At 41.9% G+C, this 72,089-nt stretch overlaps 1 protein-coding gene across 2 annotated transcripts; it reads left to right on the forward strand.

The window, feature by feature from the left end:
- Positions 1-1,291: 1,291 nt before the first annotated feature.
- On the forward strand, positions 1,292-39,939 carry BLVRA (biliverdin reductase A). 2 transcript variants are annotated; one of them, XM_032874983.1, is made up of 8 exons: positions 1,292-1,357; positions 8,537-8,569; positions 23,380-23,501; positions 25,257-25,376; positions 27,074-27,171; positions 31,662-31,769; positions 33,823-33,994; positions 39,590-39,939. In XM_032874983.1, the coding sequence occupies exons 2-8, from the start codon at positions 8,558-8,560 to the stop codon at positions 39,846-39,848; spliced, it is 891 nt and encodes a 296-aa protein (XP_032730874.1). In that variant the 5' UTR covers positions 1,292-1,357; positions 8,537-8,557; the 3' UTR covers positions 39,849-39,939. The 2 variants fall into 2 exon arrangements, with proteins under 2 accessions (XP_032730874.1, XP_032730875.1); XM_032874984.1 differs by lacking the exons at positions 1,292-1,357; positions 8,537-8,569 and having other exon boundaries at positions 23,463-23,550.
- The last annotated feature ends 32,150 nt before the right edge of the window (positions 39,940-72,089 follow it).

Below are 72,089 nucleotides of genomic sequence, written 5' to 3' on the forward strand. Positions count from 1 at the left end.
ATATGACATTAAAGGTAAAGGTAACAAAATGAAAATTAGAGAAATCGACTCCATGAAAAATGTAAAAATATTTTGTATCAGAAGACACTATCATCAGGGTAAAAACGTAACTCACAGAATGGGACAAAATATTGCAAATCATATATCTAATAAAGGATTAATATCCAGAATATATAGAGAACTCCTAGAACTCACCACCAACCAATTTGATTCAAAATGACTTGAATAGATAATTCTCCAAAAGAGATACAAATGGCCAACATGCTCACAAAAAGGTGTCCAACATTATCAGGGAAATGCAAATTAAAGCTATAGTGAGATGCAACCTCATACCCATCGGGATGGTTACCATCAAGAAAAGGGAAAATGAGTGTGAGGAGCGTTTTCTCAGAGAAATGGGAACCCTTTGTGCGTTACTGGTGGAAATGTGAATTGGTAGAGTCATGGAAAACAGTAGGGTCTCAGGTGTTTGTACACCCCTTTTCATAGCAATATTATTCACAACAGCTAAACTGTGGAAGCAATTCAAGTGTCCATCAATGGATGAACGGATAAACCTTAAATGTTTAGCTTTTAAAAGGGAGGAAATTCTGCAATATGGTGATATGGATGAATTTTGAGGACATTATTCTAAATGAAATTAGCCAGTCATTAAAAGACATATACTGTGTGATTCCACTTATAGGAAGTCCTCAAGAGCAATGGGATCGTAAAAGCAAAAACTATACTTTGCCAGGGAATAAGGGGCACTTACTGTTTAATGAGTGGAGAGTTTCAGTTTCACAAAATGAACACGGTAGAGGGATCGTGGTGATCAGTGCACAACAATGTGAATGTACTTGATATCACTGAACTGTGCGCTTAAAATTATTAAGATGGTAAATTTTATGTTATGTGTATGCTACCACACCGACAGAAGAAGAAAATAAAAACAAAAACAAACAAACAAAAAATGCTTTGCTTGCTCTTTGATCTGGACCCGAAAGGGACGGCGCGGATTCACGTGTTGGGAGCGCGGCCCAGAAAAGGGGCAGAGCACAGAGTGCCCAACCACCTCCCCTCCCCCGACCCCAGCGCGGAGGCCTCACAGATCTGGGGCTACCGTCTTCTCCAGCTTCCCCTATCCCGGAGCAAGGAGAGTCCCTTGGCTGGCAAGTCGGTTCACAGCCAGCCCTGCGGCGCTGGAGTCTGGGGCGGGGCTCTCCTCTCTTCGCCCCCGACCCGCGCTCTCCCCGCCCCCCCCTGCGATTCTTCCGGCCTCGCGCGCCTCACCCAATCGGAGCGCGCGCCTGCCTCAGGGGCCGGGCCAGCGGCGGCTCGGAGACTGCGGGGAGCCAAGTGTTGTGCCCAGCGGCAGGTAAGGCGCACCGCGGACAAGTGAATGGGGGTCGCGGGCAGCTTTTAAGAAAACCTTTGAGCAGGAGCTTGGAAAACTTGGCCAGCGGGAGATCGGGCTCCGCCCTGCGGTCTCGGGCCCAAGGCCCAAGGCCCAAACCTCCAGGCGCCTCCTGGGCGCCTCCTCTCCAGCTCCACTGGGCCCGGAGGGGAGCAGGCTGTCCCGAGGCTTGGCTGACCCGGCATCGCGACGAGCCCTCCCGGGAAGGGGCTCCCTCAAATAGCCAAAAAGCAGACTGTTCAAAAAATTAAATCTATTTTATTTTAAAAGTGTTTATGGTTTCAGTTGCAATGTAGACGTAAGTCGGCCGGAGCTGTGTACGTGCACGTAGCTGAGCCCGTGGTTCTGTCGCGGTAGCGCGAACGTGGGCTGACAGCTCGGTCCACGCGACATGTGCGTGGCCGGGGTTCTGCTCCTCGAGTACGAATCCTGCGCAAGACCCTGAACCTCTCCTGGCCGCGCTTTCCTCTTGGGAAGCTGGAAAGTACGGGTATTTCATAGACTCTTGTGAGGGTTGCATGAATTAAGGACACTAAAAAACTAAGGCTGAGCTCCCAGCAACAGCAGGGTTAAATATATACAAAGATCTTTCCAGGTGCTGATAACCCTGAGTTGTTCGACGAAGGAATTAAGGAAGTTCACTACAAAACCGCGTAGAATAGTCAGAAATACATACATATACATATACATATACATATACATATACACGTCTAGTTACTGGGAACAGAGACAATGTAAGAACAGAAAATAAGTCTGGGCGCAAAAAAGAGTAAGTGTGTCAGTGCTGTCCGACAGAACTTTCTGTGATAGTGGAAACGTTCTATATTTAATTAACTAGCATCCATAACCATATGTGTCTCGTGGCTATCTGACAGCACAGCGCAGGTTTCTAGTTGGGTCTCATATTTGTTTCTAGGAAGGTAAACTTGGTTAGTGACATAGTTTGGTCATCTGAAAAGTAAGGCATGCTAGAGACATCTCCCCACCTCTGCTCTGGCAACCATCACTTTATTCTCTGTTTATAAGAGCTTTTAACATGTTAGAGACATAAGTTACTCCTATACGTTCTGCTTGTGTGGAAGGTTTGTGTTCAGGTCCCCTCCCCCACTTGTTAGTCATGCTGTGGAGTTCATGGGTTCCTGTAGCTCTCCAGCAGGAAGAACCGGTCTTTCAGTAACAGGGAACCAAGGTTCCCGTCTTTCTGAGAGATCAATGTCTAACAACACCTATGGGCCCCAGAATGTTCTCATCTCAACCCAGTTTTGAAACGGAGTTGCACACTGTTTGCAATTATTTGAATTAAGTTGCTTTTAAAAAACCCAGAACCATACCCTTATAAATTTGAGTACACTAGAGATTTGTTCCTTAATAAGAGTATTTTTGATTCCTGTTATCTCATTTTTTCCTGTCATATCTATCAACATCAAGATCACTTTCTTTTTTTTTTTCCCCAGTAATTAGTGATTTATCATCAATTCCAATAGAAAACAGAATTGCAGATCATAGAAAATCACAAATAAGGGCTCCTTGCTGGCCTGGTCAGTGGAACATGTGACTCTTAATCTTGGGATTTTGAGCCCAAGCTCCATGTTGGGTGTAAAGATAACTTAAAAATAAAATCTTTTTTTAATTTTTTTTTTAAATTTTTTTTTAAAGATTTTATTTATTCATTTGACAGACAGAGATGACAAGTAGGCAGAGAGGCAGGCAGAGAGAGAGGAGGAAGCAGGCTCCCCACTGAGCAGAGAGCCGGATGTGGGGCTCAATCCCAGGACACTGGGATCATGACCTGAGCCGAAGGCAGAGGCTTTAACCCACTGAGCCACCCAGGCGCCCCAAAAATAAAATCTTAAAACACCACAAATAATCTATATTAGTCATCATAACTACAATGTTGAAAAGTGGTACTTTTAAGAAAAGGGAGAAGGTTTCAAAATGCTCATAAGGAGGAACTGGAGGGAACAGAGCAAGTAGGAGTGGCAGGAAGGTTGGGAGGGGAAGAGAGTGGCTTAGGTTTGGAGAGAGTGTCCAGGAAAGCTTTCCCTCTTCAGCCCTTTTGTGTGTTTTAGCTTCAATGGCAGCTGCTTCCCTGGCTCTGACAACTCCAGCCTTGTCCCAGTTTCCTTGTGTCGGTGCCCCTGAGAGAACCAGAAAAGAAGTTAAAAACCTCCAGTGAACCAAGACAAACACTGAGAAAGCTAAACCAAAGGAGAACAAAAAAGGAGAAGTAAAGTGGGTTAGAATTACAGCGTGTCAGCACCAAAAAAGAGCCTGGGGGTCATCTAAGTTTGTCCAAGTTCATCTGTGCCCTTTCTTTTTTTCTTTTTGTGGTGCAGAAACCAACGCATGTACCTTGGCCTTGGTCAGTTTGGTGGTGGATGCCCATGCCAGGTATAGGGTTCTGGGTTCTTGAGTCACGGGCGGGCTTTTATCTCCCAGAATGATAGCTTAGTCTGAAGGGAACTTAGTGTGCTCGCTTCGGCAGCACATATACTAAAATTGGAATGAAGGGAACTTAGTGCATCACATTGTGGGGTCAAAGCTCAAACTCCAGCACTGTTTGGTAGATCTGCTGCAGTAGATGTGGGGAAAGGAGAAACCTACTTTAAATTGCTTTAAGCAGGGTTTTTATGCAAAAGTGCTGATTCTTTTTCTTTAGCTGTCTAGTGAACCACTGCATCCTGAACTATCATTTGTCATTATGTGGTAATTCAGGAACTCACTCAAGATTCTTCTGTTTGTTTTTTGTTTTTTTGTTTTTTTAAGTACCTGATCCTAGACAGACATACCATATATTTCTGGATGGGAAGACCAATGAATTCACATTAATTTAATATACAAGTTTGATACAGTTATAGGCACAGTCCCAGTAGAACTGGATTTTTTTGCTTTTTTTTTTTTTTTTTAACTTGACAAAGATGTTCTAAAATTAATCTGGAAGCCCGAGCAGGCAAGAATAGATAAGAATACTCCACAAGTTAACGAGAGAACTTGAGCTACTGGAAAACAAAAACAAATTGTTAAGCCATAGTCATATAAACAATGTATTATAGGCATGGGACTAAAGGTCAATGACACAGCAGAAAAAGTGGAAAAAAAAAAAAAAGAATAACCGTATTCATAAGATCTTATGAACGAGTCATGGGGGAAATGATGAAATAGTCCATTAATGATTTGGGAACAACTCAGCTATTTGAGGGAAAAGGGAAAAATACAGATGGAGTCTTATCTCATGCCATACACCAAAATACAACTTAGATGGATTAAAATACAAAAATAAAAAGGTTAAAACTCTAAAAAATAAAAGTGTGTCTATAAATGTTTCTAAACATAATATCAATAGTCAGAAACGTAAAGGCTTTTATTGTTTGACCATTTAAATATTAAACCCTTGAAACAAACAAACCTAAATTTCTTGCTATAGGATTAGGTCTTAGATATTTAAACTAATTTTTTTTTTAAAGATTTTATTTATTTTTTTTGACAGAGATCACAAGTAGGCAGAGAGGCAGGCAGAGAGAGAGAGAGGAGGAAGCAGGCTCCCTGCTAAGCAGAGAGCAGGATGTGGGGCTCGATCCCAGGACTCTGGGATCATGACTTGAGCCGAAGGCAGAGGCTTTAAACCACTGAGCCACCCAGGCGCCCCAGGTCTTAGATATTTAAGAATATATTAAAATATAGAATAAAATTCTCCCTGGGTTCTTTTCAAACTTTAATTAGTCTTGGCAGGACAGTGGGGAGGAGGAGAATGGTGTGATGAGCTGGGAGAGTGTAGAAAGGCAGAGCCAGATCTCTCCTGGCCGGGGGGTTGTACCTCTTGCCTTGCCATCTTATTATAAGGGGAATTGAAAGCTGGAGGGGAAGGAGCATGGGAAGGATACCCCAGTTGAAGGATCTGGCCAGGATACCTCAGTTGAATGTGCTTTATACATGAGAGTAATTCATCCTAGGTAGTAGACTACTGATACCTAATGAGATAGGATTTCTTTTTTTTTTTAATTTACTTTTTAAAATTATTTTTATTAACATATAATGTGTTATTTGCCCCAGGGAAACAGGTCTGTGAATCATCAGGCTTACACATTTCACAGCACTCACCATAGCACATACCCTCCCCAATGTCCATCACCCAGCCACCCCATCCCTACCCCCCACCCCCCAGCAACCCTCAGTTTGTTTTGTGAGATTAAGAGTCTCTTATGGTTCGTCTCCCTCCCGATCCCCTCTTGTTTCATTTTTCCCTTCCCTACCCCCCACAACCCCCCGTCCTACCTCTCAAATTCCTCATATCAGAGAGATCATATGATGATTGTGAGATAGGATTTCTCAGTGAGCTTCTGTCTCACACACGCACATTTCTCCAAGTCATTCTATGTTTTCTTTTGTTTCGCTTTCCCAGATTCTGTGGGGAAGCAGTTTATAAACAGTGTTTTGTAGACGTTTTTGATGGGAAAACTTTCCTGGAAGTTCTCATTTGAAAGGAAAGGCAAGTAGCAATGTTTCTACAAGGACAAAGGACTCAGGACAATTTAATGATTTCTCTTGAATGTGATGTGGGCACTGGAGATACACTGGAAGCGGCAGAATTGCTAGGTCGGGGTTGTGTGCATTTGGAATTGTCATAGATGTTGCAGACTGCCCTCTTACAGAGCCGATCCCCATCTGTAGGCCCCCAATAATGTCAGAGAGCGTGTTCTTCCCCACCCTTTCACCACCACCGCACCATGGCAAACATTTTGATCTCTGGCAGTGTGATGGGAGCATCTTTGCGAAATAATAATTTGCATTCTGCGATCATAAATGAGGTTGAGCGTTGTTCTTGTTATAAGAGCCTCCTGAATTCCCTTTTGTGGAAATCAGAGAACATTAGGGATGAGACCTGTCAGAGAACAGACCTTAGGGACGAAGTCCAGTCATTCAGCCTACAGATGAGGAAGCTGTTTGGACATGGTCCCTTAGCAGGACCAACACCAGTTCTCCTGTTTGTCATGGTCGCTGTCTGACAAACAGGAGGGAGTGTAAGGCAGGATCTGTAGAGGTCTCTGGAGTACTCGGGGGTTTGGCTCTAGAACCAGGAAGTCTGAAAATCACAGTGCAGTGCTGCAGTGCTGAGACTGGGAGACCAAATGCTTTTACCCACCCTGAACTTCAGGGACCCCATCTGGAAAATAGAATTGGTGTTAGCTTCTTTGCCGAGGGTCTGTGGGTTAGTGTTAATATCAAGTAGTTGATACAAGTAGGCTCACAGCTGTTATTATCCTCCTTGTATTTGTGTGTTTTGTTATCTGACTTATCCACCCACATGTAAGCTCTAAGAGAGGCTTAAAGTTCTTAAAAATATGAGTAAAGCGCTATAGAGTTTTGGGTAGGACATCTGCAGGAGAGAGCAACCGGGGGGGTGTTCTCTGGGGACACCCTGTGGTCCAGGCTGCTGCTTAACACACATCCTCGCCTAGTTCTAGCTTTTCCCCCCGACTTTGCTATTAATGTCTTCATTGTCCTTCCGAGATATGTTGTGCATAGGAAGACATCACAGGCATCCTGACTTCCTGAAATCTGAGAGGAAAGCTAACCTGCTTTGTTACTTCCTCCTTTTTAGGTTTGTCTTCTACAGGTTCCCTTTTTCATGTTTTTCAGGAATCATGAAAAGGCTCTGGGTTATTAAAGGAAAGACAGCATGCGTGCCGGGTAGGTTAGGTCATGAGACCCAATCTCAAAGCACAAAGGAGGAATGAGAAGAGGGAAGGGAAGGGAATTACTGAAAATGGGTTATTTTCAACACACAGCCTAGGTGACCATCCCAAATGTTCCTAGGGTTGTCAGGAGTCAATTTCTTTTTTTGTTTGTGTTTGTTATTTTTAATAACGGGTGTTCTTGATTTTGTTCTTCTCATTCATGGTTATCATCAGGATGTCCAACCCTTTCTATATTTTGAAGCAGAATAAGATCAAATGCAAGGGTGGGTCCAAGGACCGAGGCCACCACTGCCTTCCCTTCCCAGAGGACCTGGAGGGCCCTCCCGCCTCCCCTCCAGCTCTGGGCATCCTGTGCATCGGCTTCCTAGACATCCCACTCCAGTGAGGGGGCTGGAGAAGCTTTAATTCTCTCTCTGTCACCTCTAGTCATGCAGTTACCCTGCCATTGCCTGCCTGAGTCTTAGTTGAAATAAAGGGGCAGTTCTAACAGTGCTGACAAATGAATGAGAAGGCTCATTTTTATAGGCCTCTTGGTTCTACTCTCAGTTCTCATGTCTCTCCTGTGTGCCTGTTTGCTCCTTCTTTCCTCCTCCTTCATGCTATGGGTTCAGAGTAGCCTGTTAAACTGTTCTTTTAACATAATACATTTAAGTCCTCTGGAAAGTCATCTAGGAGGAAGAAAAAGATGTTTTTCCTACTGCCTTGCTTGTCTCCATACAAGAAAGGCAGATCTGGGGCTCCTGGGTGGCTCAGTCAGTTAAGGGAACCTCTCGATCTCAGCTCTTGATCTCAGGAGGTTATGAGTTTGAGCCTCATGTTAAAAAAAAAAAAAAAAGAAAAAAGAAAAAAAAGAAAGGCAGATCCAAAGCTATCCCTTCCAAGCACCAACTTTGGGACAAGCACCATTCTTTTAAGTACACATAGGCATTATAGTTACAGTCACTCTTCCAGTATAGGGGATGGACCTTCAGGGTTGGAAATGTCCTTCTTTAGAAACATCATTGGCATAGGACATCCCAGCCTCCACCAGCCTCAGAATCAGACACTGGCCTGGGTACCATTACTGGAGGGGTAAATGTGGTGGAGGCATTTGGGGACGATAGGGCCAGTGGGATAATAGGTAGTGTGGGAGATGGGCGCCTGAGTGGCTCAGTTGGTTAAGCGTCCAGCTCTTCGTTTTGGCTGGGGTCATGATCTCAGGGTCATGGGATCAAGCTCTATGGTCGGCTTTGTACTCAGTTGTGAGTCTGCTTGAGATTGTCTCTCTCTCTCTCTCTCTTCCCCCCTCCCCCCCCCACTTGTGCGCTCTTTTTCTCTCTAAAATAAATGAAATCTTAAAAAAAAAAATAAGAGTGTGGGAGAAAGTGGGATGGCAAAGGGAGTGTCTGCGTGGAGTCTGGGGCAGGTGTCATCAGAGTCCTAACCTCTGCTTTTGTCTTCACAGCCACGGAAGTAGGAGAACAAGATGAATGCGGAGGTGAGTGCTTTCAAAGGACCGGTTTAAGGACTGCTTTTCTTGCATTTTTCCTCATTCTTCCTTCACTGAGTTTCTTCTCTCCCTACAGAACTTTCAAAAACATTGGCATAAACTTGAAAACGTTTCCCTTCCTGCCTGCCGACGTGCACATGGCTCTGGGCGATATGGAAAAATTGGGCCCTTCTGCATTCTTATCTGTGTCTGACCAGCTTTAGTTAGATTGGAATTTACTGATTGTACCTCAAGCTGAAATAACACTGAAGGGCTGGGGCTGGAGTGGGCAGCAGGGTGTAGGGGTGCTGGGCCTAGAGCCTTACTTTGTGTTATTCTGGGGACATTTAATGTCTGCTTACTATGACATTTCTCTGCATTGTCTCCTAGGGGCTCTCAGTTGTACTATCCCTGTTCTTTGATCTGCTGAGATTTCCAGTCACTTTGCCCTTTTGTTTTTTCCTGACTGATCAGCTCCTTCCTGCCTTTACTCCTCTCCAAGAGGAGAGGATCACCCTTGGTCCGATGTCCCCAACTGCTTTTCCTCTTCTCCCATTGATCCACACACCAAACCCAGGACAGTGGCCTTGGGTGAGTGGCACAGCTTCGTGCTGTTGGCAGCTGGCAAATGTGTCCAGACCCTCATGGGGTGCTCAGCACAGCCCCCCACCCCCGGCCTCTGCGGAGCTGCAGGCGGCCCCCTTTCCCATTGCCCTGAACGGCCAGCTCCCGTCTTCTCATTCCTCCCGGCTCCCTCCTCACTCTTAGTACCTGGACCACTTCCTACTTTACAGAGAAAAATGAGAACCATCAGACATCATCTCTCTCAATTCCTGCCTTCCCATTTGTCTTACTCCTCTTGTCACAGTGAAAGGGATGTTTATCAGTGAGAGAGCTCCAGGCTGTGAGTGTAGGAAAACCCAACTTCATGTGTTTTTCACCTGGGAAGTCCCATTGGAGGGCAGTCTTCAGGGCTGGCTGATCCACTGGCCCGGCGATCGTCATGATCCAGGATCATGTCATCTCTCTGCTCTTTGTCCACATGTTAGCTTTCCCCTGGAGACGGTGCCCCAATGGCTATAGGATGGCTGCCAGCCGCAGTTGAGGCGACGTGCTTCCTCATTCACTTTGAGCAGGAGAAGGAGGCAGCTTCCTGCAGCTCTCCCAGATAAGCAGGGACCTCTGTTTTATAAAGTAACACCCAATGCCTTCTCAGGTCTTAGTGGCAAGAATTATGTCACATGCCCACTCCTGGACTAGTTACTGGGTTAGAGGAGCTAAAATTTTGCCAATTGGCTTATACTAACCAGGCCCCCCCGAAGCAGCTTACCCCCATGCCTGGGCTGGATAGAGGAAGAAGAAAGGAGAGTGGGCCTATCGTACCCAGTGTCCCTAGAAACCCCTGTCCACACTCTGAATAGCAAATTCTGTTGCCTCTGCAGACCTCACCCTGCCTCCCTAATTATCTCCTTTACCAGCTGCATTGTTACCCTCATTTTTGCTGACTCATTCTGACTCATATTTCCAAAGGCTTTATTTTCTTTTTTTAAAGATTTATTTATTTATAGAGAGAGAGCACAGGTGGGGGAAGAGGGAGAGGGAGAATTCTGGAGCAGACTCCCCACCGAGTGCAGAGCCCGACGCGGGGCTTGATCCCTGGACCCTGAGATCCTGACCTGAGCTAAAACCAAGAGTCGGCTGCTTAACCAACTGAGCCATGCGGGCTCCCCTCAAAATGCTTTAGTTCTTACTTTATTCAGAAAAAAACACATGTGACATTTTGTTAAGCTGCTATAATCCTGTTTTTCTCGTGTCTTTCGAAGGGAGGCTTCTTGAAAGAGATGTCCGTAGGTAATTTCTCCATTTCTTCCTCTGTCCAAGTCATTCTCAACCTACTGCAGTCAGGTGTCTTTCTTAGTGAAATTCATCTTAAATAATAATTTTTACAAAATTATTTTTGTAATAATCTCAATACACATACATAGTACAAAGCTCAAAAGCCACAAAATGGTAAAAGTCCAAAGTGAGTCTCCTACTGACTGATCCTACTAGCCTACTGGCCTTCCCCACTTTAGGGCTGACTTCCTTTAAGCACTTTCTGGTGCCTCTGACCCCTTATGTGAAGGGCCTTGTGACTCACTCAAATTCTCATGGAGTTCTGAAGAAAAATTAGAAACTTTGCATTGATAGTGAGCTTATACAGCCTGGCCTGGTAACAGTCCCCCCAGTCATCAGTTACCCCTTCTTTCCTGTCACTTTGACCCTTCCTTCTTGGATGGCTTTTTCCTCTCAACCTTTGAAAACATTCCTAGGCCTTGGGTTCCCCTTTAACCATCCCCACTTCTCTTCTGCCTTAAACGCCCATCGTTCAGTGTCTGTGACCACTTTCTCACTTCCCTTTTATGTCAGCTTCACTGCTTCTGACTTGGTTCTCACTGTTCCACCAAAACTTTGCAAGGAAGGGTCACCAGTAGCATCCCTATTGCCAGATTTGGTGGAAAGTTCCTTTTTGAAGCATTTGACCCTGTTGGCCATGTTCTTCATGTAGTTCCTATGTTGTCCCAGGGTTTCTGCCTAGCTCTCTGCTCACGTCTTCTCAGACTCTTAGGCTTGTGGTCTGCCTGCTTTTGAAAGCTTTGAAAGTTAATGAGATACTCCTCCTCCTGCCCATCGTCCTGGGTTGCTCATCTGATCCCACAGTTTTTGTTAGTCGTATGCTTAGGAATGTCCCCAGTGGATTTGTTCGACCACATACTACTCCCCACCTCCAGATCTGCCCACGAGAAGCCTGGATTGCTCCTCTCCACTGAGAGGTTCTCCAGGTGCTCCAACTCTTTCCAAAACAAGCTGGACCTGCTGTTTTTCTGCTGCCCCAAATAAGCTCCCCAGGGAATAGCACCATAGTCACCTGTGTGCGTGGCCTGGAAGCTTGACATCCTCCTCCCTCCTTTCCCACGCTCCATGCTGTAAATCCCGTTTTCTTGACTTAGTCACTAAAATGGAAGTGTAACAGTACACTGTACCAGACTTTAGACTCGGCTTGATGGCGTTAATGGTAAAAAAAATTATAGATATGGTACTTGTACTCATGGGATTTGCCGGTAAGTGAGACCATAATACCTTCCAAATCTTTTTCTTGCTTGACTTTCTGCCTCCTTGTCCCTTCCTCACTTCCAGTACTTACTCTCCTTTCCTTTCCTTACCCTCCTCTAGGTCATTCTCTCTCCCTCTTGGGGGGCAGAGGACACCTCAAGCATAGAAGGTACTCCTCAGCCCCGGTTCGTGACGTGTGGTCCTTGCTGGTGTGTGCAGGGCTCCTCTCTTGTATTTATTTTCTGATTCCTTGTGGTCTTTATCCTTGTTCTCCCCTTTCCAAGACAGCTATGCTATTGTCCTATTGGATTAAATGATTACCTTCTTGTTTCCGTGTATTCATGAAAGTATATGTTACAGTTTTTGTACAAATAGCCTTTACATTTACATTTCGTAAAATGTGTTTTTTGTTTTTGTTTTTGTTTTTTTGGTGCACAAGTTGTGTGCATTAAAGCACATGCATCAGTTTGCATAGCCATTACCACAATCAGGATTTAAACCCTCACTCCGAAATACTCCTTGCTTTCGTTGCTCCTCACCGCGAGCCCCTGGCAACCACTGTGTAGTACACTTTTAATTTCACTAATTGTATTACTGTGTAATGGTTTTAGCTTGTTCTCTTTCTTATTTTTTCCACTCAGGACTACATTTTCAAGATAAAACAAAGAGTTAATTTGCTGCACAGTACCCCATGCTGTGCATAATTTAATCCTCACAAGACACCTATGAGCAAGATGCTATTATCACCTCTGTTTTGTAGATGAAGGAAATGAGGGTTAAGTAGCTTGCTCAAGGCATGGGGTCTTGGGGGCAGAGTGGTCATGCAAGCTCTGATGTCTGACTCTGTGAATGCCTGTCTTCTTGTGCATGTTCAGCTAATCTTTTTTTTTTTTTTTTAAGATTTTATTTATTAGAGAGAGTGAGGGAGAGCATGAGAGGGGAGAAGGTCAGGGGGAGAAGCAGACTCCCCGCAGAGCTGGGAGCCCGATTCGGGACTCGATCCCGAGACTCTGGGATCATGACCTGAGCCAAAGGCAGTGGCTTAACCAACTGAGCCACCCAGGTGCCTAGGTCAGCTAATGTTGTCCATGCAGTTCATTTCTGCTACATGAAAATTTTCTCAGGTCTTTCTTTCTGGAAGTGATACCTCCTTCTCATTAACTCCCATTGCTCTTTAACTCTTTTTTTGTTACCTGCCATTCTCTGACATCTAATATAGCTCTCTGTCTGTCTTACTCATCTTAGCATACCCGCAGCACCTGGTGTGATGCCTCATATGTTGTTTGTACTCACCAGATGGCGGTCATCATTTAGTCAGATGATCGGATTGTTCAGAAACTGTTCAGTAGTCTTGTAATGCACTCCAGAACTTAGACGGACTAGTGAAAATGCAGAGGAAGGAAATCACATGCCAGAAAATTTCAGGGAAGACTTGCTGTGGCTCAGAGTCTAGCTGGAGTAGAAGGGTGGAGAGGGATTTTCAGCCTCAGCTAGTCTGATCTCAGAGGAAGTCTGTTGAATACATGAACAACTCCAAGGACTTCGAGCCTTTCAAGCTGGGCCCCTTAGGGAATTCGTGGAGCCACTGGCCTTTGCCCAGAAGATCAAAGCAGAGCCAGCCAGGTGGGGTGGATGGTTGGCACCTGGCACAGAAGATTGTGATCCAGGTCACAATGAGATGGCCAGGTGGAAATTGGAAATGACCAGCTGGCATTTCTTCTTAGCTGGAGCTTGGAGGAAAGGATGGCTCACAGCTCGGGATTTTGGAGTCCTCAGCATAAAGGTGGTCATGGAAACCTTAGGAATGAAGGGATCCCCTGTCCCTGAAATCCAGGGATAAGGGGAAGAGAAAAGAACAGAGGGACAAGGATTGATCCCTGGGAAGTACGCACATCCAGAGGGCAGGGTGAAGAAGGAAAGTGGTGAACTGTGAAAAGAAAACCTTGGGCGCCTGTGTGGCTCAGTGGGTTAAACCTCTGTCAGCTCAGGTCATGATCTCAGAGTCCTGGGATCGGGCTGTCCGCTCAGTGGGGAGCCTGCTTCCCCCTCTCTCTCTCTGCCTGCCTCTCTGCCTACTTGCGACCTCTCTCTGTCAAATAAATAAATAAAATCTTTTAATTTAAAAAAGAAAGAAAGAAAGAAAGAAAACCTCAGTACGAGGTGAGAGAAGCCAAGAAAGGAGGGAAAGTCCAATTAAGTTTTAAATATATCTGAGGTCCAGGGGAGTGCAGCTGGGAAAAAAGCCTTGAATTTATCAATGAAAAGATGGTTTGTGATGAAGCAGAGAGTCGTGGCAGTGGAAACCGGGTTACAGCTGGGCCAGAAAGTGTGAGTGGAAGCAGGAGTTGTAGCCTGGAGGTGTGAGGAGTCAAACGATTAGGGTCAGTGGACTGGACAATCAGGGGCAGGAGGTCCTCAGGGTGGGGCAGCAGAAGATTCTGGGCACTGTAGAGAGACCCCTAGGTAGGGAGATGGGAGTAAGCAGAGTCCACAAGCTGTAGAGTTCCAGTCTGCTTGGAGCATCCCTTGGATGTATGTATCTATTTTAAGTGTTTTTATTTTGGATAACTAATATATCCACATGATTCAAAATTTTAAAGAATTTAGGGGGGGAAAAAAAGATTTCTGAAAAGTCCTCTTCCCTCCCAGCTACTCTGGTTCTCATGCTCCCAGGCAAACAGAGTTAACTAGTTTATTGGCTGTCCTTTCAGAGAGATTCTTTTTTTTTTTTTTTTTTTAAAGATTTTATTTATTTATTTGACAGAGCGAGATCACAAGTAGACAGAGAGGCAGGCAGAGAGAGAGAGAGAGAGGGAAGCAGGCTCCCTGCTGAGCAGAGAGCCCGACGCGGGACTCGATCCCAGGAACCTGAGATCATGACCTGAGCCGAAGGCAGCGGCTTAACCCACTGAGCCACCCAGGCGCCCTTTCAGAGAGATTCTAAATGTATACCACAAATACTTCTTTTCTCTCCAGCTGTCCCCTCCTTCTTTTGCACAAACTGTGTTACACTGATCTGTGTCTTGCTTTTCTCACCTAACAATCTATCTTGGAGCTCAGTCCCTTTAAATACATAAAGAACTTCCTTGTTCTTTTCTATAGTGGTGTGATATTTCATTGTAAGGACATACCATAATGTACATAGCCAGGCATTAACAATATATATCTTATTTGCTATTTTCTGCTATTACAGGTAAGGCTGCAGTAAACCTAAGTCTTTTCATTGTGTATCTCTGTAGGATGCATTCTTAGTAACAGATTTACTAGACCACAGAGTATTCACATAAGTACTTTCCAAGTTGTTCTCCACAAAAGTTGCACATTTTTCTCTCCCTCTTGCATTGTATGAATACACCTGTTTTTCCACACTCACCAATGTGTTGTTAAACTTTTTGATCCTTGTAAACAGTGGATGAAAAACATTAGGTTATTCTTCCTGACTATTTGGAATCTCCTTTTCCCCTGCCAGAGTGGTGGTCCATCACTCGTCCTCATGTCCTTACCCCCTGAAGTTCCTCAAAAATTATTTTATTTTTTAGTTTATTTATTTTATGTTTAGTTTATTTTATATTTTATTTATTTTTATTTTTAAATTTAATTTTATTTTTTCAGTGTTCCAAGATTCATTGTTTATGCACCACACCCAGTGCTCCATGCAATACGTGCCCTCCTTAATACCTACCACCAGGCTCACCTAACTCCCCATGTCTCTGCCCTCCAAAACCCTCAGTTTGTTTCTCAGAGTCCACAGTCTCTCATGGTTTGTCTCCCTCTCCCATTTCCCCCACTTCACTTTTCCTTTCCTTCTTCCGTGTTATTCCTCATGTTCCATAAGTAAGTGAAACCATATGATAATTGGCTCTCTCTGCTTGACTTATTTCACTCAGCATAATCTCCTTCAGTCCTGGCCATGTTGATACAAAAGTTGGGTATTCATCCTTTCTGATGGAGGCATAGTACTCCATTGTATATATGGACCACATCTTCTTTATCAGTTCGTCTGTTGAAGGGCATCTTGTTTCTTTCCACAGTTTGGTGACTGTGGCCGTTGGTGCTATGAACATTGGGGTACAGATGGCCCTTCTTTTCACTACATCTGTTTCTTTGGGGTAAATACCCAGTAGTGCAATTGCAGGGTCATAGGGTAGCTCTATTTTTAATTTCTTAAGGAATCTCCACACTGTTTTCCAAAGTGGCTGCACCAACTTGCATTCCCACCAACAGTGTAGAAGGGTTCCCCTTTCTCCACATCCTCTCCAACACTTGCTGTTTACTGTCTTGTTGATTTTGGCGATTCTAACTGGTATAAGGTGGTATCTCAATGTGGTTTTGATTTGAATCCCCTGATTGCTAATGACGATGAACATTTTTTCATGTGTCTGTTAGCCATTTGTATGTCTTCTTTGGAGAAGTGTCTGTTCCTATCTTCTACCCATTTTTTGACATGATTTATCTGTTTTTTGAGTGTTGAGTGTGAGGAGTTCTTAACAGATCTTGGATATCAGCCCTTTGTCTTTAGTGTCATTTGCAAATATCTTCTCCCATTATGTGGGTTGCCTCTTTGTGTTGTTGACTGTTTCCTTTGCTGTGCAAAAGTTTTGATCTTGATGAAGTCCCAAAAGTTCGTTTTTGCTTTTGTTTCCTTTGCCTTTGGAGACACATCTTGAAAGAAGTTGCTGTGGCTGATGTCGAAGAGGTTACTGCCTATATTCTTCTCTAGGGTTTTGATAGATTCCTGCCTCATGTTGACGTCTTTTATCCAGTTCGAGTTTATCTTTGTGCATGGTGTAAGAAAATGGTCGAGTTTCATTCCTCTATACAAAGCTGTCCAATTTTCGCAGCATCATTTATTGAAGAGACTGTCTTTTTTCCATTGGATATTTTTTCCTGCTTTATCGAATATTATTTGACCATAGAGTTGTGGGTCCATATCTGGGCTCTCTACTCCGTTCCACTGGTCTATGTGTCTGCTTTTGTGCCCGTACCATGCTGTCTTGGTGATCACAGCTTTGTAGTAAAGCTTGAAATTAGGCAACATGATGCCCCAGTTTTGTTTTTCTTTTTCAACATTTCCTTAGCAATTTGGGGTCTTTTCTGGTTCCACACGAATTTTAGGATTGTTTGTTCTAGCACTTTGAAAAAATGCCGGTGGAATTTTGATCGGGATGGCATTGAAAGTATAGATTGCTCTGGCTTGTATACACATTTTAACAATATTTATTCTTCCAATCCATGAGCATGGAATGCTCAGTGTAGTGCCAGGGTGGTTCAGTCAGTTAAGGGTCTGCTTTCAGCTCGGTTCATGATCTCAGGGTCCTGGGATCAAGTCCTGCATCGGGCTCCCTGCTTAGTGAGGAGTGTCCTCCCTCTGCATCTCCCCACTGCTTGAGCCTGCGTGTGCGCTATCTCTCTCTCTCTCTAGCAATAAATAAAATCTTAAAAAAAGAAGACAATACTTTTATAAAATTAGTTATCCTAGGAATCATTTCACATTATAAGAAAATTTCAGACCAGTAACTTTCATGAGCATAAATGCAAACATTTTAAATAAGATTTTAGCAAATAGAATCATCAGTATATAAAAAAGATATTGCAAGGCCAAGTGAGGTTTATCCTAGGAATGAAAGGTATTACTGTATTAATAGATTTTAAGAAAAGTTTAAATGATCACATCAGTAGACTCAGAAAAGGCATTTGAGAAAACTAGACCATTTATAATTTTTTAAAAATCTCAGCAAAATATGAATAGAAAATATTCACATCCTGATAAAGGGTATCTACAAAAAAAATCTACATTTAACATCATTTCCCATGTTAAAGACCCAGTGTTTTCTCCCTGAGATTAAAAATGAGGCAAGAATGTCTGTTCCCACTAATCTAAGTCAGAATCATAGTGGAAGACCTACCAGTGCAATAAGGTAAGAAAATTGAATAAAGCACTTCAGATTGAGAAGGAAGAAGTGAAACCATCTCTATTTATGTTTGACTTATGGTCTGTGTAGAAAATCTGACTCAATATACAAAAATCAATTATATATTTGCAATAAACAGTTTAGAAGTGGAAGCTATAAAATAAAAACTATTTACAGTAGCACTAAAAATCACAAATACTTAGGTATAAATTTAACAAAACAAGATTCATACACTGAAAATGACAGAATAAAAGAAATCAAAGAAGAACATATGAGGATATATACCATGTTCATGAATTTGAAGATTCACTATCCCAAGTTGTTTGTTTTTTTCCCAGACTAATCTATAGAGTCAATGTAATCCCATTCAAAATCCTGGCAGAATTTTTCTTTTTGTTAGAAATTGACAAGTTGATGGTAAAACTTTTATGTAAAGGCAGAACAACAGTTTTGGAAAAGAAGGGAAAAAAGTTGGAAGGTTGACAGTAACTGATTTTAAAACTTACTATAAAACTGTGACAATTGAGACAATATCACAAAGGTGCAAAGGGATTAGAGTGGAAAAAAAAGTTGTTCTCAATAAATTTTTGTTGGAACAATTGGATATCATACGCAAAGAGGGGGAAAAGCTTGTTATGGCTTCCAGAGCAGATGGTACGTGAGCTGGGCGTGAAGTCTGGGTGTATTTACATACAAGCCTGGCATACCTCTGCCTCACTGTGGACAGTTGATTCAGCCTGTGGAAAACACATTCGAGAGGCTGCCTCTCTACCTAAAAATGTTTTTAAAAGAACCTTGATTCATACCTTACACCATATACAAAAACTAATACAAATGAGAACATAAAGTAACTAAAACTTTAAGCCTTCAACTGTAAAACCGCTGAGAGGACGCATAGGAGAAAGTCTTTGTGTCTTTGTGTTAGCCAGAAGAATGATACATTAAATTTTTTTGATAACTTGGACTTCATCAAAATTAAGACTTCAAGCTCCTCGAAAGACTAAGATCTTAAGAAAATGAAAAGACATGCTACGGACTGGAAGCTGTTTGCAAATTACAAATTTGACAAATGAATTCAGTATAAAAAATACATAAAGAACTCTAAAAACTCACATAATAAGAAAACAACCGAATAGAAGTTTGCAAATGATTTGGATAGACACATCACCAGTGTAGATATACAGATGGCAGATAAGCAAATGAAACAGCCCTTAACATCACTAGTTATTATGGAAATGTAAGTAGAAGCCACGGATACCACAACATACCAATTATAATGGCTAGAATGAAAAGGAGGAGAAAAACCTGATAGTACTAGATGTTGGTGAGAAGAAAACCTGATAGAACTAGATGTTGGTGGAACCCCGACATTGGGCATGAGAATGCAAAATAGTACATAGAGTCATTACAGGATTCACTTTGGTAAACAGTTTGGCAATTTCTCATAAAGTTAAATCTACGTGTGACATAAAACCCAGCAAACATAACATATGATTTACTCTAAGTCTCAAACACATCACTTAACATATGACCCAGCACTCTTATACCCAGGTATTTACCCAAGTTAAATAAGAACCATGTTTAATTTACACAAAAACTAGTCAATGACGACTATAGCAGCTTTATTCATGATAGAATAAATTATGAATTCATTCAAATGGGAGCATGAGAAATGCTCTTCATTTGTCAAATGGATAAACATATCTGTATATTCATACAGTAAACTACTGCTACTTAGTTAAAAAAAAAAGAGGGAGAAGAAGAAGAAGAAGAAGAAGAAGAAGAAAGAAATTACTGATACATGTAACAACATAGATAAAAAATGCATTGTGCTAATTTCAAGCCAGACTCAAAACACTACATATTGTATGACTTCATTTATATGACTTTCTGGAAAAGTCAAAACTATTGAGAGAGTAAGCAAACAGCGGTTGCCTGGGGTGGGAGTCAGGTTTGACTACAAAGGAGCATAAGTAATTTTGGAGGAGGATGATAGAACTATTTTATATCTTGATTTGTGGTGGTAATATGACTATATGTTGGTCAAAACTCATAGACATTTACTAAAATGGGTGAATTTTATTAGATGCAAAAAAAATAATCTAACCAATAGCATCAGAAAGGGCTTCATAAGATGCCCAGATCTTCAAAGCTTTGAAGGTTTACAGGTGGGCAGTAGGGAGGAGCTCGAGGGACACAGGATTTGCAAAGGCTTAAAGGTAGCAAAGGTACAAAGTTTTACATACTTTCCAATTGTTTGGAAAGTTAGAAGTCTAAAGGTACGCGGTGGGAGAGGTGCCAGAAGTAGTAGACAGAGCCAAGTTTGGAAGTCCTCAATGTTTGGTAAAGAAGTCTTTGGTAAAGATTTTCCTACCCTCTTATTTATTTATTAAATATTTGTTTTTAAATTTTATAGACAAAAGTGGTTTTAAAATATTTAAGTGGTAAGTATTATATAAAGAAGAAAAGTTTTAAGATAAGAGAGAGATGGGAGATACCAGACAGCTTTATGTTTTCTTCTTTTTTTTAATGCAGTCAACCAAAATGGTTGTTTTTATTTTAATACTCTGGCCTTTCTGCTTGTTTGTTTTTAAATTGCCTTTTAAAAAAAATTTAAATTCAATTAATTAACATATAGTGTATTATTAGTTTCAGAGGTGGAATTCAGTGATTCATCAGTCTAATAACACCCAGTGCTCATTACATCCCCTGCCCCCCTTAATTCCGTCACCCAGGTACCCTAAGACTCTCATATTTAAGTATAAGATGTATGTTGTTGCATGTTTTATGATTGTATTCACTATTTCCAAGACCTGCAGGTATCTGCCCCCCTTGAAGCCTTTGAAAGAATGCCTCCTTCTGCCTCATCTGCCCCCAGATAACTGAAGCCTCGCCTCAGTTTATTCAGGTCTTTGTTCAAAGCTGTCTCCTCAGAGAGGCTTTCCCTCACCACCCCTTCAAAACCAAAGCACCCCCTCCTATAATCTCCCTCTATGCCCTTTACCCCACTTCATTATCTTGGTAGTACACACTATCACCTGACATTTATTTTTTTTTTTTTTAAAGATTTTATTTCTTTTATTTGACAGAGATTACAAGTAGGCAGAGAGGCAGGCAGAGAGAGAGAGGAGGAAGCAGGCTCCCTCCTGAGCAGAGAGTCTGATGTGGGGCTCGATCCCAGGACCCTGGGATCATGACCTGAGCCGAAAGCAGAGGCTTTAACCCACTGAGCCACCCAGGTGCCCCTCACCTGACATTTATTCGTGTGTTGACTTGTTTGCTCTCTTCCTTCTTTAAGATCTCTGTTAAGAGCAGGGTCTGTCCACAATACATCCCTGGAGCCTGATACTTTTCAAAGTAAACCACACATGCAAAGGCCCTGAGGTGCAAAATGACTGTGACATGCTAAAAGAGGGCCTTTGCATGTATGGTTTACTTAAGAAGGCCAATGTGACAAGAGGGAGAGGGCTAGGAGATGAGCTTAGAGAAATAGGCAGGGACCAGATCACAAAGGCCTTTGTAGACCACAGCAAGTGGTTTGGGTTTAATTCTGAGTATAACAGGTGGCCTCCAGAGAGTTGAAACCTGGGAGGTGGGTGGGGAGGGGCAGATAATTAACTGATTATATTTAGTCTAAAGATCATTCTTGCTGCTGTATGAAGAGTAGACAGAATAGGGCAAAGAGTAAAGCAAGGGAACCAGTTAGAAAGTTTGCTGGAACTGTCGAATGGATGAGATTGTGACTTGGGTTAAGGGGTAGCAATGAAGATGGACAGAAGTAGACAGAAGGCTTATGGATGTATCTTGACAACTTGTTGATGAATTGGGTATGGAATGGGGGACGGAGGAAAAAGGCAAGGATAATTCCCAAGTTTAGGGACCTCAGCAACTGAGTGAATGGTGTGGCATTTACTGAGATGGGAGAATCTGAGGGAACTACACCTTGGGTGAGGGGCTGTGGTAGAGAATGAAATATTTTTAATGTTTTTGTTCCATGAACACCAAGGGCCAGAGAGGCTTTTTTTCCATCTTAAAGTATTTTTTAAATTGCGATTTAGTTGACATATAAGAATATATTAATTTCAGGTGTACAGCATAATGATTCAGCATTTTTTTTTTTTTAAAGAACTTGGACTTCAGTATTTTTCTATCTTTAGCCAGTGTCTTAGTTTGGGCTGCTATGAAAGCAGATAAAGTACCATAGACCAGATGGCTTATAAAAAACAGAAATTTATTTCTTCCAGTTCCAGAAGAAGTCTGAGATCAGGTTCCATGGTCAAGCTCTGGTTGAGGGCTCTCTTCCTGGTTGCAGACTGCTGACACCTGCGCAGAGCACAGAGAGAAGCAGCAAGATCTCTTGTGACTCGTCTAAGGGCACTAATCACATTCATGAGGGCTTCTGCCTCATGACCTCATCTAAACCCAGTTACCTCCCAAAGGCCCCATCTCCTAATACCATCATACTAGGGGTTAGGGTTTCAATATATGAATTTTGGGAGGACACCGTCAGCCAATAACAGTTGGGAAACGAAGGGCTTTAATCAGGGGAGGGACTGCAGTTTTATCTCAAGCAGCTGCTCTGGGAAGCCTGTGGGCGATGCATGGGAAGGATGGGATTGGAAGGAGTGAGACCAGGTGATTTAGGCAAAGAAATCCTGGGCCAACCCTAGAGCTGCGGACATGGGGAGGGGCAGAATCAGTGGGAAATGGTGACACACATATCACGGGTGGCAGGAAGGGGTGAATCCAAGATGAGATTCCCATTTCTACACTCGGAGACATCCAAGGAGGACTGGGTTCGAGGGTTGTGTAGAGGTCATTTCTATCAGTTTGGATGAATTGAGAGGCTCTGTAACTTTAAGAATCGAATTAATTTTTCACTCTGGCACTATTTGCATACAGCCCCTCCCACTTCATGTTGTCGGCTGGAAGTCGGAAGTTGTAGTGGGGAGTCTGAGTAAGGTGACCGCTCCTGGCTTGCCCCGAGTCCTGGGTGGCAGCATCTCTCTAAGAATGAGCCCTTCATGGAGGACAAGGGGAGATGGAGAGGAGAAGGGAGTGGAGGGTCATTGGAAGGGGAGGTGAACCACGAGAGACTATGGACTCTGAAAAACAATCTGAGGGTTTTGAAGGGGCGGGGGGTGGGGAGGGAGGTTGGGGGAGCCAGGTGGTGGGTATTAGAGAGGGCATGGATTGCATGGAGCACTGGGTGTGGTGCAAAAACAATGAATACTGTTACGCTGAAAAGAAATAAAAAATTAAAAATAAATAAAATCTTTAAAAAAAAAAAAAAAGAATGAGCCTTCCTGTACCAGATTGCATGCCCCCTGGAGGAAGGATTCAGGGAGTATAGAGGTACGACTTAAAGAGGGAAATCTCTCATCCTTGGAGAGGTGGTGGTGGAAATGGAACGCTAAGTGTGAGGAGCCTTCTCTGTGGATGACACTGTCAGAGCTTCTCTAGAAATATGTGCTGGGGGACGCCTGCTTCCTCCTCTCAGCAAGGAGCTGCTTCCTCCTCTCTCTCTGCCTGCCTCTCTGCCTACTTGTGATCTTTGTCTGTCAAATAAATAAATAAAATCTTAAAAAAAAAAAAAGAAATATATGCTGGGTGGAGCTCACTGCTCCCCGGGCTCTCAGCTCAGGGAGTGTCTTAGTCCCCCTCATATGCTACGGCTTCATGTGTGTTCTGGGTCAGCTCCTTTCCTCCCTTATCTGGACTCTACTGGTCCTGCTGATGTGTCTTTGTTTTGCTGTTCTCTGCTAGAGGCTTTGACTGTTTTTAAAAATCCTTCCTTGGTCCCTTGTATTTCAGCCCGAGAGGAAGTTCGGAGTGGTGGTGGTTGGCGTTGGCAGAGCCGGCTCTGTGCGGATCAGGGACTTGCGGAATCCGCATCCTTCCTCGGCATTCCTGAACTTGATTGGCTTCGTGTCCAGGTGGCTGGCATTTGTCCTGTGCCTTGTAATTCGTGGCAAAACCAATGAGATGAATTAGGGCTTGGGACATAGAGATTCTACAGGCCCAGGAAGAGAGAGAGCCAGCTCTGGGGTCATTCCAGGGAAACGTGCTCAGGGTCAACCCCACTAGATCGCAAGTTGGGATGAGTCTGGGAGCCGGAGTCCTGGACCTGCAGTGGGGATATACAGCGAAGACAAACACAGGGAAGATGAGAGTAGGGCCTGATGGTGACACAAGGGGCACAGTGAACACATGGTGGCTTGGCCTGAAAGAAGGCCATCAGTGTGTGCCATTTAATCATTGTATCAGTTATCGTCATAGCCATCCGTGCAGTGGCCCTGGGCTTTACAAGCCTTACCAGCTATTTGATACAGATAGCATTATGAACCCTGCTTTACAGATAAAGAAACTGAGCCACAGAAAGGTTATATAATTTGCCTATGGACACACAGCTAGAAAGTCTAAGGCCTAACTTTGAATACACGTCTGTTTGATTCCAAAGCCCATCATCTAAGCAACATGTATTCTTTTCCCTTTGGTAATTTTGAGCCTCACTTTTATCTCCTGTAACTCAATCAAAATCAAACTTCTCACTGTGTTTCTTCTTCTCTGACCCACACTCACCCAGTCCCTTCCTCCACCACTCACCACTTCCTTACATACACCAGTCACCAAACTCACATGGTATAAGGTCATTTATGCATGTTAATTGTGAATAAGATGTAGGCACTGTGTTGGCTGAGGAGAGAGGGTGGGGAGCAACCTAGGTACCTCTCTCTGCTTTTTAATGCTTTAGAGATATCGAACAAAGCATGGTTAACCACTGTGATGGTCCACACAGACCATCCGGGGCACTAGAGAGACCCGGAAGTGGTAGGAATCTACCCTTGGTCAGTCATCTCCCCTCAGTAAGAGTCGAAGGGACTTGCACATAAACGGGAGATCAAAATGACTATTCACCAGCGCTGTAACTCCCATTGCAGCCCTACCTGAAGCTGGATTGAACACAACAGTTGGGTTCAAGGCTGAAGTGGGGCCTTCTCCTTGTCCCTTAAACCCCAGTCCTTTGCTAGCTGGCTGCCGTGCCTGATATAGTGACGACTTCTAAACTACTCAAGTCATATGGGAAGATGGCCAGCTCACACCCCCTGCTTTACTGCACCCCTACCTTTATCACACTGTTCCCCTTTTCACATGCCCTGTTTCTCACATCCTACCTGCTAAGTCCTACCATTCCCCCAGGAAGCCTCCTCCAAAACCCTAGATTAGATGTTCCTCGCCTTAATTGAACTACCCACCTGAACCGCCAAGCATGACAGCTCTCATGTTCGTGTAGGGTTGAGCTTACATATTTACATGTGTGTCTTCCTTCTTCTCTTAAAGGACTGTGAGTGAAGTCTGGTAGTCCTAGTGCTTAGTGGTCCTCGAGACCACTTCTGTGATAAAAGGAGAGCAGTTGTTTTCATTTTAGAGACGGACTAATTCAAAGACTGCCAGGTCCTACAGGCTGTTAGCAGTAGTGTCGGCACTCAATGCCAGGTCTCTTGACTTAAACCTGTATTTCTCACTCTGCGGCAGGTAATGTCCTGGAAGTGGGAGGGAGGGAAGGAGTTAATTTCTTCATTTCCAAAAGCTGGTTACCAGGACATAGTTGGGAGGCGAGGAAAAGGATGGTGCTCATTTATCGGATATGCTGTGGACTTTTGTGTTGCATTTTTGTTATTCTCAAATAGACGAGAGCTTGGGAACATTGATGAAGTCCGGCAGATTTCCTTGGAAGATGCTCTTTCCAGTAAAGAGGTTGAGGTCGCTTATATCTGCAGTGAGAGCTCTAGCCACGAAGACTATATCAGGTGGGTTTTCAATGTTGGTGGTCCTTACCTTGCACAGCAGTGCAGGAGCATAAAAATGACGGGGCAAACTGAAATCTCTTAAAGAAATTTTAATAACTGAAGGGGAAACTCACAGTGGAGCCATCACCTTTAAAAATTGTCAAAATGCTAGGGGCACCTGGGTGGCTCAGTGGGTTAAAGCCTCGGCCTTCGGCTCAGGTCATGATCTCAGGGTCCTGGGATCGAGGCCCGCATCGGACTCTCTGCTCGGCAGGGAGCCTGCTTCTCTTCCTCTCTCTCTGCCTGCCTCTCTGCCTACTTGTGATCTCTGTCTGTCAAATAAATAAACTCTATTAAAAAATTGTCAAAAAGCTAAAAACTCTGAGTTACAAATGTGGAAGAAAATGAAAACTACATCAAACTAATATTTATTTGGTATACTATGATTTAAAACAATACAAAGAATTGAAGGGTGTTCTTTGTAAAAGAATTCATTGACAGCAGATTGAATAGTGCTTGCCTCTTGTCATACTGGGAGGCGGAGCCAGTATCTTCATGGCGCTTTGGCAAATTGTCGTAATCCTTTCTAAGTTTGGATCAGCTGTCACCAATGTATCCTTTGTGCTTTTAACTTTTTAAGTATCTCCAAGAGTTCCTTTAATAAGAACAGCTTTTGTCATGAGAGAAGTGCAGAAAGAAGGTAGTGGTGGCATCGGAGAGGGCAGATGACATTATAAAGCAAGAGAAATGACACCTCCCCCTGCCACACCTTCAGATGCGAAGCCTAGAGCCCGTCAAGCCTTTGGGGGGACTGCTCCTGGAAGGGGGAGCCCCACGCACAACCTGGCAGCTGACAAGGCGGTTCCAGCCACGCCCCTGAGTCTCACTTCCCTTCTCAGTCCCTACATTAAATCGCAGTTGCCCGTGTGCCGTTCCCCAGGATAGCCTGCTCCCTCCTGGCCGCTTCAGCTCCAGGGTGGAAAGAAACACCTTTCCTTGGTTCCCTTTACCCTACTTTGGCACCAGAGTGTCTTTCCTTAAAAAGGTGATTTTGTAGTTCTCAGTTTATAAATGTTTGCACCTTAGGAGTATCTGGAGGTTAAAATCCAAACTTTGGAGCAGAGCATTCTAGGTTCTGCACAGTCAGGCTCTCAGCTACTTTTATGACCTTGTTTCCCTCTCCTGCGGTCGTCTACTCCCCGGCTGTGCCGAAACTCATGCCATGACCCCAGTGGACAAATCTCCGTACCCTCATCTTGTAGGTCGCACCTGGAAAATGCCTCCTCGCATGTCAGATGATACTGAAACCTTTTCAGACTGGCTGAGGCGGCCCTGGCTGTTCATGGGTGTGGCAGGTTGTGTGTATGGCTCCCACGGGATAATAGGCAATTTACAGGTTAATGTCTTTTGTTTCTCCTCCAGAGTAGCTGGCAAATAGTACCTAGTTGACTATATGAGTGTAGTCATGAATGATGAGTATAGTCAGGAAATGGATGTTCAGAGGAACACATAACCAGAGCACCTCTTCTAGAACACACAACCAGAACTTCTAGTGACAGGAAGCACAGGTTAGCCTCTGGCCCCCACTCTCATCTGCATTCCTTCGTGACCCAGGGACTTACATGTATTTATCACAGTCCGTTCTCTGTCATGCAGGGCATTTTATTGACGCTTACTTGAAGTGTATTTTCTCTCAGTCTCTCTCTTTTTTTCCAAAGGCAGTTCCTCAATGCTGGCAAGCATGTCCTTGTGGAATATCCCATGACACTGTCTTGGACAGCAGCTCGCGACCTGTGGAAGCTGGCAGAGCAGAAAGGTAACGTATAGTCTGCCTGTGGAACACGGACCCTCTTTTAGAGTTTCTGCAGGTAAAATGTCTTCGGTACCATCTTTATGCCTTTAAAAGTCAACCCTATGCCATGTATGTCCCGTGGACTCCAAGTCCCCTAGGCATCCCCTGTCCTGTAGGCACACATAATGGGTGTGTGTGGAGGGCTAAGAAGGTGGAGGGATGAGTGGGCATTTGCAAACTTTTGTGAGAGACTTACGGCTTTTACTCTGAGAAGCATGAATTAGCTTCGACTTATGCTAGTGTCATGATATTATTCCACTGTTATTCATGAGATATTTACATTGCTAGTGGAAATATGTCCAAATCAGAGTAACTGATTGTCTTATCTGCATACTTTGTAGTTTGTGCTGTTTCTCAAGAGGAGTGTCATTTATCAAATACTTACTATATCCCAGCAACTTGGGAACTCTGCTAGGCACTTTATAAGTTATTTTATTTAATTGTCCTAGAAACCCTTGGAGGTAGGTATTTTCTCAAGCTTATGTGAAGGAATGTTACGTAATTCCTTACGTAAATTTGTATCTTTACAGTAAATACCCAGTAGTGCAATTGCAGGGTCATAGGGTAGCTCCTCCATACCATTTTCCAAAGTGGCTGCACCAACTTGCATTCCCACCAACAGTGTAAGAAGGTTCTCCTTTCTCCACATCTATCCAACATTTGTTATTTCCTGCCTTGTTAATTTTTGCCATTCTAACCAGTGTAAAGTGGTTCGAATCACTGCGTAAAGTGGTTCGAAACCTTGATGGCTGATGATGTTGAACATTTTTTCATGTGTCTGTTAGCCATTTGTATGTCTTCTTTGGAGAAGTGTCTTTTCATGTCTTCTGCCCATTTTTGATGTGATTATCTGTTTTTTGAGTGTTGAGTTTGAGAAGTTCTTTATAAATCTTAGATACCAGCACTTTATCTGTAATGTCCTTTGTGAAGATCTTCTCCCATTTTGTGGGTTGCCTCTTTGTGTTATTGACCTTTCCTTTGCTGTGCAGAAGCTTTTGATCTTCATGAAGTCCCAAAAGCTCATTTTCACTGTTGTTTCCTTTGGCTTTGGAGACATACATGCCTTGAAAGAAGTTGCTGTGGCCAGTGTTGAAAAGGTTACTGCCTATGTTCTCCTCTAGGATTTTGATGGATTCCCATCTCACATTTGGATCTTTCACCCACTTAGAGTTTATCTTTTTATATGGAATAATAGAATGGTCGATTTCATTCTTCTGTACATAGCTGTCCAGTTTGCCCAGCACCATTTATTGAAGAGACTTTTTTCCATTGGATATTTTTTCCTGCTTTGTCGAAGAGTAGTTGACCATAGAATTGAGGTTCCACATCTGGGCTCTCTATTCTGTTTCATTGATCTATGAGTTTGTTATTGTGCCAGTACCAAGCTGTCTTGATGATCACAACTTTGTATTACAGCTTGAAGTCAGGCATTCTGATGCCCCCAGGATCCAACACACAGTTTTCTTTTTCAACATTTCCCTGGCAATACAGTGTCTTTTCGGGTTCCATACAAATTTTAGGATTGTTTGTTCCAGCTCTTTGAAAAATCCCATTGGTATTTTGATCGGGATGGCATTGAAAGTATACATTGCTCTGGGTAGCATAGACATTTTAACAATGTTTATTCTTCCACTCCGTGAGCATGGAATGTTTTTCCAAATTTTTGTGTCTTCTTAAATTTCTTTCATAAATGTTCTGTAGTTTCTAGAGTATAGATCCTTTACCTCTTTGGTTAGGTTTATTCCTAGGTGTCTTATGGTTTACTATGTTGGACAATAATGGCCAGAGTGGGCATCCTTGTCAGGTTACTGATCTTAAGGAAAATGCTCTCAGCTTTTCCCTGTTGAGAATGACATTCGCTGTGAGCTTTTCTTAGGTGGTTTTTATGAAATTGAGTAATGTTCCCTCTATCCCTACACTCAGAAGAGTTTTAATCAGGAGAGGATGTTGTATTTTGTCAAACGCCTTTTCTGCATCAATTGAGAGGATCATATGGTTCTTGTCTCTTCTTTTAATAATGTTTTTTGTTACATTGATTTGTGAATGTTGAACCACCCTTGCATCCCAGGAATAAATCCCACCTGGTCGTGATGGGTAATCCTGTGTGTTGGATCCTGTTAGCTAGGATCTTTTTGAGAATTTTGGCATCCGTATTCATCAGGGATATTGGTCTGAAATTCTCCTTTTTGATGGGATCTTTGGCTGGTTTGGGATCAGGGTACTGCTGGCCTCATAGCACGAATTTGTAAATTTTCTTTCTCTTTCTGTTTTTTGAAACCACTTCAGGAGGATAGGTATTATTTATTTTTTAAATGTTTGGTAGAATTCCCCTGGGGAATCCATCAGGCCACGGACTCTTGTTTTTTAGGAGGTTTTTGATCGTTGCTTCAGTTTCCTTGCTGGTTATTGGTCAATTCAGATTGTCAATTTCTTCCTGTTTCAGTCTTGGTAGTTTATAGGTTTCCGCGAAGGCATCCATTTCTTCCAGGTTGCTTTATTTATTGGCATATAGTTGTTGATAATAATTTCTAATAATTGTTTCTATTTCCTTGGTGTTAGTCGTGGTTAGTCGTAGTCCCCTTTCATTCAAAATTATATTAATTTGGGTCCTTTCTCTTTTCTTTTGCATAACTCTGGCCAGTGGTTTTTCGATCTTCTTAATTCTTTCAGAAAACCAGCTTCTAGTTTCGTTGATCTGCTCTACTGTATTTCTGGTTTCTAATTCATTGATCTCTGCTCTAATCTTTATTATTTCTCTTATCCTGCATGGTTTAGGTTTTATTTGTTGTTCTTTCTCCAGTTCCTTTAAGTATAAGGTTAGCTTGTGTATTCAGGATTTTTCTGCTTTTTTGAGTGAGGCTTGGATGGCTATGTATTTCCCCCTTAGTACTGCCTTTGCTGTATCCCACAGGTTATGGACCGATGTGTTTTCATTCTCGTTGGTTTTCATGAATGTTTCAGTTCTTCTTTAATTTCCTGGTTGACCCAGACATTCTTTAGCGGATGGTCTTAGCTTCCAAGTATTTGAATTCCTTCCATATTTTTTCTTGTGACTGAGTTCCAGTTTCAAAGAATTGTGGTCTGAGAATAGGCAGGGAATAATCTCAGTCTTTTGGTATCAATTAAGACCTGATTTGTGACTCAGTATGTGGTCTATTCTGAAGAAAGTTCCATGTCCATTTGAGAAGAATGACTATTCTGTTGTTTTAGGGAGGAATATTCTCTCTATATATATCTATGAAGTCCATCTGGTCCAGTGTGTCATTCAAAGCTCTTGTTTCTTTGTTGATCTTCTGCTTAGATGATCTGCCCATTGCTGAGAGTGGAGTGTTGTGGTTTCCTACTGGTAAGGTAGGATTCTCAATATGTTTCTTTATTTTGGTTAACAGTTGGTTTATGTAGTTGGCTGCTCCATGTTGGGGGCATAGATATTTACAATTGTTATATCTTCTTGTTGGATAGACTCTTTAAGAATGATATAGTGTCCTTCTGTATCTCTTACTACAGTGTTTAGCTTAAAATCTAAGATGTCTGATATGAGAATTGCTACCCCAGGTTTCTTTTGAGTTCTGTTTCATGAAAAATGGTTCTCCATCCCCTCACTTTCAGTCTGGATATATACCATTAGGTTCAAAATGAGTCTGTTGTAGACAGCATATAGATGGGTCATGTCCTTTTATTCAGTCTGCTAACCCTTACCTTTTCATGGGAGCATTTAGGTCATTCGCTTTGAAAAATATGATTTTATTGCCATAATGTTGCCAGTGAAGTCATTGTTTCTATAGATCGTCTCTGCCCTCCCGTATTTATCCCATTATTCACAATAGCAACAGCTCAGATGCCCGGCAACAGATGAATATTTTACAAAGGTGTCGTCCGTACACAAAATGGAATATTCAGTTGCGGGAAAGAAGGATGTCCTGCCATTTACAATATGGGTAGATCTTGAGCAAAATATGCTACGTAAGATAAGTCAGAGGAAGATAAGTACTATATGATATCACTAATATGTGGAGCCCAGAGAGTCAAACCTGTAAAAAGACCCAGTGAAATGGTGATTAACAAAGGATAGGATGTGTGTGGGGGGTAATATTTATGTTTCAGGGTACAAAGTTGTAACAAGTAGTAAATAAGCCAGTTCCTAGCTGGCTCTGTGTTTCTTAGATTTTTATGCTACGCTGCCCCCTTCTGGCTAGAGGCAAAGTTAGTGCTTCCCGGATCTTAATCTTGCCTTTGGGACAGGTGGGTACCATCTTGGTTTCTTAGGTTGCCATTTCTGTGGCAAGCCTAGAACTTGCACCGCCTTCAGCTGGGGTATGTAAGGGTGCCGGGGTCCCCCGGCTGGTTCCGCAGTCTCTGTGTCCTGCGCTGGGGAAAGACAGACCTAGAATCTGGGATGCACGTATGACAGCTGATGATGATTGCCTTTTTTACGCCCGTTCTTGTCATGACAGGGAAGGTCTTGCATGAGGAGCACGTTGAACTCTTGATGGAGGAGTTTGCATTCCTGAAAAAAGAAGTGGTGGGGAAGGACCTGCTGAAAGGGTCTCTTCTCTTCACAGGTCAGTTCGATGTGGGGTCACAGGTCATGTGGAACCAGTGAGGCCGGCAGGCTAACTGGGTTCTTACCTAGTTCTCTCACGTGTTTGGATTCGTTTTCACTAAAGACTCTCTGACTGAAGGCCTCTTAATGTTATCTGCCCACGTGGCCACAAACAATAGAAATACCTGTATTTCTTCTTTCTTCAAATGAGACTGAAGTGCTTGGTGGGCCTTAGGTGAAAAAGTATGTTAGAAATCTTAAACTGACCAATGCTACCGTCCGAACCATTAGGTGTAGAATTTTCCTCGTTAAATCTTAACGAATTGGAGGTGATTTTTCCATAGGAGGTTCAAAATGGACTGAGACAGGTTCTTGGGGAGGAGAACATTTTTATTCTCTCTGCAGAGCAAATAGAATATGCATGGCCCCTTTCTGCCTCTAGTAAGTTACAAGGACATTGGCTGCAGCCAGACTATGTGATCTACTGTATATTTGATTACGTCAAGTTGGTCATTATTTGAGTAACTCCATTAGCAATAGGAAATGAGCATCCTTGAGGCTCCTGCTCCTGGGGTTATCTTTGTATGGACTCCTTATCTGGCTCTACCCTAAGGTAACTGGGCCACCTCTCCTGAGGGCTCTCCTTATGGAAGCAAAACCCTGATGTGGCCAGGCATTGTTAAGTGGTAAAACCATTCATCTCCTCATGAGCATCCACCTTCATTGTTTAACTAACGATAGAGTCATTGTAACAAATAATAACCGTTCTTCTATTCAAGGCGCTGTGCTAAGTATGGGACATGCATTAGTTCATGTTAATTCATATGAAAATCCTATAAAGTGGGTATTAATACCCTCATTATACAGGAAAAAAAGGAAGATCAGAGATGTGAGTAGCTTCACGGAGTTGACAAGAGCAGCCGAGTGGCGGAGCCAGACCGAAGCTCAGGCCTCTGACTTCATGGCTCAGACATCTGATGGCTGCTCTCGTCCTCTGTAAAGCGTAAGACCAGAGAGGGAGCCGCTGAGGAGAAGTCTTTATTTTGTGAGTTTGATGCCTACATCCTCATGCTTTCAAATTGTGTTGTCTATGAAACTGATAAATGTGTTGGCTTTTACTTATAACTTATCTTTTTTAAAGCATAGTCATAGTTAGGGATTTCAAGTCAGTTTCCAATTTATAAGAAATTTTTAATTTATAAATTTATAAATAATTTATAAATTTATAATTTATAATATAATAATATAATTATAAATTTAATTTATAAATTTATAAATTTTCCAATTTATAAGAAATTGGTTTGTAAACAGCATAGCAGGTCTGTAGCGTTTTAACTTTGGATTATGTTTAAAATTTGGGCCAGGGACAGTCAGGAGCACTATCTTGGCCACACATATTTCTCATACAAATATTCTTTTGAATGTACTTTTATATAGGAGATTATGAAGACTAAGGAAACACTTAACACTGTATCAGTTTTCTTGATTTTTGACATATTTATAAGTATTGCTGTTTTTTTTCATAGCTATCTCGGCGCCTTCACCCTATTGACATTTATACAGGTAGTTATATGGTATTTATAGGAATACAGACTTGGGCTAAAATACCTTGATTCTCCTTCTTTTACAAACCTTTAAGTCACAAACTGAAGAGGGTGTAGATGTTTGTAAATGTAAGTGTGTATATGTTCTGTCTGCAAACTATACATCCATATCCATATCTATATCTGGAGATATCGAGTATATATATATATATATAGATATATATATATATATATCTATATATATATATATATATTAGAAGCCTGAAATATTTTTATTATCCAGTGGGCTAGATGGACGACTGTTTCCAATAAAATGTCTTCTCCTCCTAACACAATGGAGTTGAGTAAAGAAGGCAGGAGAGAGACGCTTCTAGGAAAGAGTTTTCATTCAGGCACCAACTATCAGTGGTCGTGTTGGGCAGCACGCCAGGAGGCGAGGTTGCTTTGCCCCACTGTGGCCCCTGCCCACAAGCCCGCTCTGCTCGCCACCTTCCTTCCCAGTCCCACGGTATCTGTCATTCCCCACAGCTAGCCCGTTGGAAGAAGAGCGGTTTGGCTTCCCTGCGTTCAGTGGCATTTCTCGCCTGACCTGGCTGGTCTCCCTCTTCGGGGAGCTTTCTCTCGTCTCCGCCACTTTGGAAGAGCGAAAGGAAGATCAGCATATGAAAATGACTGTGTGCTTGGAGACAGAGAACAAACGGTAGGTTGTGAGAAAATGAGGGGCAGGGAACTTGAAGACATTGTTGTGTGTCCACGAAGGTGAATCTAGACCCCCCCACCCCCGACTCTAGAAGGGCCGTCTGCTTTTGTAGGTAGAACAGGTGCTGGAGTTTCACTTCGGTTGCCTCCTTTCGTCCTCATAGCAGCCTTGGAAGGTAAGTAAGACAGACATGAGCCCCTTTGCCAGGAAGGAGCTAGAGGCTTACAGAGTTCGGACAGGTTGTGTAAGCCACACAGGTAAGCAGTACACGGGCAGCGGCAGAAATCCAGTGACCTCTGTGACCTGAATTTTTTTCCAACATCTTATTATGAAAGTTTCAGACATATGGTAAAGTTGGACGGATTTTGCAGTGAATTCCCAAACCTACAACCTAGATCTTGCCCTTGACATTTTACCCTGCTTGCTTCTTATGGCATCCCTCAGTGTGACCAAAATTTAAAGTTTTGTTTCTCAGCTTTATATCATACCACCATACTGTTCCCAAAGTGTTCTAATTCTTGATTTTTTTTATACCAAGTGTTTAAAAAAAAAAAAAAAAGCACATTCATAGTTTTCCTTGAAAAGCACCGAGGCTCTGTAGAATATTTAAAACAGCACGTGTTTTGTACCGTTTCTGTTTGTGTTTCCAGGTAGCTGGGTCTGTTGGTAATAAAAGAAACAGGTGGGTTTTGACAAAACGAGAAAAGTATTTGAGTTCCTGAATGAAGCCCGATCTGTGTCCGTTTGAGGAGTTTCCTCTGGGCAAGGAAGGGAAAGGCAGAGGTCACAGATGCGGGTAAAGTAGGCAGAACTTCGAAGTGCCGCATTTGGGGTAATCACACTGGTGGGGCCTGGCCCTGACGCCGATGTTGTGAGTGTTAGAATGGTGGCTGTGGTCTGAGCGTCCCCGCAGCATGTGTGGCAAGAGCTAGAGGTCACGCGGGTGCTGCATAACTCAGGAAAGGGGAGCCTGAAGGGTCAGGGGACGTGTCTCAGAGGAAAAGATGCTTGGCTCAGCCTCGAAATCTGAGTAGGAGTCAGACAGGGAACAAGATGTTGTTATTGCGAAGGGAGGCAAGCATCCTGCGAGGGGCTGGGGCAGATGGCAAACGCCGTATTATAATTAATTCTTAGTTTTGTAAAATACTTTGTACTTCACAGATTGTACTTTTAATTTCATACCACCACAACTGCAGAGGTAGAGCGATACGCTCCGTATTCATGTTCACTGATTAGGAAATTGCGGTGGAGGAAACATCTGATGTTTTGCATTTCCTCAAGCTTCACGTTATATGGAAGGACGTGAGAAGTTTTCATAGGTGGATCAGAATAGTTTGAATATTTCTAGTTTGTATCCAGTGTTAAAGCAGTGAATAAACGGCATTAATGTTAATTTTTGTCATCACGCTATGAAATGTTTTAAAGCCTGTGTACTTTTTGTTTTTTAAAGATTTTATTTATTTATTTGACAGAGAGAGAAATCACAAGTAGGCAGAGAGGCAGGCAGAGAGAAAGAGGGAGAAGTAGGCTCCCTGCCAAACAGAGAGCCTGATGCTGGGCTCGATCCCAGGACCTGAGATCGTGACCCGTGCCGAAGGCAGAGGCTTAACCCACTAAGCCACTGAGGCGCCCCAAGCCTGTGTGCTTTTAAAACTAGCCGTGGGCTGGGCGTCAGTGGGTTAAGTGTCTGCCTTTGGCTCAGGTTATGATCCCAGGGTCCTGGGATGGAGCCCCACATCCGCTCCCTGCTCAGTAGGGAGCCTGCTTCTCCCTTTTCCCTTTGTCCCTCCCCCTGCTCATGCTCGCTGTCTCTCAAATAAATAAATAAAACTCTTAAAAAAAAATACTAGCTGTGAGCTGAAACTCGTATCATGTTAAATGTCATCTATACCTCAGTTAAACAAAACTGGCCATGGAAATTAATGTTTTAGAGGCGAGACCAACTTTTTGTAAGAGTTTGTAAAAATCATTTACTTTTTAAAGTCTGAGGCATAACCAAAATTTTTAGATGAGATGTTGAACACCTTAGTTTTAGTGGTTTGCTAATTTAACTACTGTCTCTTAGATTCTCTGACCTGAATATGAATTTTTGATTTATAAGCTATCATTGATTCATACATGAATCATTTTAATAACATTCAGAATAGAAAGCTTGGCTGACCTGCAACTCTTCAAAGCACATGGGTTTCTGCTCAGCTTACAAGGCCCTTGGTAGAGCGTGCCCCGTGACAAAGAAAAGCCGGCTTATCCCGTGAATGTGGTCTTGGCTGCTGACAGTACCTGGGAGGAATGCTTAGAATCTGTGGGCTGCTCTTCTGTCTCCCCCAAAGCTTGTCTCAGTCTGCAGGCCAGAGCTTCCTAAAGCTGCAAAAAATGTCCTTCCAGGGTTGTTACTACACATTAGATGATCTTGAAAGATTAAAGTAAAAGGATTAGCAAGACAGATCATTACTTGAATCCCCATTGTGCCAATCCTAGTGGATGTTTACTGAGCACTTACTGTATGTGTGAGGCACATAGCCCTTTAACAAAGACTTTCTCATATAATCTTTATACCAACTCTCTGAAGTGGCGTTATTACTCACACCTGGGAAACTGAGTCTCAGAGCGGTTAAGAAACTTGCTAAGGGCACAGAACTAAGTGATTGTGTGAGAGTCACACTTAGGCAGCCTGTCTCCTGTCCCCAAGTTGTCACACCTTCTCCCCAAAAATGCATGGGAAGGATACAAGAAAGTTACACCCTAGAAAACGTCATCAGGCCTTGTCTTTCCCTTATGGCAGTCCATACCCACCAGCAGGGCAGGTGTCACCGTCTTAGATCCCAAGGTCATCCAGGAAACCCCAGTGCAGCTGATTCTCAAGCCCGTGTTCTTTGCATCTTGCCGGTGGTTTTCACACTTTGTAAAAGACACCAAATACTTCTTTAACCCAAATCCCATGTGGATAGTCAGCGTACAGCAGTTACAGTTTTCAGCTGTCGTGTCGAGACCAGCTGGCAGGAGTGCTTTGGAAGCCATGCGTTCCCCAGCCTGCTTGTCCTTCCGGGCGTGGCGGGGAGAGCACTGTTAAAAATCACTGTCTCCGCTGGGCCAGCAGACCTGTGCTGATACTGGGGATGTGGATGTGGTTGAGGACCTTCCTGGAGAGGGTGAGAAGTAGGAAGCATTTTTGTAGCCGGTTCATGCCCAAGTTGACAAATGCAGATTTTGCAAATGAAGGTTTCACAGAGAGGAAGCGTGGAGAAGCCTTCTGTGAGTTTAAAGCTTGCGTTTTTTGTTTGGGATGTCTGGAGCTAACTGTTGTCTAGGCTCAGAGCTTGAGCGGACCAGGTCCCATCCTCAGCTGGCAATAAAGTGCCAACATTCAGTATTCTCACTTAAACGTGACTAGGAGATTAGGAAACCAGGACTTTTGAAGTTCTTCACGGACAGGACCACAAAATAAGGAAGTTTTTCTGTCAACATCTCTCCTGATGTCTCCCTACATACACGGGTATTGGCTTGGCTCCCCCTTTATGTACTTCCTCTTAAACACACACCTCCACACTCTAGGCCTTGGGCAGCTAGGTTAGCCGAAGGGGAGGACCCCTTTTCCCAGCTCAAAGGGAGCCCTGAGTTCTCTCCAACACCCAAACATTCTTGAGTGACCTGCTTGGGTCCTTTTCCTTTTCCTGTAACCTCACACCTAAATCTTAAACTGTACCAGGGACCATCAGTCTGGAGGCAGAAAAACCCAAAAGGTAGCTTCCTTTCTTCCTTAGTGACACTGGTCTAATCTGCCCACCCCAGGACTGACCTATTGCAGCGCAAAGGAAGAGGAGAGAGGACATTTGAGGAATGGTGGCAGGAAAGGAAAAGGCTAGAGAACTTGAAGTGTGCTCAAGATTTAACACCTTCCCTGTTCACACTGAAAACTATCAGCACAATCATCCAACAAAATTGCTTTGTCCTTCACCCTGACTCATTGCTTTAGGAAAAGAAAAGGGAGGGGAAAGCAAAAAGAAGTAGCCAGAGGCCAACCACAAGCCATCTCATTCCCAGAATTTTGTTCTAAGAAGAAGAGGGGAAAACTATATATGCGTGTATATATGTGCGACGATGTTGAATGCAGAGCATTCGTGTTAATTTAAAATTGAAGAGGCTTAAATATTTGGCAGTAATAAAATATTATCAATTGTGCATGATATGCCGAAAAAATAATCAAAACACCGCCATAGGATCATACAAATATTGTAAAACAAGTAGAAGCAGCATAATCAAAAAGTATTTTTACTTGATGATTTGTATGCCATCTGCATATAGGCAAAAATTTGGAAGGATTATCTCAAGTTGAAGATTGTTTTATTTAGGTGAAAGAACCGTGGATTTTTTTTTTCCATCCAGAATATCCCTAAATCAGTACCATATTGTTTTTAGAATATATATATATATATATATATATTTTAAACTTTATTTATTTATTTGACAGAGATCACAAATAGGCAGAGAGGCAGGCAGAGAGAGAGGGGGAAGCAGGTTCCCTGCTGAGCAGAGAGCCCAATTTGGGGGGCTCAGTCCCAGGACACTGAGACCATGACCTGAGCCGAAGGCAGAGGCTTAACCCACTGAGCCACCCAGGCGCCCCTAGAATATATTTTTAAAAAGCAGATTTTGTGTTTTTTACTGTCATTTTATTCAGTGGAACTTCTTTAGGTCAGAGCCTACCTAGGAGATTTATCTGTATTTCACTAAGCAGATAACACAGCTTTGACCTACTACAAAGACAGAAAGGATAATCCTAGAGAAAGGAGGGACTTTGGAGAAGTGGAGTCTGTCCTATTTGGATTTTAGGGTTTTGTGACTGCTGACCATAGCAGGAAGCTGGAGGGAGGCAGATTTGAAACAGAAACAGGTGCTTTGTTAATCAGCAGGGAGGTGCTTTCTGGTGTGTGCACTGGGCTCTAGACTTCTTTGAGAATGTGACGAAAGCATTTCTTTCCATTAAAATGCACAAACCCAGGGAAAAAACAGTTTTGCACACCATCTCAGGTGGTATATACATTCCCTGTAGCCATTATCTGGATCCCTTTGTCTATTAGAATCAGGATAAAGACAAATGAGAAAGAGAAAGGAAGGGAGGGAGAGCGAAGGGGAGGTGGGTGGGGGGATGGGTGAAACAGGTGATGGGGATGAAGGAGCGCACCTGGGACGGGCCTGGGGCGATGTGCGGAATTGTTGAATCACTATATTGTACGCGGAAGCTAATCTAACACTGTCTATTAACTAGCTGGAGTTAAAAACCGTTTTAAAGAGTTACGGATAAGCCAGTCACAAAAGGAAAAGCCAAAGTGATGTTCACACAGAAATCACTGAACGAATTCCCTTGCCTGGTGGCAAAATTCGGCGGAGGACATTGGGCAGCAAAGTTGGGAACAATCCCCCGAGGCCTTGGGGAGGCTGGTGGAGGTCCAGATGCCCCCCGGGGCCTCTCTGTGGAGCAGCAGCTTCCGGGTAGATGGGAGCAAAATGAAACCTGTCACCAGGGCCTCAGGTGCCCGAGAGCATCCGCTGGCTCTCCCTTGTGACCTGACGTCTGTGATTCTTTTGTCTTCGCAGTCCGCTCACCTGGATCGAGGAGAAAGGGCCTGGTCTAAAACGAAACCGACACTTGAGCTTCCATTTTAAATCTGGGTCTCTGGAGAATATGCCAAATGTCGGAGTCAATAAGAATATTTTTCTGAAAGATCAAAATATATTTGTCCAGAAACTCTTGGGCCAGTTCTCCGAAAAGGAGCTGGCGGCCGAGCAGAAACGCATCCTGCACTGCCTCTGGCTCGCGGAAGAAATCCAGAAGCACTGCTCCTCCAAGCAGTGAGCCGAGGACGCTCGCGGGACCGCAGTTTCCTCTTTACAAAGAGCTGGCCTTCATCTCGAGTCTCACAATTAAACGTGTCTTGGGTAAACAGGCTTTTTGTTTACTGTCCCGAGCTGTGTTGGGAGTGAGATTTGCGAGTTGGGGGCACGTGTTGTAGGGGCGAAGGAGGAACCGTGCTCGGTCGAACTGGGCTAAATGGTTCACCTAATTTCATTCACTCTTCCCGACGGCCCTGCCAGACGGTTGTGGCCAGGTTTGTTTTCAGTGGTACGTTGGAAAGCCTTGTCTGAAGTCACCCAGACAGGAAAAAGCAGAACTAACCTTTCAACCCCACTCATGCTGGGAATCACTGCAGAGGAGTGTGTTGGAGCCTCCCTGCTTGAAGGAATTTTATTTCCCCCAACAAACTTTCACTGGGTCAGTAAGGTAGGTGCTGGGGATCCTAAACATGAGTAAGAGCTGGACACTGCCCTCGATAACTCACAGTGTCAAAAGGAAACAAGTCATGCCAACCAGTCACTGTAATGTCATGGGTCCAGGAAAGGAGATATGCCCCCGGTCATCTGCAGGAAGGTTCAGGAAAAGCCTCCAAACCGATCTTGATGACTAGGTTACGCGTAGGAGGGCTTTTCCAGCAGAGGACTGACCCGAGCAAAGCAAAGGATATGAGAGGTGGCCTGGTGAGTCCCTGGAGCAGTGTTGCCAGAGCATCGTGTCTGGAGGAGGGAGTCCAGAGGGGTCAATCTGATCGTGGGATCCCGGGAAGCCAGCAGAAGGAGCTGGGGTCTTGTGCAGAGGCACTGAAGAGTGCTGTTTGAAAGGCGAGTGGTGGGTCAGATTTCCAGTGTAGCTAAAGCACTCGGAAGGCTGCCAGGAGGAAATGAAATTGGAGACCAAGGAGGAGGCAGCCAGTAGAGACCCAACAAACGTGTTCGTATTTGCAGTCCTTGGCTTGTCTACACTCATTGCTCCTGTTACGAGACTGCTAACCTTGAGGCAGAGCTGATTCCCATGAAGCTGCCTTTTCCTTTCATTGGTGGTCCTGTTGCATTTCCTTCAAAGCTTGTGTTAGATTTCTTGCCTTTGTAAGTGTCTCCCTCTTGCCTTTTGCCTCCTACCACCCCATTGTGAGGTTTGACCAGTTCCAGAACTAGGCAGTCATTGATTTTCTACCTTGATCTCCATTATTCTACACCATATACCATAAGATAAAGCAGACAGATAAAGAAATTTAAATATAAAAAAACAAAAATCCTTCAGGGTATTTCTTTCTTTGACATGTAAAACAATTTGATAAATATTGGCCAGTTGGTTCTCTTGTTTTATTATTCACATCAAATATTCCTTGAGGCCAGGAAATACTGTATCTATTTTTGTGTGCTGTATAGCATCTAGCATGAGGCAAACATCAAATATGATTAAAATGTAGTGCAATAGCAACTCCCATTTGGGCCTGATAATTCTGCTGTTTCAAAAATGTTGGCCATATTTGGTACTAGAGGTGGGGATGGGTGTCAAAACCAGAGCTGTAGTAAAGCGGTATAAGCCGGTTTTATTCCAGACTCCTGCAGTAGCAGAAAACAGACCCCAGTACAGAACCAGGCTCACTTCAGAATACAACATGGGCAAGTGGGGGATTTGTAGCCAAGGGGCAGGGTGGGGGTCAGGATGGAAAATTAGTAAGAGGAAACATCAAGAGTGGGGGGATTCTGTCTAAACCAGCTTGATAAGGCTCTTGCTAAAGGCAGGCCAGCATGACCAGATTCCAGGGGTGGAGGATGAGGGATTTGATCAGATGCTGAGGGTAGGGATTCTTACAGAACTGACTTAGTAGGATTTCTGCTAAATTAGGCACTACAAAGACAGACATGGAAGTCCAAAGGTCAAGGCCTAGTTGAGAAGAGGGTTCAGAGAAGCCTGACGGAAGTTTGCTCATAGTCTGTCACGGGATATGTGGTTACTAGTTGATGACGACTCATCTCAAGCTTGTTTCATGCGTGGTCAAGAGATTAAAAATGAAAACAACCATCAGTGTTACGAAGTGGCAAGGATGGCAGAAGGAGAAGGGAGGGGAGATAGGAGAAAACCAGAGATGGAGCAGCAGTCCTTTAAAAAAATGTTTTTTTATTTAAATTCAACTTAGTTAAAATATACTGTATTATAGTTTCAGGGGTAGAATTTAGAGATTCACTGGTTGCATATCACACCCAGTGTTCATCACATCAAGGGCCCTCCTTAATGCCCATCACCCATTTTGTCCACCTGCCCACCACCTCCCTTCCAGCAACCCTCAATTTGTTCCTTATATTTAAAAGTCTCTTAAGGTTTGCCTCCCTCTCTATTTTAAACTTATTTTATTTTTCCTTCCCTTCCCCTATGTTTATCTGTTTTGTTTCTCACATTCCACATATAAGTGAAATATGGTACTTGTCTTTCTCCGACATATTTTGCTCGGCATTATACCCTCTAGTTCCATCCATGTCGAGGAGCAGCAGCCCTTCGTACTCTGCTGTTTACAACTGCCTTCGTCTTCCTTTGGGGCTACTGGGCCATCCTGGCTCTACTCTGAATACTCCTTCCTCCAGTCACCAAAACCGTCCCCCCACCCACATCTCCAAGCCTAACTCTCTTCCAGGGTTTCACAGAAGAAGCCACAAGCATCTGTTCCATTTGTATAAAGTACCCAAAAGTTGGTGACCTTTGCTTTCTCCTTTGCTTTAAGGATATCTTGACTTCCTTGGAAGGTTTAGTGGGAAAAGGGGGATTTGGGGTCTGAGATTTCAGAACAAATTTGGCTTTCTGTCCAACTAGAAAAAGCCCTTTATTCCACTGTACTTGTACGTGTTAGGAGGTCTTGTACTGTACCTGTACTTTATCCCACTGGGTTTGTAAGTGTTAGGGGGTCTTCCAGGAGGAAAATAACTTAACAGTAGTGCCCTCAAGCCCTCTCTGCTCCTCACCAAGTTCTGTGGTAGGAGCAATCTGCCTTAGTGGTAAAGCTGAGAAAGAGACTAGGCAGCAAAACCCAGTCACCCTCTAGGTGCCCCTGAATCTTGTTTGTCCACGTGGTAGATGACAGGGGTAGGCTCTTCCTCTGCAGTGGGGTGGCCTGATGCTTTAAAAGAAACTGAAGTTACTCTAAGAGAGGGCAGAGTATCAAACCTTTCTGGCTATAGATCCCAGCCACATTGCCCAACCAGCTTTATCATAATAAAACTGGAAAAAAAAACAAAAAACAAAAAATAAACAACAACGTCTTTGTCCTGCATTTGTAACTGAATTGGTCCCCAGAACTGCAAGGGAGAAAAAGGAATGTTCCTTGCTGGTCCCTTAAATCCCATGGTCCATTGCCTGAAGGAATCAAGTGGAAAGAAAAAAAGAAAACATTTTAGTCAATGACACTAGAGTTCCTCAAGAGGAGGCTTCTTTTGGGAAAGTCTGTGCTAAGCCAGTCTATTAATAATGTTGATGTTGCAGATGGAGGGGGATAGGAGGAGAGACTGTAATAGAAGAGAAAGCCTTGGGGACCTAGGTTGATGGGTAAAAAGGAAAAGAAAAAATAGACACATCTCTCTGCAAAAGTAATTAACAGGAATTAATGGGAAGAGGGGAATAAGAGGCCCAAGGCAACTAACTCCTTGATACTCAAAATGTGGGATGCTGACCAGCACCCTTGGCTTTGGCTTGGCCTAGAAACTTGTTAGAAATGCAAATCTCGGGCCCACCCACCTCAGACCTACTGAACCAGAATCTTCATTTTTATAGGATTGAACAGTGATTCATGTGCCTATCAGTCTCTTGGAGCTTGTGGACTAGTGAGGAAAAAAAATGTGACTCAGATAATAAATGTTAAAGCACAGCAATGAAGAATGCTAAAAAGTGGATTTTAAAATCTTGTGCTAGGGAGGGTTTTTCTAGGCAAGAAGTTCGGAAAGCCTTCCCTAAAGAATGCACTGAAGGCCTGATCTACAGGTTTGTGAAGGGGTTTCTGAACTTTAAAAGACTAGTCAAATGCAAGACATTAATATGAACTTAACTTCCTAAATTCCTTTGAAGTCTTGTAACATTTCTCTTCTTTCTTCAGCTGCATATAGACCTGATAACACTGCAAATTATACTTGCAAACGTATAGAAATGTTTTGGCATAAACTGCCTTACACAGAAAAATTACTGTTATTTTCAAATAACAAATAACATACTGCCCTGCTTTTTAATGTGACAAAGATAAGTTTAATAATTAAAAAATACAGATCTGAGGAAGGCGCAATGGCAGTTAAGGGAACCTCATTCATCTGGTCCCTCGAATTTAGCTGGATATCTATCAAACCATTCTGAATACCCATGGATTCACCCTGAGTTGTAAGAAAATATATCTGAAACTCTACAAGCAGAAAAATGACTGCTTTTTGCAAGGTAAAAGGTGTAGAATCATAAATCAGCGGGGATATATTGGAACATAAATGGAGGTGGGAGGGGCCGTCCATAAGCTGGCTACCAGAAAGTGATATAACACCAAAGTGCAATTTTGGAACCCTTAGAAATCTGCTCCAGTGAGTGTCGTCCCTTTCTGAAAGAGGTTCAGGGGATGAAAAGGGCAGAATTCTAGGTGGGTTGTTTTAGTCTCAGGATTCTGGGAGACACAGAACAAATGGGGATGCCTGAACCGGTATAGTGCCCAAGCAGTGGTGCGGGGAAACGGGTTATGGTCATCAAGCCCAGGAGGGGACACTCCGCTTGGGTTGCCATAAACCATGAACCAGGCCAGTAGGGAGACTGCTCTTTGCCTCAGCACCCTGAAAAGGACTTGAACATGCAGGCCATTTACCATCCACTGAGAGGGATGAAATGGCTATACCCACTACTGGGCAGCAACTCTCAGGATGGCAGTAGCCCTGGAAATGACAGTAGGGTGGCACCTAGCTGGGACCTGGGAGCAGTGGAGAAGGGTGCAAATGTGAACCCACAACCACACACAATCTCAAAGACACAAAGCACAGTGACATTTGCAGGTCTCTGGGACTCCCCCAGGAGGATCGCTGTCGGCATGAACCACAGGAGTCTTCAGGGTTTGGTGCACACAGAAATAGAGACTGTTTGACCTGGAGGGTTTATTGCAGAGGGGGAATTGTGATCTTGAGCCTCTGCGATAGAGATACAGACACAGCTGTGTTTGCTCTGACCCTCTGAAGAGGCATGGAAAGCCTCCAGAGAACAAAAGCCACACAGAGGAACTGCTCACCTTGAGCCCATCCCCCTGACAAGGGGTGGAGCAACTCTGCCCAGAGACACTGAGAAGCAGCAGAGCAGACCCCTCCCCCAGAAGACAGACTGGAAGAACAGGTGAATGACAAGTTTAGGCATCCCACAAGACTGCAAGACTCCAGCACCAGGGGAAAATAGTATATTGAGCTCCAGATGTTTCCTCATGACTCATTTTCCTTCAGTCTTAAATTTTCTGTTTCTTTTTTTTTTTTTAAGCTTTTCCCCATTTCAACTAAATTCTTATTTTACCAACTTGTGATTTTGTTGCTTTTTAACTTTCATTTTTTCACATCTACATTTTATAGATTTATGCTTCATCCTAGTCTTTTTCTTTTTCACTCTATTTAATTTTATAGATAGATAAGTTTTGCTTTCTCTGCAATTTTCAGATATAGTGTCTTTTAACACAGAGACCAAAATTCAATCAGGAACAAGTGGATCACTCTGCTTTGACCCTGTGAGATTATAATCTCTCTTTCCCCACCCCTTTTATTTTATTTTTGTTGTTGTTTTTTGGTTTGGTTTGGTGTACTTTTCTGTTGTGGTTTCCAACTGCTTCAGATTGTATGGGGTGTATTTTGCTTGGGTTATGGTTGATATTTTGGACTCTGCTCACCCACTCACGCATCATTCTCTGGGCAGAATGACTAGAAGGAGGAATTCACAACAAAGGAAAGAACCAGAGGCAATGTTCTCTGCCACAGAGCTAATCTATATGGATAGAAGATGTCAGAGATGGAATTCAGGATAGCAATTATAAAGTTAATAGCTGGGCTTGAAAAAAACATAAGTGATAGTAGAGAATCTCTAAGGGTGGAAATAAGATCTACTCAGGCTGAACTTAAAAAGGCTATGAATGAGATGCAGTCTAAATTGGGTGCTCTAACAGCTAGGGTCAATAGGCAGAAGAAAGAATTAATGATCTAGAGTACATGCTGATGGAAAGTAAGGAAGCTGAGGAAAAGAGAGAAAAACAACTCAGAGCCCATGAACAAAGGCTTTGAGAATTTAATGATGAAATGAAACAAAACGATTGAAATGAAACAATGTCAGAATTATTGGGATCCTAGAGGGAGTGGAGAGAGAGGGGGCTAGAAGGTGTATTTGAGCAAATCATGGCTGAGAACTTCCCTAAATGGGAAAGAAACAAGCATTCCTGTCCAACACCCCTCCCCAAATCAACAACAGGCAAATATATAATAGCGAAGCTTGTAAATTTTAGAGAAAACAAGAGAATACTGAGAGCAGCTCAAGACAGGAGGCTCCTTACCTACAGAGGGAGGAACATCAGACTAACATCAGACCTATCCAAAGAAACCTGGCAGGCCAGAAAGTGCTGACATGATATTTTCAGGGTATTCTATGAGAAGAACATGCAGCCAATAATACTTTATCCAGCAAGGCTGACATTCAGAGATAAAGAGCTTCCAGGACAGACCGAAATTGAAAGAATATAGGACAACAAAGCCTTTCAAGAAATACTAAGGAGGATCCTGTAAGTGAAGAGAGAGTCCAAGAGTCACATAGACCAGAAAGAAACAGAGACGATCTATAGGAACAGGGACTTTATAGGCAATACAATGGCACTAAAGTCATTACTTTCAATGTTAGTCTGAATTTACATTCAGCTCATTTACACGGGCTTAATCTTCCCATCAAAAGACACAGGGTTTCGGATTGGATAAAAAGCAAGACCCATCCATATGCTGTCTAGAAGAGACTCATTTTAGACCTAAAGGCACCTCCAGATCGAAAGTGAGGGGATAAAGAACCAGTTTATCACACTGATGGACCTTAGAAGAAAGCTAGGGTAACAATCCTCATATCAGACAAATTAGATTTTAAACCAAAGATTATAGTAAGGGATGAAGAGCGACAGTATATCATACTTAACGGGTCTATCCAATTAGAAGATCTAAGAACTGTAAATACTTATGCTGAACTTAGGAGTAGCCAATTACATTCACTAATTAATAATAAAATTAGAGAAACACATTGATACTATAGTAATAGTAGAAGACTATAATATACATCCATAGCAATGGACAAATGATCTAAGCTGAAGATGAACAAGGAGACAAGGGCTTCGAATAACACACTAGACCAGATGGACTCCCAGATGTATTCAGAGCATTTCATCCTAAAGGAACAGAATATACATTCTTCTTGAGTGCACATGGAACATTCTCCAGGATAGGAGATCATATATTGGATCACAAATCAGGTCTCAGTTGGTACCAAAAGACTGGATTATCCCCTGCATATTTGCAGATCACAATGCTTTAAAACTTGAACTCAATCACAAGAGGAAATTCAGAAGGAACTCAAACACTTGGAGGTTAAAGAGCACCCTGCTAAAGGATGAATGGGTCAACTAGGAAATCAAGGAAGAATTAAACAAATTCATGGAAACAAATGAAAGCGGAAACATGACAATTCAACCACTGGGATGCAACAAAGTATATAGCAATACAAGCCTTTCTCAAGAACCAGGAAGAGTCTCAAATACATAACCTGACCTTAGAGGTCAGGGAGCTGCAGAAAGAACAGCAAATAAAGCCTAGTCTTGGAGGAGAAGAGAAATAAAGATTAAAGCAGAAATTAATGAAATAGAAACCAAAAGAACAATAGAACAGATCAATGAAACTAGGAGCTCATTCTTTGAAAGAATTAATAAGATCCCTAAGTCCTAGCTGGACTTATCAAAAAGAAAAGAGAAAGGACCCAAATAAATAAAATCATGAACAAAAGAGGAGAGATCACAACCAACACCAAAGAAATTACGCAATCTGGAACAAATAGATAAACTCCTAAATAAGATCCAACAGTACATTAAAAGGATTATTCATCATGACCAAGTGGGATTTATCCTTGGGATGCAAGAGTGGTTCAACATCCACAAATCAACCAATGTGATATACCAAATTGACAAAAGTGGTGTAACTGGTGATGAGCATTAAGGAGGCATATGACGGGAGTGCCTGGGTGTCTCAGGGGGTTAAAGCCTCTGCCTTCGGCTCAGGTCATGATCCCAGGGTCCCGGGATCGAGCCCCGCATCAGGCTCTCTGCTCAGCAGGGAGCCCGCTTCCTCCTCTCTCTCTCTGCCTACTTGTGATCTCTGTCTGTCAAATAAATAAATAAAATCTTAAAAAAAAAAAGGAGGCACATGATGTGATGAGCACTGGGTATTATACCCAACTAATGAATCATTGAACACTACATAAAAAATTACGATATAGTATATGTTGGCTAATTGAATTTAAAAGTGTAAAATAACCTAAAAAGGACTAGAACCATAAGATCCTCTCAATTGATGCAGAAAAAGCATTTGACAAAATACAGCATGCTTTCTTGACTAATTCTCCACAGTGTGGGGATACAGGGAACATACTTCAGTATCATAAAAGCCATATATGAAAAGCCCATAGCCAATATCACTCTCAATGGGGAAAACCTGAGAACTTTTCCCCTAAGATCAGGAACATGACAGGAATGTCCACTGTGACCACTGTTGTTCAACATCGTACTAGAAATCCTAGCCTCAGCAATCAGACCAAAAAAAGAAATCAGAAGCATCCAAATCAGTAAAGAAGAAATCAAACTCTCACTTATTTGCTATCAAAGTGAATGACAGATGATATGATACTATGCTGAAAACCCTAAATACTCCATCCCAAAATTGCTAGAATTCATACAGGAATTCAGCAAAGTGGCAGGATATAAAATCAATGCACAGAAATCAGTTACACTTCTATACACTAACAGTGTGACTGAAGAAAGAGAAATTAAGGAATCAATCCTGTTTACAATGGCAACAAAAACCATAAGATACCTAGGAATAAACCTAACCAAAGAGGTAAAGGATCCATACTCTAAAGACTATAGAACACTATAGAAAATGAGGAAGACACAAGGAAATGGAAAAAACATTCCATGTTCATGAATTGGAAGAATAAATAATGCTAAAATATCTATGCTCCCTAGACAATCTACACATTCAGTGCAATACCCATCAAAATACCAACAAAATTCCAACAGCTTTTTTCACAGAGCTGGAACAAATAATCCTAAAATTTGTAGGCAATCAGAAAAGACCCTGAATAGCCAAAGGAATGTTGAAAAAGAAAACCAAAGCTGGTGGCATCAGAATTTCAGACTTCAATGTATATTACAAGCTATAATCATCAAGAGAATATGGTAATGGCACAAAAATAGACACGTAGAGGAAAAGAACAGAATAGAGAACCCAGAAATGGACCCTCAATGCTATGGTCAACTAATCTTCAACAAAGCAGGAAAAATATCCAGTGGAAAAAAGAGAGTCTCTTCAATAAATGGTGCTGAGAAAATTGAAGAGCCACATGAAGAAGAATTAATCTCCTTTGACAGATGAAGGTGGTATGTATGTGTGTGTGTGTATATATATGTGTGTGTGTGTGTATATATTGTGTGTGTGTGTGTATAGATCTATGTATATAGATCTATACACACACACACACATATACAGTGGATTGTTACTCAGACAATAGAAAAGACAAATATTTATACTAACATGGATGGAACTAGAGGGTATTGTGCTGAACACAATAAGTCAATCAGAGAAAGACAATTACCATATGGTTTCACTCATATGTGGAATATAAGAAACAGCTCAGAGGACAATAGGGGAAGGGAGGGAGGACTGAATGGAAAGTTATCAGAGAGGGGAAAAAACCATGAGAGACTCAAATATAGGGAACAAAACAAGGGTTGCTGTAGGTGAGGTTGGTGGAGGGATGGGGTAACTGAGTAATGGGCATTAGAGAGGGTATGTTGTGTGATGAACACTGGATGTTATGCAGAACTGATACATTATTAACACTACATCTGAAACTATGTATGTCCTATGTGTTGGCTAATTGGATTTTAAAATTATAAAAAAATAAAGAATGAAACTGGTCTACTTTCTTACACCATACACAAAAACAAACTCAAAATGGATGGCAGAGCTAAATGTGTCACAGGAATCTATCAAATTCCTTGAGACGAACACAAGTAGCAGCCTCTCTGACCTGCAGAGACCTGCAGCAACTTCTTGCAAGACACGTTTCCAAAGGAAGAGAAACAAAAGCAAAAATGAACTATTTGGACTTCAGCAAGAGAAACAGCTTTTGCACAGCAAAGGAAAAAGTCAACAAAACTAAAAGGCAGCAATGGGATAAGATAGTTGCAAATATCTTATTAGATAAAGGGGTAGTACTCAGCATCTATAAAGAACTTATCAAACTCAACACCAAAAACAAAGCTCCAGTGAAGAAATGGGTAGAGGACATGAACAGACATTTCTGCAAAGACATCCAAATGGCCAACAGAGACATGAAAAAGTGCTCAACATCACTCAGCATCAGGGAAATACAAATCAAAACCAGTGAGATACCACCTCACACCAGTCAGAATGGATAAAATTAAGCAGGCAGGAAATGACAGGTGTTGGCGAGGATATGGAGAAAGGGAAACACTCCCACACTGTTGGTGGGAATGCAAGCTGGTGCAGCCACTCTGGAAAACAGTATGAAGATTCCTCAAAGAGTTGAAAATAGAGCTACCCTATGACCCAGCAATTGCACTACTTGGTATTTACCCTAAAGATACAAATGTAGTGATCCGAAGTGGCACATGCACCTGAATGTTTATAGCAGCTATGTCCACAATAGCCAAAATATGGAAAGAGCCTAGATGTTAATCAACAAATGAATGGATAAAGAAGATGTGGTATATACATATACAATGGAATAGTATACAACCATCAAAAACCTGAAACCTTGCCATTTGCAATGAAGTGGATGGAACTGGAATGAAATAAGTCAATTAGAGAAAGACAATTATCGTATGATCTCATTGATATGAGATATTTGAGCAACAAGACTGAGGATCATAGTGGAAGGGAGGGGAAAATGAACCAAGATGAAACCAGAGAGGGAGACAAACCATAAGAGACTCTTAATCTCAGGAAATTGAGGGTTACTGGAGGGGAGGGGGATGGGAGGGATGGGTTGGCTGGGTGATGGACTTTGGGGAGGGTATATGCTATGGTGAGTGCTGCAAATTGTGTAAGACTGATGAATCACAAACCTGTACCCCTGAAACAAATAATACATTTTATGTTAATAAAAATACATATATTTTAAAAATTTCTTTAAGAAGATCGAAGTGATTTCTAATATACATATGGAAACATTAAAATGCCATATAATTAACTCAATGAAACAAAACTTTGCACAAAAAAACTTTCTTCTCTTTTTTTTTTCCCAAGATTTTATTTATTTATTTGACAGACAGAAATCACAAGTAGGCAGAGAGGCAGGCAGACAGAGAGGGGGAAGCAGACTCCCCGCTGAGCTGAGAGCCTGATGCGGGGCTCGATCCCACCCTGGGATCAAGACCTGAGCTGAAGGCAGAGGCTTTAATCCACTGAGCCACCCAGGTGCCCCTTTTTTATTTATTTGAGAGAGAGAGAACACAAAACAAGCCCGGTGAAGGGCAGAGGGAGAAGCAGACTCCCAGCTGAATCCCCCGGATGCGGGGTTCAAAACTGGGACTCCCTGTAATTAACTCAATGAAAGAACATTGTTTGCAAAGCATCTCTCAGCTAACATCTTCTCTCATGATGATAGATGTGTTTTCAAAAGTTTGTGTGTATGTAAAAGGAAAATGCTCTATACTCAGCGAAACAACACTGTGTAGGAAGGATCTTTCAACTAACCTGTCCTCTCATGATTATAGGTATGTTTTCACATACGTTCTTATATGAAGATAGAGGTGTTTTCTAATGTATGCATGGAAACTAAAGGAAAATGCCCTATACTTAATGAAACAATACTGTGTAAAAGCATCTTTCAACTAACATCTTCTTTCACGATGACCAAGTGTTCAAAAGTATGTGTGGATTCATAAGGAAAATACCATATACTCAATGAAACAACACTGTGTTGAAAGCATCTTTCAACTAACCCCAATGTTTATAGCATCAGTATGCAACTAAATTCTACCTCTGAAAATAATAACACGGTGTAGGTAAAGTAAATTGAATTTAAATTTTAAAAACTGGAAAAAATAAATGGGTTATGGGTATTAAGGCGGGTACTGGTGATGAACACTGGTTTTTATATGTAAGTGATGAATCACAGAATTTTACTCCTGAAACCAATATTACAGTATATGTTAAGTAACTACGATTTAAATTAAAACTTAAAAAAAAATAAAAAGTACATTGTAAAGTGATAATTAATTTGAAATCTTTCATTTTTAAAAATTTTATTATGTTGTGTTAGCTACCATACAGTACACCGTTAGTTTTTGATGAGGTGTTCCATGATTCATTGCTTGCATATAATACCCAGTGCTCCATGCAGTATGTGTCCTCCTTAATACGCATCACTGGGTTAAACCATCACCCCACCACCCTCGCCTTTGAAGCCCTGAGTTTGTTTCCCGGAGTCCATAGTCTCTCATGGTTGGTCTCCCCTTCTGAGCCCCTCCCTTCATTTTCCCCTTCCTTCTCCTAACGTCTTCCATGCTATTCCTTTTGTTCCACATATGAGTGAAACGATATGATAATTGTCTTTCTCTGCTTGACTTACTTCACTCAGCATAATCTCCTCCAATTCCATCCATGTTGATGCAAATGGTCAGTATTCATCCTTTCTGATGGCTGAGTAATATTCCATTGTGCGTATGGACCACATCTTCTTTATCCTTTCGTCTGTTGAAGGTCATCTCAGCTCCTTCCACCGTTTGGCTATTGTGGACACTGCTGCTATGAACATTGGGGTGCATATGGCCCTTCTTGTCTCTATATCTGTATCTTAGGGGTAAAGATCCAGGAGTACAATTGCTGGGTTGTAGGGTAGCTCTATTTTCAACTTTTTGAGGGACTTCCTCACTGTTTTCCAAAGTGGCTGTACCAGCTTGCATTCCCACCAACAGTGTAAGAGGGTTCCCCTCTCTCCACAACCTCTCCAACACTTGTTGTTTCTTGAAGTCTTCCTTATTTACTTATTTTATATAGATTTATTTTTTTAATTTAAATTCAATTAGCCAACATATAATTCATTGTCAGTTCTTATTTATTAATATAAGCCTTATGGCTATAAAGTTCCCCTTGTCAGCAACACTGCTGCAACCATAAGTTCTGGTAATGTTCTGTTTTCCTTTTCATTTATCTCTAAATCTATTCTAATTTCCCTTGTGATTTCTTCTTTGATCCTTCAATTACTTAAAAGTTTCTTGTCTAATTTCCAAAATTTTGTGAACATTCCATGGTTGGTTTTTGTTGTTGTTCTTGTTGTTATTCATTTCTAACTCACCCCATCAATGTCAAAGATATCATGATAGCATCTTTCTGAATCTATTAAGATTTAATTTGTGACGTGACATATGGCCTATCCTTTAGAACCTTTCGAGAGCGTCCCATTTGCAATATGAGAATGGCCACCATTAGCAGAGGGCAGGAAGAGGTCAAAGAAAGAGACAGGCCACTCCAGGTTGGTAGGTGGCTGTTTCAATAAGCAAAGTGAACATATATATAAGGCTTGTCTCGAGTGGCAACACAAAGAACGAATCCCCACACCTGTCTACCAAATTTTAGAAGTTAAAAACAGGCCCTCCTGGACCTCAGTCCATATCCCGTGCAGGTATTTTCAACACTGCATCACCGTTTCATGGCTGTGTTCTTGGAGTGGCCTCTAGGAGTGGTAAAGGTAGATGGAAGCCACACTTAGGTACAGGAGATGGAATGAGAAGCCTGGATCTGGCTCACCGGTCAGTTTTGTTGATGTTCCCCAGAACGCCAGCCCTCACGACTGGCTCTTACAATCTCATCTGCTCTCTCTCTTGCAGTGCGTGCTGGCCAGGCTAGTGAAGATTGGCAAGCTTGAGAAGATAAGCGGGATGGGCTCTGCCAGTCTGAGATGCCCACATTCTCCCCTCTTTCTTTCAAGGTGTTTCTTCCATTTCAAGCATGGGTTATTTCAACAAGTCCAGCTTGCTGATGGGTGATGAGATCCAAGCGGAAGTTGAGTAGTTCTCCTCTACCCAAGGGTGCAAAGTACCTTATCCATCCCAGAGGGATGTCCCATTGTAAATTTCAACAGATAATTCCTTTTCCAGGTGTGATAGGACTGGGTATTCTCAACAGCATAGCATGTTGATCTTAAGTGAGAGTCAGGGTAAAGGCTGTTTCCCACAATTTTTACTCCTTTATTTGCTGGATATTTCACGGCAGGGGGGCAGTCTGGTCTATGGAGCAGTATGCCTTCCTGATTCATTCTCCAAATGTATTAAAGCCTAAGACGGTGCTTTAGCACACCAGCCAAGATCAGTGTTCTCATTAGTAATTTAATTTCTTACCTTAATATTCTTTTTTTTTTTTAAATTTTCTACCAACCCTGCCATTTTTGGGTTATAGGGGAGGTAAAAAGTCCATTCAATGCCATGTTCTTTTGCCCATTCTTGCATATTATATCTTTGAAATGTGACCCTCCCCCATCACTGTCTATTTTATGAAGGTATTGTAAGGTCCTCTTCAGCCAGAGCGGCCCCATCCCGGTTGAACGGCCATTTTGCTGTAAAGCTTAAATTGACCTTGCCCCCCCCCCCGGGGGGGGGGGGGGCGGGGGAACTTACTTAAAAGCAAGTCCGGGAAGCCAGTCCCAGGTAACAAAGTCCAAATACAAGGGTGGGTCAGGCCAGGTGGAGGTATTCAATCAGTGGGGGCGCAGACTGTCTCCTAGCTACCAAGGAGTATGGGCCCCTGCCCTTTGGGAGCCTTTTGGCGCCAATCCTAACCAAGGTGTGATAGGCTGGTTCAAATGTCTACTAGGGTAAATTGTAATTCAGTTGGTCACCTAGCATCACTGTGGAGTTTCCTGTGTGTGTTATAATCTCATTGGCCACCTGTGTGTGGCCGGGCCCAACCACATGGCCTTTGCTCTATAAAAGTTAGTCTGGAAAGCAGGGAGGGGTCGTCCTCTCTGTAGGGGCGGCCCCGACCAGTCTGTTTGACGGTCGGTCTGATTCCTGACGCTTGGCGCGAAATAAAGCTTTGCTTGACCTTCGCTTTGTATCAGTCTCGCTCCTTTAATCACGGACCTATTATTGGGGTACCCAATTTGGGGGGACCCAACAGTATCGATACATAGCATTCAGTTTCTCTAATTCCCTAATGGTGGCTGCCTGGATTGCACGGCAGCAAGGGAAAGCTTGGGTTTGGCCAGATGCAGTAACCCCAGAAACCAGGGCCCATTTAGAACACTCACTCTGAGAACGATCAGTCTGCACTGCAATCTCTTACCTGTTAGGAATTTCAGGGAATGGCTCCAGATGTTTTCAGCAGTTTCTTTGGGCATTGTTTAGAACTCAGGGGATAGGCCGGACGGGCTGTTACTGCATTAAGCAAGTCCATGTACTTCAAGGGTAATTCAGCATGCCTGGCAAAATGCCATTTCATCTGGGTATTGGAGTGCCCATTCTTTCTATGCGCCCAATCCGATGTACTACTGCATGGCCAGTAGTTAAACCCAAGGTAGGGCATCACCTTTCTGATTGCCAGGAGATGGCAGTGTCTTATAATGAAATGAAAACAGCAAAGACTGCCTTAGGCTCCTGCAGACAGACCCAGATATCTTTCCACATATCTTGATTCTATAAGTGTTTATTTGTAATCATCGAAACAGCTTTCCAATGTCTGAGCCATATCGTCCATCTCTTTAGGAAAGCCCAGCTATCAGGGCAAACGGTTAACAGCCAGAGGGCTGCTGTCCACCCACTGAGCGTTATGGTTTTTTCCTGTTTCCATCCAGATGGTGTCAGTATTGGGCAAATAGTGGTTGCAGGTCTTGTGAGAGGCTTCCCTTGACTAGATCCATCCATCTACCAAGTATCAGTGGGACTTTCCCCTACCCACTCTTTACAGGCTAGTAAAGGTCTAGGTGTGGGAACATCTGGAGGTTCTATATACTCCATAGGGCCTGGTAGTGCCTGTATGTCTAGAGAAAGTGGGCTGGTGGACAGGGTGCTCCTCTGCTGAGAATGGGCATGCCACTTAATCAAAGTATGGATTTGAGCCAGAGCAGAGATGGGTTGGTGGAACATATTTTTAGCCCTCTTCTTGAAAGGCATGGAAATTCTCATCACAATGCATTTTTTAGTGAGAGGCTCCATCTGGAGGAGTGCTGTGAACACTGCTACAAACTGTTGCTCTATGGTGGTATGTAGGATTTTGACCAAAGTCCTAAAGGTACTCCCTCCTTCTTTGTCCCCGCCACAATGCCCAACCCATGCCTTCTGGAGTAAAAGAAATATCTAACTCAAACAGAAGCATTGCTTGACAGAACCCAGAGCTTTCAACTGCTTTACTATTATTTTTACTTTCTGAAATGTGGCTTGCTGTTCTGATCCCCCATCCCATATATGTTTGTTTTTTTAAGTCGGGTGATATAAAATATGGAGGCACTGTGCCAGGTGATGAATAAAACTCGTCCAAAACCCCCAAATCCCTACAAAAGCTCATACCTCTTAGAGTTTGGGTAGGCTTGCATCTTATTAATTACATCTTCTGGAATAATATGAGTCTTGTCTAGCTAAAACCCTAATGTAGGGGCTGTGCCTTGAATTTTCCATGGATTTATTTTACATCCTTTCTCTTGCAGATGTTCCAGTCCACTGCAAGGTGTCCTGGAGGAGAGGTAAATCTTTGCATGTTAGAATTATATCATCAACATAATGGTCCCATCTCCCCGATGTGGGAAAGGAGAACAGAGATAGGACCCCAGATACCATCCACGACATATGCGGTTGGCTATTCAGGTTCCTTGGTGTGGGGAGAGAGGGGATTTGAAAGCTCATCATGGTCCCTTCCACATGAAGGCAGACTGATCTTAGCTATCAGACCTGTACTCACCAGAGTCTTTTCTATGGATGTCCTAAAAGACGAAGCAGTTTTGCAGAGAACTTTTTTTTTTTTTGGCCAAAGCATCAGAACAGCAACAGCAAACATTTCAGGGAAGACTTAACAATGGCCAGAGTTAAAAATCTTATGAGATGTCATTATAATGCAGTTGACAAGGCACAGTGTTAACGAGACTTCCTCTAACCCACTTTTATTTTCTTCAGTCTCTGTGCGCAATGTTGTGATTATCTGCTGGGGCATTTACATTTCAAAGACGTCATAAGATTTACAACTTCAAAATACATGTTCATATACCTTCTTATGAATATTATTAACTGTCTTTCTGAGTTTACTTGTAGCCTGTTGAGTTTCTTCAATCTAGCTCTTTTGAATTTTTTTATCAGCTGTATTGCAGATTTTTGTTTTTCCAGTTGCCGGAGAAATACTAATAGCTTTTGACTATGGCACATTTTCTTGAGTTTGAAATTCCTTGTATTACTATATTGCTGTTTTCACATTTGGAGTTTCTTTATTGGTTATCTTCAGGTAAGGAGCTATTTATTAATGTTATTTCTGTGGGGATCGTAAGTTTATTATAGATAGATTGCTCTATTGAATTGGAGAAAATATTTATAAATTATATATCTGAGGGGCACCTGGATGGCTCAGGCAGTTAAGTGTGTGCAACTCTTGATTTTGGCTCAGGTTTTGATCTCAGGGTCATGAGAACAAGCCCTGCATCAGGCTCTGTGCGCAGTGGGGAATCTACTTTGCTCCCTGTCCCTCTCTCTCCCTCTTTTTCCCTCCAACCCTTCCCCCACTCATGTGCTCTCTCTCTCTCTCCCTAATATAAATGAGTAGGGGTAACTGGGTGAGGGGCATTAAGAGGGCATGTGATATAATGAGCACTGGGTGTTATACACAACTGATGAATCACAATAATACACTTTATGTTAATTAATTGAATTTAAATAAAATAAAATATTTTTAAATTACACATAAAAATAAATTTTAAAAATCATATATCTGATAAAGGATTGATATCCAGAATATATAGAAAACTCCTAAAATTCCAAACAACCTAATTAAAAAATGGACAAAGCACTTGAATAAATACTTCTAGGTAGATATACAAATGCCTAAGCATGTTAGAAGATGCTCAACATTACTAATTGTTAAGGAAGTGCAAATCAAAACAACAGTGAGGTATCACCTCACATCTAGTACAATAAATATTATTGAGAAAAAATAGAGACATGTCAGGGTATCTCAGTCTGTTAACCCTCTGACTCTTGGTTTTGGCTCAGATTATGATTTCAGGGTCATGAGCTTGAGTCCTGGGTTGGGTTCCACACTCAGTGGGGAGTCTACTTGAGACTCTCTCTCCCTCCCCACTGTCCCTCCCCCGCTTTCTCATACGCTTTCGCTCTCTCTTTCAAATAAATCTTAAAAAAAAAAAAAAAGAAGAAGAGAAAAAATAGAAAATAACAAGTGTGGCTATTGGCAAGAAAGTGGAGAAATTGGAATCTTTGTACAGTTGTTGGTAATGTAAAATGGTACAGCTTCTGTGAAATCAATCTAGCATTTTCTCAAAAAATTGAATATAAAATTACCCTTTGATCTAGCAGTTGCACTTCTAGGTATATATCTAAAAGAATTGAAAGCAGGTTCTCAAAAAGATATCTGTACAATTATGTTTATAACAGCATTATTTATAATATCTGTAATGTGGAAGTGACCCAAAGTCCACTGACAAACAGATAAACAAAATATGCTATATATGTACAGTGGAATATGATTTAGTTTTGAAAAAGTAGGATTTTTGACATATAATATGGATAAACCTTGAGGACATTATGCCAAGTGAAATAAGGCAGTCACAAAAAGGTAATTACTTTGTGATTCCATTTATACAAAATACCTAGGATAGTTAGACTTATAGAGATAAAAAGTAGAATGGTAGTTGCCAGGTGTTGGGAGGAGAAGGGAATGGGGAATCATTGTTTAATGAATACAGTTTCAGTTTTGAAAGATGAAAAGTGTTCTGGAGATGGACAGTGATGAAGGTTTCACCATATGAACATAGATAATACCACGAGACTGTACACTTATAATGATTAAGATAGTAAAGTTATGTATATCTTACCAGGGTAAAAATATGTTATTTAAAAAAAATAAAAAGCAGGGGCACCTGGGTGGCTCAGTGGGTTAAAGCCTCTGCCTTCATAATCATGATCAGGTCATGATCTCAGGGTCCAGGGATGGAGCCCTCATCCGTTCTCTGCTCAGCAGGGAGCCTGCTTCCCCACCCCCTTTTGCCTCTCTGCCTAATTGTGATCTCTGCCTGTCAAATAAATAAAAAAAAATCTTTTTAAAAAAAATAAAGAAAATAAAAAGCAATGGGAAGAAATTGGGGAATTTTTAAGCAAAGGAGATTCCCCCCACCCTTGTATTTTAGGAAGATTATTTTGTCAGTAACATGGAGAACAGATTGACAGCAAATAAGACAGAAAATATTGAGGGAAGATGTAAAGACCTGAACTAGGAACATTTTTTTTTTTTTTTTTTGGTAAGAAAGAGTAGAGGGCACACTCAAGAGACTCTTATGTAATAAAATTAGTAAGCAACTTGAGAGGTAAGAGACAGAGAAATAGATAAAAAGCCCTCAGATTTTGGTCTGGTGACATTTACAGGGTGGAGAAAAGAGGAAAGGGGGCTGACAAAGAAGATATAAAGTTCAGGGTTTTCCATGAGCTTGAAGATATGGTACCCAAATGAAATTCTCTAGTAGGACACTGGATGTGGATATGTTAGTGTCATGCTCAGAAGTACCATGGGTTGAGATAAAGATTTAAGGATCATGAACATATCAATGGTAAAGATCTGAAAATGAAAGAAATCATCCACAGAGGCTCAATGATATCCTAGATATTCCACAAAATGTAAAAGGAGTATATCATACTCCCAAAAGAGCCAGTCCCTTACTAAAATTTTTCTTTTATATTAGTTTGAATTAAACCTTTAATTTGATGTGAAATAATGACCAATACTTTTCTAGAAATTATTTTTCACACTCTAAATATGCAAGTAACTATAGTTTTTGATAAGAAAATAAATCTTCTGATGGGGTAAGAATTATAACCTTAATTTAAAAAATATTCTTAGCATAAGAAACAACAGGTGTTGGTGAAGGTACTCTGTTGGTGGGAATTAGAATGGTGTAGCCATTCTGGAGAACAGTTTGGAGGGTCCTCAAAAAGGTAAAAATAGAACTACTCAAAGATCCAACAATTGTACTACTAGATGTTTACCCAAAGGGTACAAAACTGATTCAAAGGGATACTCATGCCCCAATGTTTATAGCAGCATTATCAATAATAACCCAAATATGGAGAGAGCCCAAAGTCCATCGACTGGTGAATAGTTAAAGAAGATGTGAGATTTATAGATATAATTATATATAAGGGAAAGTTACTAAGCCATCAAAAAATTGAAATCTTCTTATTTGCAATGACGTGAATGGAGCTAGAGTGTATTATGTTAAGTGAAATAATTCAGATGGAGAAAGACAAATACCATATGATCCCACTTATGTGGAATTTAAGAAAGAAAACAGATGAACATATGGGAAGGGGGGACAAAAAAAAGGAGAGACAGAAACAAGCTATAAGAAACTCAATAGGGGAAAAACTGAAGGTTGGTGGAAGGAGGTGGGTAGGGGATGGGTTTAATGAGTGATGGATATAAAAGAGGGCACTTGTCATGAGCACTGGGTGTTGTATGTAAGTGATGAATCACTGAATTCTACTCCAGAAACCAATATTGCACTGTATATTAACTAAAATTTAGATTAAAAAAAAAGTCTGTTAATCTCTGTGGTATTGCATGTTTGGAAGTACTGCAATAATGTCATAGCACATATTCTTAAAAACATACACTTGTAATTTTTCTACTTAGTCCAGAATTTAATAACTAATTATTCTAGTTGTTAGAAACATCTAGTTCTATGAAAATGGTAGAAACTGGTAGAATATTAGCTGTATCTATGATGAGGAATTTAGGCAGCCTGAAGACAGAGTTATTGAGGAATACATTTTATCTCCTAACAAAAACTTTGCAGAGCCAAACATTTAAATGTTTTGTTTTGTTTTTACAGAAACTATTGTATAGTAGGTGGTCAACAATTCTGCATGGAGGGTGTCAATATTGATAAAGGTTTCTTGTTGAACACCATGAAAATATAGTAATTCTCCTCCTTTGATAGGAGTTAACCATCACGTAGCCAATAAATATTCTTTGAGTCAAATCTGTAGAAGGAAAGTAAGACACACCCATAACACTATGGTCATTCATGGTTTAGAGAAGGCTATGTTAGTGGGGGAGAGAATTATATCTGAGTTTTAGGATGCAGAAATTGGCAGTTCATGTTGGCAGATACTCTTGAAGGACTCCTCTCTGTAGTTACCCAAGATTTCATTCAGGGATAAATAGCACATGGAACATGTTGGGCAGAGCTTTCCAGAGGGAAAGACTGGAGTGTCCAGAGGAAAACCTGATGGAACTTTGGAGGTCAAAAGTAGAATAAAACATCTTAGGGGTCTTCATATATCTAAATGCTGTCTGGAGAGAGAGAGTTCACAATGCATTAAAACTTGAACTCAATCACAAAAGGAAATTTGGAAGGAACTAAAACTCTTGGAGGGTAAAAACCATCCTACTAAAGAATGAATGTGTCAACCAAGAATTAAAGAAGAATTTTTAAAAATTCATGGAAGAAATGAAAATGAATACACCATTGTTAAAAACCTTTGGGATAGAGCAAAGGCAATTCTAAGAGGGAAGTACATAGCAATACAAACCTCTCTCAAAAAATTAGAGAAGTCTCAAATATGCAAGCTAACCTGACACCTAAAGGACCTGCAGAAAAAAACAACAAATAAAACCTAAACCAAGCAGGAGAAGGTAAATAATAAAGATTAGAGCAAAAATCAATGAAATAGAAACCAGTAGAACAGACCAACAAGACTAGAAGCTGGTTCTTTGAAAGAATTAATAAGATTGATAGTCTTCTGGCCTGAATTATCCAAAAGAAAAGAGGAAGAACCCAAATTAATAAAATCAAGAATGAAAAGGGAGAGATCACAGCGACACCAAGGAAATACAGATAATATTAAGAACATATTATGAGCCAAAAATTTGGTAACCTGAAAGAAATGGATGCATTCCTGGGAACTTATAAACTGCCAGGACTGAAACAGGAAGAAATAGGCGATCTGAACAGACCAAAAACCAGCAAGGAAATTGAAGCAGTAATCAAAAGCCACCCGAAAAAACAAGAGTCCAGGGCCAGATGGCTTCCCAAGGGAATTCTACCAAACATTTAAAAAAGAAATAATACCTATTCTCCTGAAGTTGTTCCAAAAATAGAAATGGAGGGAAAATTTTCAAACTGGTTCTCTGAAGCCAGCATTACCTTGATCCCCAAACTCGACAAAGTCCCCATCAAAAAAGAGAATTACAGACCAAATTCCCTGATGAACACGGATGCCAAAATACTCACCAAGATACTAAAAGACCCTGAATCACTAGGGAAATGTTGAAAAAGAAAACCAAAGCTGGGGGCATCACAATGTTTGATTCAAGCTGTATTACAAGGCTATGATCATCAAGACAGCATGATACTGGCACAAAAACAGACACACAGATCAGTGGGCCAGAATAGAGAGCCCAGAAATGGACCCTCAACTCTCTGGTCAACTAATTTTTGACAAAGCAGGAAAGAATATCCAATAGAAAAAAGACAGTCTCTTCAACAAATGGTGTTGGAAAAATTGGACAGCCACATGCAGAAGAATGAAACTGGACTGTTTGCTTACACCACACACAAATACACAAAATGGATGAAAGACCTCAGTGGAGACAGGAATCCATCAAAATCCTAGTAGAGAACTCTGGCAGCAACCTCTTCGAACTCAGCCACAGCAATTTCTTGCTAAACATGTCTCCAAAGACAAAGGAAAGAAAAGCAAAAATTTACTATTGGGATCTTCATCAAGATAAAAAGCTTCTGCACAGCAAAGGAAAGACTTAACAAATCTAAAAGGTAATCTGTGGAATGGGGGAAGATAACTGCAAAAGTCATATCAGGTAAAGAGCTAGTATCCAAGATCCATAAAGATCTTATCAACTCAACACCCATAAAACAAAGAATCTAGTCAAGAAATGGGCAGAAGACATGCACAGACATTTCTCCAAAGAAAACATACAAATAGCCAAAGACACATGAAAAAAATGCTCCACATCACTTGGGATCAGGGAAATACAAATCAAAACCACAATGAGATACCACCTTATACCAGTTAGAATGGCTAAAATTAATAAGACAGAAAACAACAAATGTTGGAGAGGATGAGGAGAAAGGGGAGCCCTCTTCGCACTGGTGGGAATGGAAGCTGGTACAGCCACTTCGGAGATCAGTATGGAGGTTCCTCAAGATGTTATAAATAGAGCTACCCTATAACCCAGCAATAGCACTGGGTATTTACCCGAAAGATAGAGATGTAGTGAAAAGAAGGGGCACCTGCACCCCAATATTCATAACAGCAATGTCCACAATAGCCAAACTGTGAAAGGAGCTGAGATGTCCTTCAACAGATGAATGGATAAAGAATGATGTGGTCCATATATCCTAATGAAATATTACTCAGCCATCAGAAAGGATGAATACCTACAATTTGCATTGACATGGATGGAACTGGAGGGTATTATGCTAATTGAAATAAATCACAGAAAGACAATTATTATATGGTTCCACTCAGGTGGAACATAAGAAACAGTACAGAGTATTATAGGGCAAGCAAGGGAAAACTGAATGGGAAGAAATCAGAGAGGGAGACAAAACTCTGATGAGAGACTCTGGACTCTGGGAAACGAACTGATGGTTATGGAAAGGAGGTGGGTGGGATGGGGGGATGACACAACTGGGTGATAGGTATTAAGGAGGGTGAGTGATGTGATGAGCACTAAGTGTGATAGGCCAATGATTAAATACTGAACACTAGTATCATGAACAAGTGATGTAGTACATGTTGGTTCATTGAATTTAAATTTAAAAAAAGAAAAGGGAGGCAGAGTGAAGTTATATGTCTGCCTGCACTTTTGCCACAGCACTGCTATGAATTCACTGATAATCACCATGCTTTCCCCTCTGTGTATATAATTCTGTGTAGGACATGAAATCATTTCCCATACATGTCCACTGTCTCATTGCATAGTACATCAAAGGATCCTTTTACTTGATGTATAAAAAGAGACCCAACTGATTAATGTTTAAGCATAACTTTGGAACATAAAAAAAGCTTTTCTCCAAGAAAAAAAAAAAACTTTTTTTTTTTTTTTTAAATATTTTATTTATTTATTTGACAGAGATCACAAGTAGGCAGAGAGACAGGCAGAGAGGGAGGAGGAAGCAGGCTCCCCGCTGAGCAGAGAGCCCGATGCGGGGCTCGATCCCAGGACCCTGAGATCATGACCTGAGCCGAAGGCAGAGGCTTAACCCACTGAGCCACCCAGGCGCCCCAAAAAAAAAAAACTTTTTTAATGAAAAAAACAAAAACAAAAAACACCAAAACCACTGTATCTATCTGTTTGGACTATCTGTTTGGATATTCTGTCCTTGATGTAAGTGGGGTGGTACGGTCCCCTAATACTATTGTATTACTATTAATTACTCCCTTTGTGCTATTTAGCTGCTTGATGTATTTGGGTGCTCCCATGTTGGGTGCATAAATATTTACAATTATATCTTCTTGTTGGATTGTTCCCTATACTGTCCTTTGTTTCTTGTTACAGTCTTTGTTTTAAAGTCTAACTTGAACAATGTAAGTATTGCTACTTTGGCTTACTTATGACTTCCATTTGCATGATAAATGCTTTTCTTTCCTTTCACTTTCCATCTACACATGTCTAGGTCTGAAATGAGTCTTTTGTAGGCAGCATATAGATGGGGTTTTTTTTTTTTTGGTCCATTCTACCACCCTATTTCCTTTGATTGGAGTGTTCAATCCATTTACATTCAAAGTAATTATTAATAGGTATATATTTATGGCCATTTTGTTACTTCTTCTGTTTTTGTTTTTATAGTTCTCTGTTCCTTTCTTTTCTTGCTCTCTCCTCTCATGGTTTGTTGGATTCTTTAACGATATACTTGGATTCCTTTCATTTTAATTTTTGCACATCTATTATCAGTTTTTGATTTGCAGTTACCATTAAGTTTGTATGTAACATCTTCTGCATGTAGTCCTTTAGCTTTTGTTTATCTGGGAAACTTTTTTTTTTTTTTTAAAGATTTTCATTTATTTATTTGACAGAGACACAGTGAGAGAGGGAACAGAAGCAGGGGGAGTGGGAGAGGGAGAAGCAGGCTTCCCCCTGAGCAGAGAGCCTAATGTGGGGCTTGATCCCAGGACACTGGGATCATGACCTGAGCTGAAGGCAGATGCCTAATGACTGAGCCACCCAGGCGCTGCATCGGAAACTTAAAAAAAATTTTTTTTTTTAATTTTTTCAGTGTTCCAAGATTCATTGTTTATGCACCACACCCAGTGTCCCATGCAGTACATGCTCTCCTTAATACCTACCACTAGGCTCACCCAACCCCTCACCCTCCTCCCCTGAAAACCCTCAGTTTGTTTCTCAGAGTCCACAGTCTCTCATGGTTCATCTCCCCCTCCGATTTCCCCCAACTCACTTCTCTCCTTCTCTCAATGTCATCCGTGTTATTCCTTATGCTCCACAAGTAGGTGAAGCCATATGATAATTGATTCTCTTTGCTTGACTTATTTCACTCAGCATAATCTCCTCTAGTCCCAACCCTGTTGATACAAAAGTTGGGTATTCATCCTTTCTGATGGAGACACAATATTCCATGGTATATGTAGACTATATCTTCTTTATCCATTTGTCTGTTGAAGAGCATCTTGGCTCTTCCCACAGTCTGGCAATTGTGGCCATTGCTGCTATGAACACTGGAGGTTACGGATGGCCCTTCTTTTCACTACATCTGTATCTTTGGGGTAAATACCCAGTAGTGCAATTGCAGGGTCATAGGGTAGCTCTATTTTTAATTTCTTAAGGAATCTCCACACTGTTCTCCAAAGTGGCTGCACCAACTTGTATTCCCACCAACAGTATAAGAGAGTTCCCCTTTCTCCACATCCTCTCCAACACTTGTTGTTTACTGTCTTGTTAATTTTGGCGATTCTAACTGGTATAAAGTGGTATCTCAATGTGGTTTTGGTTTGAATCTCCCTGATGGCTAATGATAATGAACATTTTTTCATGTGTCTGTTAGCCATTTGTATGTCTTCTTTGGAGAAGTGTCTGTTCATGTCTTCTGCCTATTTTTTGACATGATTCTCTGTTTTTTAAGTGTTGAGTTTGAGGAGTTCTTTACAGATCTTGGATATTAGTCCTTTGTCTATAGTGTCATTTGCGAATATCTTCTCCCATTCCGTGGGTTGCCTCTTCGTTTTGTTGACTGTTTCCTTTGCTGTGCAGAAGCTTTTGATCTTGATGAAGTCTCAAAAGTTCATTTTCACTTTTGTTTCCTTTGCCTTTGGAGATGGAAACTCTTTTTTGTAATTTAAATTCAATTACCCCACACATGGTACATCATTAATTTCAGATGTAGTGTTCAACAATTGATCAGTTGTGTATAACACCCAGTGTTATTTGAGACATATCCCCCTATCTCCTCATTTTGTCTAACTCTCTGTGTCTGTTTCTGTGTGTTGGGAAAGTCAGCTACATCTCCTGCTCTCAAGCAGTGTCCTTGTGAAGAAGTCCTGTGGTGCCCTGTATGATGTCCCCTCATCACCAGAACATGGTATTTCAGAGATATCTCATGTGTGTGTTGTGTGCACCCTACTGTTGAGGCTGAGCTGTGTTTGCCTTCAGTCCAGTCATCTGCAATGGCTTTCTTTGCCTATTGTGGGCAGGCTTTGGGTCCTGTGCTGTTGTGAGCTTGTGTTGAGTCAGGCATTCACTAGAACCACTGTCACACTGAATTCCAAAGTGCTCTCCCTGTGTTGTCCCTTGAAAAGCTTTCACTGGTAGGCAGGGCCTGCAATCAGACCAGATGTCTGCCCCTGGCCCACTGTACTGCTGGGGCCACAGTGGAACTTGTGTGTATGATTATCCTCCCCTCTCCCCCAGGCAGGAGTAACTTTGGAGTTGTGCTGGACTTTGTCCAGGCTGCCATACTTGTGGCACCTCTTTGGATGGACTCCTGCTGAGGGTGTGTTGGGTAGGACAAGTCTGCAGGAGAACATGGAGCTGTGGTGTACACTGTTAGCAAGGTTTGCACAAGTCCACTATGGGATGGGATCTCTAGCTGCTTTGAAGAACTACCAGGGGTGCGTTCACAAGGGAGTGCTGGTGTGAGTCACCCTGTTTGCAAGCGAGGTGGAGAATATTTTGAGTTTCATTGGTTCCCACAGGTGCCCATGTATCTAGTGGTCGGGGGGAAGCTGTGGGCAGGAAGAAAAAAATGGCATCCACTAGCTCTTTTGTTCTTGGATAAGTCTCCTAACATTTTCTGCCCCTCCAGCACATGTTCTGAGATTAATAAATAAATCTCTATCCCATATACCACAGGCAGTTTTCAAATTGCTGCTTCTATATTGTATCTTAGTGATGCTGTTTGCTATACTATTTCTTTAAGGGTGAAGACTCCATTTGGTCTCACCCTTCAGTTCTCACAGAGCTGAGTTCACTGATTTTTAAAGTTTCAGGTGCTAAGCCCTACCAATTGCCAAATGTTATGGGGATTCATCTTCCTAGTGTGGGTCCTCAGTGCCTAGGGTACCTGGTGTGGGATCTGCTCCTCTCCCTTCTTTGTATGTATGGGGTTCCTACCTCCCACAGGCAGTCTCATGTGTCATTTTGGTTCCTGACCAGGTGTCCACCTTTCCTACCCTCTTCAGTGAGTCTTCTTCCCTACACTTTGCTGTGAAGAGTCTGTTCTATCAGTCTTCAGGTTATTTTCTAGGGTGTTTACACTGATGAGGAGAGGAGCCTGGGATCCTTGTACTCTATTAGAAGTCAAATGTAAAATTTTTAATTCTATCATTCCTTATACACTTATTAGCTGCTGCCAGTTATCACATAAGGAAGATTCCTGGATGCTTACATTCTACTGGGTGTGTTATGGCTTTGTGTTGCCCCATGTGGAAATTCATATGTTGAAGCCCTAACTTTGATTAACTCAGATTAACACTATATTTGGAAATAAAGCCCTTTAAGGGAGATGATTAGGTTAAAACAAAACCATTAGAATCCAGTTGGGTTGGTGTCTCATAAGAAGAGAGAATTTGTAGATCTTGGATACCAGCCCTTTATCTGATATGTCATTTACAATCACCTTCTCCCATCAAAGGTTGCCCTTTAGTTTGTTGATCTTGATGAGGTTCCAGTAGTTCAGTTTTGCTTGCTCTCCTGGACTTTAGAGATGTGTCTTGCAAGCTGGTGCAGCCACTCTGGAAAACAGTATGGAGGTTCCTCAAGAAGTAAAAATAGAGCTACTCTACAGTCCAGCAATTGCACTTCTGGGTATTTACCCCAAAGAAACGGATGTAGTGAAACAAAGGGGCGCCAGCACCCCAATGTTCATAGCAGCACTGTCCACAATGGAATATTACTTAGCTATCAGAAAGGGTGAATACCTACTATCTACATCAATGTGGTTAGAAATGTCGGAGATTATGCTAAGTGAAATTAGTCAATCAGAGAAAGACAATTATCATATGGTTTCACTCATATGTAGGAGGACATGGGACGTGATGAGGCCTGGGTGTTATACGCAACTGATGAATCATTGAACACCACGTCTGAAACTAATGGTGTTAGTTATGTTGGCTAAATGAATTTAAATTAAAAAAAGAAGAGAGAATTTAGACACACAAGGAGACATGAGGGCACAGAGAGACAACCACGTGGAAAGGCAGCAAAGAGTGAGGCCTCAGTAAAACCAACCCTGCCAACACTTTGATCTCGGACTGACTTCCAGCCTCCAGAATTGTTAGGAAATAAATTTCTGTTGTTTAAACCACATAGTCTGTGATACTTTGTTATAGCAGCCCTAGTGCACTAAAGCAAATACTGTTGCTGTTGTAACACGAACCTAAAAAACATGGAAGTGGCTTTGGAACTGAATAATGTGTAAAGGCTAGAAGAGTTTTGAGGTACATGTTAGGTAAGCCCTGGATTGCCTTGCAAAGATTGTTGGTAGAAATACAGACATTGAAGTTTCTTCCAGTGAAGCTTCGTATGGAAAGGAAGAACCTATGGTTAGACTCTGCAAGAAAGATGGTCTTTATCACAAAGTGGCAAAGAACTTGGCTTAATGTGTTCTAGTGTTTTGTAGAAAGGAGAAATAATGAATGACAAACTTAGATATATAGTTACCTGCTCATAGCCAGATAGCTCTATTGTCCCATCCTGAAGAATCCCAGAAGTCCAGTAGCCTTCCATTATTTTATCTGATTTCTGTCCCTTTGGTTCAATACAGCAATGTTTCTGCAAGTATAACCCTGTTTCTATCCCAGGTTAATGGTGAGATGGCTGATTAAATCCATGAGTCACACCTGTAATTCCTTCATGGTGTGATTGTCACTCTTCGGGCTCTCCCTAGAATACACGTTCTCATTGTTTGCAATATGGATAACTCTCTGGCGGTGAACATGCATTATCCTTCATGAAAATGGAAGGATGACTGTGATGTTGGAAATATTTCTCCTCTTCAGTTCCAGAGGATGGGGCCACCACCTAGGTTTCAGTGGGCTGGATGGCCACCACCCAAGGCCTTAGTTGAGGAGTTGCAACCCGGGGCTGAGGAGGCAATTCTGCTCCCCGGAAATGGGCCCAAATTAGGACTGGGCTACCCAGAGGACAGAACATTGAGCTAAAGAGAATTATTTTCATGGCTTAAGTTGTAAAGAATTTGCCTGGTTAAGATTTGAACTTGCTTAGAAACTGTCACCCATCTTTCCTATTTCTGCCTTTTGGAATGGGAATATCTATCCTATGCCTGTCCCACCATTGTATTTTGGAAACATATATGGTGTCTGGTTTCCCAGGCCCACAGCTAGAAAGAAATTTTGCCTGACAATGAATCACATTTTCACTCTTACCCACACCTGATTTAGAAGATGTTTAGATGAGGGATGCCTGGGTGGCTCAGTCAGTTAAGCCACTGCCCTCAGCTCAGGCCATGATCCCAGAGTCCTGGGATTGAGTCCCGCATCAAGCTCCTTGCTCAGTGGGGAGACTGCTTCTCTCTCTGCCTCTGCCTGCCACTTTGCCTGCTTGTGCTCTCTCTCTCTGACAAATAAATAAATAAAATCTTAAAAAAAAAAAGATGTTTAGATGAGATGTGGGACTTAACATTTATCCTGGAATGGGTTAAAATTGGGGGGGTGCTGTTGGGATGGAAGTGAATGTATTTTGCATGTGACAAGGACATGAATTTTGGGGGCCCAGTGGGTGGAGTATAATGAGCCCAATTTTGCCCACCCCCAATTCATATGTTGAAGTTCTCAACACCTATACCTCAGAGTGTGACTGTATTTGGAGATAAGGCCTTTAATGAGGTGATTAAATTAAAACGAAGCTACTAGTGCAGGCCATTAGAATTCACATTGACTGGTGATGTCATAAAACACAATTTTTAAACAGAGAGGGACACCAGGGCCACAGGCACAAAGGTCAATCACATGAAGAGGCCATAAGAAGGCAGCTATCTGCAAACTAAGGAGAGAAGCTTCAGAGAAAACCAAACCCAGTGACACCTTGACCTTGAATTTCTAGTCTTCAAAACTATGTGGAAATATATTTCTATTGTTGAAGCCACCCAGTCTGTGGCATTTTGTTAGAGCAACCTGAAAGCATTCGTACTGTAGGTTACCTGAAATTACCTAGCACAAGGGAGAATAAAATTATAATCTTCATTATTCTAAAAAGTGGAGATTTATTTTTATGGAAGCAGAGGAGAACTGATATGGTAGGGTTATCTCTTGGCCTCTCTCATAACCCCTGCAGAGGTTATAGATGCTGAGAAGAACTTTTTCTTTTTAAAAAGGTTCATGTAATGCTGACAATTGAGAAACACTGAAGTAGAGTAACGTCTGCAGTTAGAGGCTAAATTATTTTGTACTTACTTGAGGAGTGCTAGCAACTTAAAAATGAGAGCTTGCAAGTCTTTCAATTGTTTAATTCAGAACGATTGAGTGCCAACTCTGCCAGGTAGGCTAGGCTTGAAGCAAGCTGGATAAAGAAAGACTTGAACTACGCCGTGGAAGAGTCAAGAGTTGGGATGTACGGTGTGAATTTGGTAGGAGGACGTTCCAAATTTTCCCTCATAGTTAGGATTTATTTAGGCCCAGCTTTGTATTACAGACCGAAGGTCACCAACTGAACATAGCCCACAGTAATTGTAAATATGATTTATATAGCCAGGTCAATGTTCTAAAAATAATTGGATGAACCTTTCGCTAGATACCTACTTTTTAATTTGGCCACAGTCCTCAACTCTCCCTATTGCTTTATACTAAACCTCTTCCTGCTTGAACACTGACTCATGCCTCATCCATGCAGTCATTTACATTGGTTCTTGCTAGTGTGTACTCTATTACTTGAGAACAAAATGTACAAGGCTAAAGGTTGTATGAATTATCCCAGAGCTATTCTCTACCATTTGTCTCTTCTCTATGCCAGCAAGATATAGATACTGTCTTGAAATTGTATGATTTTAATCAGGAGAGTTTGCTTACACAGAAAATGAAATAATCAGTGGCCCTCAACATAATGACTTTTTGGTTATTTGGGGGAGACAGAAAGGAGGAAAATAGCTTTAAGGAAATGACAGGACAGAGTAGATATAAACCGGGAACTATCAAATCAAGGCAAACAGCCAAAGATCACTTGGCTGAATGTGGACAGCTCACCCAGCAACCCTTTGTGCATACCTGGGCTTTGAAAAGCAGTCAAAGGTATT

This window comes from Lontra canadensis, unplaced genomic scaffold (genome assembly GCF_010015895.1).
Source record: "Lontra canadensis isolate GAN:19392208 unplaced genomic scaffold, GSC_riverotter_1.0 scaffold54, whole genome shotgun sequence".
Taxonomy (NCBI): domain Eukaryota; kingdom Metazoa; phylum Chordata; class Mammalia; order Carnivora; family Mustelidae; genus Lontra; species Lontra canadensis.

Coding starts and splice junctions, on each gene's coding strand:
- BLVRA (XM_032874983.1), top strand. Junction 27,172..31,661: donor GAAGCTGGCAGAGCAGAAAG/GTAACGTATAGT, acceptor TTGTCATGACAG/GGAAGGTCTTGCATGAGGAG. Junction 31,770..33,822: donor AGGGTCTCTTCTCTTCACAG/GTCAGTTCGATG, acceptor CATTCCCCACAG/CTAGCCCGTTGGAAGAAGAG.